Source organism: Hemibagrus wyckioides, linkage group LG16, assembly GCF_019097595.1.
Source record: "Hemibagrus wyckioides isolate EC202008001 linkage group LG16, SWU_Hwy_1.0, whole genome shotgun sequence".
Lineage (NCBI taxonomy): Eukaryota > Metazoa > Chordata > Actinopteri > Siluriformes > Bagridae > Hemibagrus > Hemibagrus wyckioides.
The window spans coordinates 16,478,457-16,550,545 of NC_080725.1; the positions used below are offsets into that span (position 1 = coordinate 16,478,457).

Genomic DNA, 72,089 nt, shown 5'->3' on the forward strand with positions numbered 1-72,089 from the left:
AATCTTGATCGAGTGACAAAGATTTAGGACTAGAAACTAACATAAATGAATAAAACTGGGCAATATATAAAAGAACAAGCTCAATTCATACTCTTGTGTATGCTCCTATTTGTGTATGGATTTTTGTGTATGGATTCCCATTCACGGGCCATTAAGAAAAGAGGCGGGGCTTATTGCAGGGCGCCTAGCTGTTAATGAAGTGCATCAAAATAAAGTCGAAAATATACATTGCTGCCAAAATTAGCTAGCCAACATCAAAATAGCAACAAAAGCTAGTCCAACACTGAGGATTACATCACATGGATTTTCATGTAATTTATTTTTAATTGAATTGAACAAAATCTTCAAGTGAGACTGTGTGCTGACTTTTAAGTAAATCCTTTTCTGTATTATGTAACCCTTACAGAACTTTAAGTGTGTTGATATATTTTTCGATTTTAACGAGTTAAATAGGTGTGATATTGTGTTAATAACATGATCACTTGCATCATAATCAATAATAGAATCATGTCAGCAATCACATGTGTATATATATATATGCTGTGAAAGAAACATATGAAACAACTCATAAGGTACTCATATTGTGACTTCTTTCGAAAGGTGAGGACATAGAAACTAGACATGACCCAATCTGTATCAGCTACGTTTACACATACGCAAGATTTTCCAAGAAAGAACAACAAACGAGTATAAATATCCTGACTAATGAGACTTAACAAGATTAATTATAAAGAATCATTTGTGCAAAGTGAAACAGGAAGTGTTCACCCAAACACATATTATACATATACTTGCATACATAAAAAACTTCATGCCTATTACCTGGATGAAATGTAGAACATAAATCCACACCCAAGGTTCTTTTTTTCTCTCGTTTGTTTATCCTTGAAATTCAGACTTAATGATTGGCAGTGAAAAGGAAAAAAAAAAAGAAGCTTACGCTGTATATCAGCTAGCTCAGAGCTGGCGCTGGAGTAATCTTATTTCCAGTCATCACGTGATGTTTAAAGAAACGTTGGAGTTACATTACAAAATTGAGTAGTGTCAGTTTGTCTTATTGGAATCATTTCTCATGATGAAACAAATCCTTTTCGCAAAAACAGTAATTCAGATCCTTTTTTTGGGGGGGAGAAAAGAACTGACCTTGGTGTGAAATATGATCCCATGGTGTAAAAAAAAGGATTGTTGTTTTCTCTTTAACTTGAAGTATAATAAAATTAATTAATTAATTAATTAATTAATTAATTAATTTATTTATTTATTTATTTATCTATCTTTTGTATTGATATGTGAATCCATTTAGCATCTTGTGCTTTAAGCCTGTGCTTCAAAAAATGTACATATTTGTGTCCCACAACATTCACTCAACCCTGTTACCATAATACATTCATCCCGAAGAAATATTTGGAACATTCCACAAGTCACATGCTCAAAAAATTGCATTCTCTGAATTTCCTGAAGCTCACGGGAAGAAGAAAATGACATTGTTCATTTTCAGTGAAATTGGATTTTTGAGTAACTAATAGAAATTAATTTATTAATTACAAAATAAATAGTATAAATAGCATAGTAAGTATAATAAATAGTATAGTAAGTAAATCATTATGTCCTTGTTATAGTAAATATGTATATTTAACACATTTAGTGTATTTGCACCTTTCATTTCAGTTAAGAATGAAAAGTCATTGTAGTAACCTTGTAAAAATATATGACACATTAAAATTGGAAAATGTTTTCTTATATGTTGAAAACATATGACACATTATAGGTTGAATTTTTAGGGTTAAATGGCAACTGGTCATGAAATCACCTTCTAGATAAGCGCTGTGTTTTGTAATAAACTCACGAACAGAAATATGTTTTCTACTGTCTTGTTCTCTTTTCTCTTTCAGAAATTTGGTTTTCTTTCCTTTTCACATGATCTGACAACTGCAGATGAAGCAGACCCAAAATTAGACACATGGGGGGGTGTTTATTACTGGATCATGGGAAAGTTCATTTATTTCCATGTCATATTTGGATTCCCACATGGAGAAATCTCTTTTGGCATTATCTTTGTTATTGTGTTATGCTTTTCACTTGTTATCTAATCATTTGGATTATTTATTTCTACGTTCACATTCTGTTCTGATGTTCAACCAACCAATAAAACAAACAACAACAATAACAACAACAACAACAAAACCGGATCATTTTGGAAATTATATTGAATTGATAAATAATACAGAATAATACTGAACCAACTGTTATATAGTACATATTAATTTACATTTCTGGCATTTGGCAGATGCCCTTATTGACAGTGATGTACAAAAGTGCTTTGAAGTCTCTATCAATGAATAGATCAGCACTGATTCAATAGCATTCAATAGACTTAGGATACCATCAGCCTAAAACCCGTGTTGGGAGGAAATTGCACTTTAGAAAAAATACATAAAAGGAAAAAGGGAAAATAAGAACTAGTTTAAGTGTTTCAGAAAGAGGTAGCTCTTCATCTGTCCTTTGAAGACAGTCAATGACTGTTTGGACATCTAGGGAAAGGTCATTCCACAACCTCGGTGCCAGAACAGATAGAGTCTCGACGCATACCTACCCCTTACCCTTAGAGATGGTGGGACCAGTGATGGGAGCATGGTGCAGTGCGAGGAGTATTAACAAGTATTAAGGCGAGGAGTATTAATCTATTAATCTATCTATTAATCTACGGTTATATAATTAATCCTTGAAGAGGTTCAACTCTATGGATATTTTGTTCTGTTAAATTCTTTCCAAGCATCAGTAGAACATGTGAAACGTAGCTCTGCTATGAAGGAAAAAAATGTGAAAAAGAATCCTCATTGTCATGGATGACCCGCGTCTCCAGAGTCTCGTTTGCAAAATATTGGCTCAGCCAAACCTGTCTTCACATTGATTTAGAGCCGAGACCAGAGATCCCTCAGCCCATGCCAGCGTGTATCACCATAGTAACCGCTTAGCACCGGGGCCGCAGAGATCCACACCATACACACTCGATACCTAAATCAACACTAACTACACTGAGTATAGACTGATTAATACTGAGTGCTGGCTTTATTGTGGAAGCGAAAGAACCATTTGAAGGCTACATGAATGAGACTACACTATATAATACAAACAGTATTTTTTGATGGCTCACAAAATATGTGGTTACATAAGCAATTTTGGTGAAATAATAAATAATAACTTAATGTTTAATATGTAGTCGGGAAATCTATTCTTTTTATTATTATTACTGCTATATTACTGTTTCATTAGCAGCAAAAGGTCATAATGAATATACACGTTTATGCTATACTGCATGGGTCAGAAGGGTTCAAATGTACTGTTACTTAACACTGCATAGAATACTGTCACAGTAAGCATGTGTTCAGAATGATGTTGACGTATACTGATGAGATGGAGTGTATTTTTCCTGTTAATATCAACTACACTTTCAACAGCCTACTAAAAAAATGACAAAAATGACAGTGCTATGACCAGAAAGACAAAACCAGCTCATGCTGGATATACTTTCAGCATTTTCAATATCCATTCAATAAGGGATGCCTGCTACGAAAGATTAGATTGAATTCTGTGCCAGAAGAGTCTTTATTTTTGTACACATTCAAATGATCTGCCAAATATTTACAATTTTTTTGATTATGCTCAGGAGAATAAATCTGTGGTAAAGATCTTCGAGGCTGAAAAAAAGTTTGAGAACCCTTTGCTCGGTTGATTTCAGACCTGTAGGTTAGAAGCTTTCAGTCATGGCTTCATTTAGTTTGGCTCTCAGGATTGTACCCTGAGGATCCTTTAACTGTAAATGGACTCAAGTAAATGTACTACAGTGTAATGCTTCCTAAAATGTGTAATTGCAGACAAAAAGCACACTCATGTAATGCAATATGGCCTGGCTGTAGCGTAATTTACCATTTAATAAGTCTGTTATGGCTACGTATTATACATCATCATACACATGGATTTCTTTTTTTTTTTACTTACTAAGTAATGGAAGCTCAATACTCCAGAGGATGTTATAGTAGGATAAATGCATGTGTCTAGCAGAGAGATGGCTTGCAGCGCAATTTACAACTTTAGAATCCTTGCTTGTTAATCACAGTGTATTTCATTTAGGATGTGAGGCTTCTTATATACAGCAGGCGACCAAAGTGCTTTCAAATGATGCTTTTTTAATAAAACAAACATAACCAATTCATCTCTTATTGACATGTAGCATGAAATATGGTTAACACTCAAAAACTTAACTTAAACCATAAATTAAGTTAAGACTCTTCCATCATTCCATTACCAATTTGGCCTTGCTGGCCCTGACACTGACAAAGTGATTAATGCTGCTGGTTCACTGAATTTAGTTAGCTTTAAATGGCACAATTTATATTCATTCTTTTCGCTAAAAGCACACAGATCATGTTTCAAGATCATTCAAATATAGAAATCTCAGGAATCAGTGGTATTTTTTTTTTTTTACTCTGCGTTGCTTGTTACCTTGAACTTCACGGGTAAAATGAACGAGATTTGTATTCTGCAAAGTGTCTATTCATGTTTGCAGTAAATAGTTCACTTCTCTGTGCTAAAGTTAATATCTTACACTTCTTTTTACACTTTTGCTTTAATTGTTTATTTTTTGCTGAATATAAGCTGAACCTATATTTTATATCTATACCTTAAGTACTTTTTTTTATTCCATCTAAACAGATGCCTTTGAAAGTCTGACCCTCAAAAGCTCAGAGCAAACATTTCTCTTGACACATTACATACATATGACTTCCTCCAGTTCTGGAACCAATACTTGGTTGTAACCAATAGGGTTGTAGTCCAATCAGACCTCTAAAAGTATAAAACAAATCAATGTACACCAGCCGAAAACTTTCTGGGCTTTATCTCTATGTTACCATTGGCAGCTTGTTAAAGCAGGCTTCATCTCACAAGCTGACATATGAAAAGAACTTATGGTTAGATTTTTATGTTAAACATCTGGCTTATAATGACAGCTTGAATAGGGCTGCATGACATGTAAGGAATACAACACCACAGGGTGCATTATTATAGGAAAATAATCAATGAGACTGGTGTGATGCAACTCAGTGCAAAATGCACTTACTGAAGTAGTATTTTCACATAACAGCATGCTCTGTCATGTGTATTCCTCTTAGAAATTTATATTACAGCCTGCCCTGTATAAAAACATAACAGCAAGCCCTGTCACTGGTAAATTTCTTAGTACACATTATATGATTCATCCATATAATCCACAAGTTAGTTCCTGTTATCACTTACTTTATAGCAGCTATAAACTGTCTCTCAACTAGTCCCCCCTTTTATCTCTGTCTTGAAACTGGAAACCGGCAATGTCCTGTCATCACGACTTTCCTGTCAGAAAACATACTGACCATCACAAAGCAATGACACAGGAGACTGTTCAATAAACATCTCCTTAGAGAGAAAACTTCAATATATCAGTGGTTAAATGTATTTTGCATATTTCTTGAGCATTTTATTATTAGCCTTGGATTCTGATTACTATAGAAGATGATGATTAGTATACAAGTCTCTGTGTTGTTGCTATTCAAGTAACAATGCATCAAGAATGAGTGCATAAGCCTGTGGTTTGCTTTGCAGGAAGCACTTATGTTAGAGCTGATGTTGTGGAAAAATTAATCAACACCTTCTGACCTTTCAGATTTGAGAATTCAGCAGCGCTGTGGCATGTGTACGTATATTCAACGCACACATAATATTTCATGATTGATTAGAGTGCTTGGCTGACATAGTCTATGATAATGATATCGTAAAGGCTATACTATAATATTGCAATAATACACAAATAAAATTATTCTGCAGTATGATATGAGCATTGTGATGTACGGGTTTCTACTATTTAATAAACTATGCAGCATTCAGCATAGCCTTAGGACACAAGAAGTCACCAGCCCTTGGCTAATGATTAAGCACAAAGAAGGGGAAGCCCCCTTTCCAGAGGCGTTCTAAAGCAGCCCTGGGGGCGTGGCCAGCACAAACACAGCAACACGCACTAATCTGCATTCCTCTGCTCTTTGTCCTCGTTCCTGCTGCAGCCATGGGCAATCCGACTCACTTTCTTGATTTGACTCTTTGACGAATCTGATTCGTTTGAATCACTAAAAAATACTTGGAAAATTAAAGGCATGTACATTGATTGAATTGCAATTATTATAAACGAATAATCAGTCAACTATTCAAAGTTATTAGTGGCAGTAGTAGATCAGTGACTGGTCATTGGCCTTCTGCTTGCAAGACTGTAAGACCAGATACCAGGACCACCAAGCTACCATTACTGGGTCTGTGAGCGAGGTTCTTCACCCTCAGCTGCTTAGTTGTATAAAATGAGATAAAGATGTCAACAGCGAAACCAAAGCACACCAGCAAATTTAGCATGTACATGGTGTTGCTGAGGATTTCTTGGTTTGTTTACGTGTTTTACACTTACTGGCCACCATAATATCTCTTTAATTAAACAGAACTAAATCGCTAGCCTGCATGCAGACACCTTGTCTTTTTAATTAAATTAAGCAGACTGATGTCATTAACCCATTAAGCTTCTACATGTCACATATTTTCGTACTAAAAATATCAAGCATGACAATTAGTACATAAGGTTAATGACTTGTCTATTTCACATACCGTAGTAGGTGGTTTTATTGTAAATGCTCCTGCATTTCTGATGTAATGAATCACAAACATTTTTAGGTCTTACTTTCTTTGACCACTCTCTCTCACTTAAATTCGTTTTATGTGTTTTCTTCTGCAGTAACTGACTGTGTATGTGGGTTTGGTTTTTAGGTAGTAAATGATGATCTTCAGTCCTGTGCTGCTTTAAGGTTCATCCTGATTAACCTTTTTTCTTCTGTGTTCAGTCTGATTGCCTAGAATTTGAGTGAGCAGTTTATGTATTGCAGGTTATATGAGACTCTTGAGTCTGTTTGAAAGAAGAAAAAAAATCTAATGGACTGAATGAAAACAATGCTATGTGGTGCAAAGGAACAACAAGAAACACAATAGTCTACAATAGTCTATTATATTCTGCACATTTTGAAACAAAAAATATTAACATTGAATTTTCATAACCAACAATTGATGAGCCGTGGCTCATATCACATGGGACATTTTGCACTATGTTTGTTTAAATGAACGATTTAGCTTTAATAATGCTGATATATATTTAGAAGTCTGATTGGAATCGATTTGTTCACCCATTCGTTTATTTATTAATCTTCAGTACCTGCTTTATCCTGGTCAGGGTTGGTGGTGAATCTGCAGCCGATCCCTTGAACACTTATCTCTTATAGTGGTGGAATTGACCACATAGGGGACCATGCACACACATTTTCACATCAAGGGCCAATTTGGCATTGCCAGTCCAGCTATCTGTTTCTGAGAGGTGGGAGGAAACCAGTGAACCCAGAGAAAACTCATGCGGCAGCTCGTGCCCTGCGCGCACACCTCTCTCTAGTAACGAACTGATTCAGAAAGAGTCGACTCTTTCAGGAATCGAGCATTATAAGTGCAACGTTAGTCTGGTGACAAACATTAATCCGAATTAATCCGCTTTGTATGCTGTAGTCTAGCGCGTGACTTCTCGTTTGCAGTCATTGGTCCCTGAACGACAGCCGAACCAAACCGGAGAGTTCAGCCCAGCCTTTTAATTCACACGTCGCGTGCACAATGCCAACGCACTGATCAGAAGTAAACATAATGGAATAATAATAAAAAAAAAAATTGTAAGCGATTGCCCACTGGTCACTCTTCATGCTTTTTCATTTTGGAAGGCATCAAAGGGCTATACTGGTTGTAGAACACCCCCTCACCCCCTCCCTCTCTCTCCCCATCTCTCTCTCCTCGTGCTTGTGTGTGAATATCAGCTCCTCTAGCGTTCACCACGGCGTCTAATCACAGAGCACAGACTCGGAGGCAACACTGTGGCACCGATAGCACCATGGAGTAGTTCTTCATTTTCTTTGATGGATTCTGCATCCTGGTTGGAGTGTAAGGAGACAGCAATAGCGCGGTAAGTTGAAAGATGAGATAAGGCGCGAGCTCGGAGGGACGAGATGATCCGCTGCTGTGCTTCTTGCAACCTGCCATTGTGCGTCGCGTGCTTTGCCTGTTACGTCTAATTTCCGTGTTAATATATTCAGGAGACTTGTTGTGTATGAGGTCGTATCATTTTTGCAGTTACATACGGGAAGGATCGTAAAGCCGGATCCTAAAAATAATTTGTTTTGAGGGGATAACGGTATATTGCATATTAGAGACGAGCATGTTTTCCCAGGGAGCTTCCCCTGTGTGACTAGGGAAGATCTACACACACACACACACACACACACACACACACACACCTGTCTCCATAGCGTGCTTCGTCCATGGAATATTTTACTCTGAGTTCCATTTATCACCTGAAATATTGTATATTGCCAATTGATTAAATCTGTTTTGTTTTATTTTTACCCATAACATTTCACCAGACATTCGACCATGCATAGAAGGTTAAATGTAGCATCCAAAGGAGTTACTTGGTGTGGTCCAGCGAGGAAACCCTTAAAGGTCTTGTCAAGAACCGAATAATAAAGGTTTTCCTTTCCACAAATGTTGAATCTTTAAAATTTAAGTACCATTGATCAATCCAAAGATCCAGTGTGTGACCCCTCTCCCCCGACAAGTGTGTCATTAAACCAAGCAGCATGATGCTGGGTGAAGATATGATGCTTGTAGATCTTTTTGTTTTGTAAAAAAAAACATTCTTCATTCATTCATATATCATGTAAAGTCACTGCTTTAGTCAGCATCACAGTGGATCCAGAACTGTTCTTGGTAACACTGGGCATGGATCAGGGTGACACTTTGAATGGGGCACCAGTTCAACACAGAGCAGGATGCACACACATATTCACCCCATAGGGCAATTTGGCATATATAGCCAGTCCTCTTATACCGGCATGCCTTTTCGAGGTGGATGTAAACCAAATAACCCAGACGAAAGCTGCATGGAAACAGTGAGAACATGTTAAACTCCACACAGATAGTAACCCAAGCCCATCATGCTACCAAAAATACTTCCTTTTTAAAAGTCCTTCTGTCGATGGTTTATAGTGAATCCCTAGCTCCATGTTTAATCCTTTTTAAGATGGCTTTGTCACTCATGATCCATTCCCGTCACACTTCATGGAGTAATGTCATTGCCCACACTCTGTTTCTTATTGCTCTTGAAGTAGTGGTAGGTACTGTATGATAATTATTACGTTTTTGGGAAACTCAGAATGGCCTGTCTTGTGAGTGTTTTGTTTATTGTTCAGAGGACACTGACTAATGCACCAATACCACTTTTTCCATTTTTAATATAATACCTTTTATCAGTGTTCTAGGGATTGGCTGATATCTGATATTGCCATCCTGATAGCTACAGAAGCTTGCAGAGACTTGGCACAGTTACTTGGCACAAGTTTGGGAAAACATTATTACTGTGATGCTGCTGTGCTTTAAGACCGTTTATGTCCTCTGATCATGTGCTTGATCTGATCAGGTTTTTATGGCACACGACACATCTGTGTATTGGATTGAAAGACGGCAACCTAAGCCGAAACCGGTCCAGTGTTCCAGACCAGTATCTGCCCTAATATTTATACTTGTTATAGGCTCATAACTTCTTTTTAAGCCCAGAGCCATTAATGAACCTTGAAGCACCACTCTCATACTCGTGGTTCTGTTAGATGTCTCAATAAACCCATGATTAAACAGTGCCCAATTCTGCCAGAATGTTGGCTATCCAGGTACTCCCAGAACTACTTGACCATCTGATTTTGCCCTTGGACGAGTCCAGCAAGAGAGCTTGCAAAAACCTCAGCCTTGAAATCCTAGTTGACCATAAAATGATCCTTAAGAGTCTTACAAGTCCTTAAGATTAAGGCCCGTAATATTTCAGTTCTTTCAAGACAAACAGTGTTGGATTTTGTTAATAGACATCACCATATGTACATTTAACATGCAACATGAAACTATTTTAAAGTCTAAAATAAAATAACCTAACCTAAAATAAAAGTTATTATTGATTAAGGTGAAACTGTAAAGTAAGGCAGAACAGTTACATGGAAGCTGAATATGGAAGTAAAAGTAAAAATATTTTTACATTTATATACATATATTATATACATTTATTTTTATATTTATAATATTTTCAGTTACATTTTTGTGTAAATTTCCAACACTAATTATACATTTTTGGATTCTTTGCTGATACTTTACTCCTGAATACTACAAGCTGTTATGCGGGTTAATTTCAGATTGCAGTTTTTCAAGCTAACTCATCTTGACTTCCTTGTAGATTTTGGCTAATCTCAGTTTACATGATCAGGCTAACTCAGAAAATCCTGCTTTCTGGAGCAGACCCCTGGAGATTCACTGTCCTACACTATTTCACTGCTCAGAGCACACCTAATGTAACCCAATCTAGCTCCAGAATTGAGTTCCTGCCTGAATCTAACACACTTCCTACAACAGATAAGGTAGATTGATGATCTGGAACATGAAACACTAGAAAGTTCACAGGAATGCAGATCGTGGCTTTCGTAAGATTTAAGTGACCAACAAAGTGACTGATCTCACCAAGTGAGATCAGTCGTTTTCCAGAATTTTCTTTTTGCACAAGCTCTTTGGGTAGCTACAGTGAGTGTGAATCTGTTCAGTTCAGGTTGTAACTAAACTCTTCATGGTTAGATTGGTGGTCATTGGTTTTCTGATTACAGAAATGACCCTTCAGGGAGACCTAGCTGTGTATAGCAAGAGTTTAGCACAGCTTGTTCATTTTTCCTTGTCAAACACACCTGCTGTGTGCTAATCTGCTAATGATCAAGTTTCTAAACTGTGTTTTCAGGAAGAGCAACTGCCAAGCTTTTGAACCATGTGGAGAGGATCACTTAAAGCTGAAATGTGAACCTGTGGTTTTGGTCAACCATATGTCACACTTCAGTTTGGTATTGATTTGGTTTAAGAAAGAGAGGTTTTTCTGTCGGTTCGAATGTTATTTTTGTCTTAGCTAGTGTTAGCTACCAACATTCGGTGTAGCTAAATGCATCTGACTATACAACAGTCCATTTAACAAATTTCACTGTTTCTATTTCTTATTGTATAAAGTTGGAAATGGTTACTATTCTAGAGTAGAGCAACATTATCAATGGACGTAGCAGAAGATACATTTTTTGAATCCTTGTCAGATAAGGATGAAAAGGAAGAAGGGAAGCCATTTTCACCAGGCAAGCCTTTAACAGGAATATTCAAATCAACATGAGCTAACTATTCAGCTAGAAACCAGGCTATAAAAGGCTATGAATGTAGTTCTTTGGGATCTCTTTTCACCAAAAGAAACACATTTTGACCGTAAACTGTCAGTTGCTCAATATTAATTTATTGTTTATAGAACCATTTTATCAAAGCAATATTGCACTCAGAATCATGCAGAATATTGGCATGGCTGTGACTATCTGTAGTCTCCTGCTCATATTCAGTATATTCTTAATAAGTACACTCTTACTCATGCCGTAATGCTTAATTATACCCCAGGGCTGTCTTATATTCTTATTTGTCAGAAGGTTTGATTAGACTCTGTAGAAGTTCTGGCTATATTAATGCTTGTTTTAATACAATATGGATTCTAGAGTAACAAAGTACCCAGGGATTTGAATGGCACAGACAGTCCACATGAATTATGTATGTATGAATGTGTGAATCTATCTATCTATCTATCTATCTATCTATCTATCTATCTATCTATCTATCTATCTATCTATCTATCTATCTATCTATCTATCTATCTATCTATCTATCTATCTATCTATCTCTGATATGGGAAGAGTAACAGAAACCTCCTTTCGCTTTTACCTATTTTGTTTTTGACATTTGCACCTACTTATTGATTAGAACTGGGAAATATTGTACCCGTCAAATACTTTATTATTTAGTAATTATAAGCAAGAAAAGCTCTTCCAGACAGCCATCTAATACACAATTTCGCGCACTAGAAGATTAAGGGCACTCTGTAGGATCCTAGGTGTTCATCTGAAAGGAAATCTCTCACAGGATAGTACAAATTTGTTGTTGACAATAATGCAGAGATCAGCTGGTCAATAAATGTGCAGAATTCTCCGAGTTGTAAGTATAAAAGTACAGGATCTCAGTGGGTTGCAGTAGTAGACATTTCCTCTTAACTAGGTATATAGTTATAGGTATGTAATTTATAGCCTCTTTCCCACTGGGTGTATTTAAATACAGTACAGTGTGAAACATAAAGGATCTGTATCTGAGGATTAAAACAAGAACAAGGTAATAAAATACACTCTTGAATATGTTTCTGGCTCAACAGCCAGCTCAATTAGTGTTATTGCATAACATGGGATTTGTTTGTATGCTGTACAAGTGGAGGGTTGCTGCCATCTCATGCATTTAAACACTACATTAGCACTAATCTATTGAACCGTGGGAAATAATCTGCTGTTCAGGGATGTGGTTCATGTTGGCCACCGAAATGGTGAATTCATTTTGAATCAGCTTGTTTTAATGGTCAGTGATGTGAAGTTGGAAAGTACTGGTCCACTCCACTTGTTTGAATGAATTACGATAAACAGTGTTCGCTTTTTATTTTCTTTTTGGCTTTTCTGTGCCTTTTGCCTGCAGCCTATGACGGGTGTTTCCATGACTGGTGCTTGTAACTCTTTAAAATTGAATATATGAAAAATGATTTTTTACAACATTGAATCATGTCTGCATTAAAAATTCAGTTGTGTGTTAACCCAATCTTGTTTTATACTAGATTTCCTTGCTACATTTTGCTGTTAAATAAGTTGGTTTGAGAAATAGCAGACATACAAAATGTGCTTAACTAGTGTCAATGAGGATGGACATGAAGGCATTTCGGACATTCTAAAGATTACAATTATTTTTTAAATAATAATTTTACTATCAGTCTATAATTTCAGTAACATGGTTGTACATCTAGAGTGACCTCATCAGTCAATACCACAATATACTGTATATAAAAAAGAAACTTATTAGAGAAGGTTTTTTTCTTCTACTCATGATCTTCATTCAGATGATGCAGCTTCCTGTTAGATCTTGCCTGGTTTATTGCATTTCCAATACTGCTGGGGTTTTTATTACGACTGAGTGACTACATAACCATGTTCCTCCAGAGGTTCCTGTACCGTCACACAACAAAAGCCTATTTCTTCTTCTTCTTCTTCTTCTTCTTCTTCTACTTCTTCTACTTCTTCTTCTTCTTCTGCTTTTCCCTTTGGGGTCACCACAGCGAATCATCTCTCTCCACCTATCCCTATCTTCTGCATCCTCAACACTTGCACCCACCATCTTCATATCCTCATTTATTACATCCATATACCTCCTCTTTGGCCTTCCGACACCTTTCTCCAGTCTGCCTACACTTGCTTCTTTACCTCTTTCCCACACTCTCCATTAGTCTGGACTGTTAACCCCAAGTACTTAAACTCCTGTACCTTCTTCACCTCTTCACCCTGTAATCTCACTGTTCCACTTCCCTCCCTTTCATTCACACACATGTACTCAGTCTTTCCCCCTGTTCAAACATGTGAACATTCCAAATATTTCATGGGGAGAATGTACGTTTCTTTAAATAATCTATAATGGTTGACTCATGGGGTGGTTACGGTGACTTAGTGCCACAGTTTAGCACATTTAACTCGCACCTCCATGGCTGGTGGTTCGATTTCCACCTTCACCCTTTATCCATGGAGTGTGCATGTTGTGGACATTCTCTGGATACCTTGGTTTCCTTCCCCAGTCCGAAGACATGCATTGTAAGCTGATTGATATCTCTAAATTGTCCGTAGCGTGTGAATGTGATTGTGCCCTGTGGTGGGGTGGCATCCTGTCTAGGGTCTCCCCCACATTGTGCCATGAATCTCTTTGAATAGTCTCCGGGCTCCCTGCATAGGAGGCGGTACAGAAAATGGATAGATGGGCTGACATTTGGAAAATAATGTTTTTAAGCATGAGGTGGTAAAAAAAGTGTTGATAATGAAGGGTTTTAAAGTTGATGATTATATTTCTAGGTAAAGTGTTGTTATAGGGGTTGGGATGTGAACTGAAACATTCAATACACACTTTACTTATACCCACAATGTATTTTACCTTTACTTTCTATACAGTGCATTTACTTTGCAAATGTTGTATCAGTGGGGACACAAATGGCACCCTGACATAGAATTGAATAGAATAGAATGTCTTTATTGTCACTGTAACATGTACAATGGAATAAAAAATGCTACCCAATCAGTGCATCACCATTATATTATAAAACTAAAAAAGGAGCATAAAAACATGGCTTTTGTTGTGTTGTAAGTGACGGTACAGGAACCTCTGGAGGAACATGTTTATGTAGTCACTCAGTTGTAATAAAAACCCCAGCAGTATTGGAAATGTAATAAACCAGGCAAGATCTAATGTTCCTTAGGTGTGAAGTCCAGTGCAACATTGACTAGACACCAGAAGATTAATGGCTCTGAGTCTGCACAATAGCAGGTTTTACATATCCACCGAGAAGCCGCTGTTCTATCTCACACAGATTCTCTGAGGCAGTTAATGTAAAACACCTCAGTCAAGTTTTTAATTACCCGGCATTTGAACTGCATACGGGATGCTGCCTTTCTCTGCAGAACGGCTTTACCAGGCATGCTCTGACTTCCCTGTGTGAGTCAGTAATGGATTTTCTCCTATTGTTAGATCAGGGTGAATGTAAATAGATATTGAAGTACAGAGGTCTTGAGGCATTTTATTTGTGTGTGGAGCTTGGCTTTCACGCCAGCCAGAAAAGGTTTATACAGAATTCTGCTCGCTTGCCCGAGTCCCTTATTAGTATGCCTTCATTTTGTAAACAGGTCAAATGGATAAACACAGCATTTCACAATGCTTTTTTTTTCTCTTCAGTTGTTCTGGACTAAAATTGTATTTGGTTTCTAAATAAAACATGAAGATTTTGCATTATTATTTTTTTAAACACATTTCCAGTCCTTTACAGATTAGTACAGTTCCCCTGCTCTTAACATCTCTAAGTGGGCTTTCATTCTGGCAGTTTAGTTCGAGCCAAAGCACAATTTGTATGAAAAAATGCTGGAACTGGAGTTGCAATTCCCATGAAGGTGAACGCAACTCATACTTGGTCTCGTTTGGTCAGGAAGTAATTTAACTTGCACATGTGTTTTAGTTGATGGTGATATTATTAGTTTCCGTCTGCCGTGTGTGTGGCATGGAAACGTTGTGGGACTCAAAAGAGTTGAGGTGCCTTATTTAGTTACGGGAAAAGAAAACTCCAAACATTAAGACCTCTTTTGCATTGGTAAGGGCAAAATGAAAGAAGTCAGGGTTCAAAAGAACCTCAAAAAAGCAACAACTTTGTAAGCAATACTTAAAATTAAGACTTGTGTAAGAACTGGCAAAAAATAAGACACAAGTGTCGTTCACTCTGCTGCGCATAACAGCACTTAAATAATAATATAATAAAAAATGGTGAGTCACATTGTGTTCTCCATGCACCTTGCATTTATATTTACATCAGACTTAAATTTTTATCTCACGTTATGCAACTGAGGGTTAAGGGCCTTGCTCTAGGGCCCAGCAGTGGCAGCTTGGTGGACCTGGGATTCAAACTCCCAACCTTCCAACATCTTAAACACTGAGCTCTGCCCTATATGAACACAAAAGCATCATGGTTTTATAGAAGTGAGCCTGAATTCAGACCAACACTGAAGATGTGCCAGGAATAAACACACTCAGATTTTTACAGCGGTGAACGTACAGTGAAAAGCACCTATGTGTGAGGGGTCACAACAACTTGGCACCGGTTTTACGCCGGATGCCCTTCCTGATGCAACCCTCCTATTTTTATCCGGGCTTGGGACCTTGTGTTAGACTGCTGAACTAGTCTAACACAATCTGCACTTTATATGCAATGTAAAGAAGATGAGTGTCATTATCATGTGCAATGGTGGACAAACGGCTGTCAGGCCATCAGTTGTCACTTCATTCATGGTTATCTGACGGTTTTAGTTCTGCAACCAGAGAACGTAAAAACTCTACTTTAGGATCTGATCTGGCTCCTACCATGAGATTCGAGGTGTAGTTTAATTATCAAAGTTTTGTTGCATGCATTAAATAAAGAGAAATATACACATATATTGTTGTGAAATTGAACGGTCAGAGTGTATGTAAGCGCTGACTGAGACGTCTATGCCGGAAGCTGGTCATATGAATTAGAACAGGTTTGAATGGATACTAGGAAACATTTCCAGAAGCAGGAATGTGATGGGGAAACAACAAAATAACAGTACAGTGCAGCACAAAAACTGTTATATAAGTCTATAATGACACACAATTACCTCACATTTAAACACTTCATTGAGCAAAAATGAAGACACCATCCCGACTCAAATAACGTCTTTATGTGCGAAAAGAGAACACCACAGCTCATAGCCGAAATATTAGCCTTTTTATTGAAGCTGTGAACATGATTCTTCATCACCAAAGACATTATCAAGAGAAGATAATGGATAAAATCTATAGCTACATAAAGTCGCCCCTTCCAGGTATTCTTCTACATCTATTCCTTATGTTTTCTAGCTTTCCACAGCTTATCAATGTGCATACTTGTCATACTTTTGAGTTAGTGACTGATCTTTAGGGCTGGGTAGCACATGGCAGCTTTGACGCAATGCAAGCTCATCAAATTTATGATTTCTCCAACCCTGATTTGGTCATCGTGGTGTCATGCTTGGCAGCGTAGACTGACGCATACACTGTTATTACCCTTATAATGAGCTTATTACCTCAACCATGACCTGAGCAGATCTTAATGCATCAATATTCATTTCGCAAAGTGTCCTGGGTGGTTGTCCATTAACTGATAAAAGTTTCCAGCACATGATTTAGTGATATAATAATGTAATCATGTGTAATTATGTATATTGTTTATATACAAAACATTATTATTATTATTATTACCCCTCACTCCATCTGAAAGAGGAAAAAAAATCGGTCCCCACTCCACATTGGCTGTTTTCCCAGCTCTCTCTATAGGCAGCTCATGATCGTCAGTGTCTGTGATTGTGTGCTTACTGCTATCACATTACCCTGATGGCAGTAGGTAGACTTGCTGATTTGCTGGGTTTAGATGGAGCTGAGTCATGGCCAGTCCCTCAGGAGAAGAGTTGATCACTGTCACAGATATACATGACTACTCTAGAGACAGGTGCAGAGATTTGATGCGTCAATGAGGAACGACAGAGGGTGACTTTACCTACTCATACCACACATCGAGAAATTTCAAGCTGTACCTCTCTGGGTTACTCTCACGCAACCAGAAATAATGCTGTGTTTGGGTAAATAACATCAACTTGACTTGGAATTTCTACTCAGAAAGTTGGGAAGATGTCCTCAACCATGAACCTGAAACTCTGAGCAGAACCATATGGTTATTTGCGAATTTACTACTACTGCAATATTCCTTGGGATCAGTAAGTATCTATCGGTCTGTCTGTCTGTCTCTCTACATTTTTTGTTTCATATATTTTTGATCACTAATGGTAGCTTTTTTAATGATGGCATGTTTTTCATGTGCGTATATTGTTTTTCACCATTTTGTAGCTCAAAAAGCTGAGCCCAAAAATGACATAAATTCGACTTTAGCTAGTTTAGTTGAATGTAGCATTAATGCTACACCAGGTTTAGCCTGGTAACCATAGATAGAAATGAACTGGTCTTTAACCATAGACAAAAATGACCTGAAATTGGGTTAAATGTCCTTATAGTTATCTCAACCTGAATAATAAAAGAACACCTCAAAAATAATTATGTAATTATTACGATTATTAATTATTTACACGACATATTAGTAGATTGTAGATTATGAATGTCTGTATAGAATAATTGAAGCCATAACATAAGGTTAAGCAATAATCCTGGCAGGAAAATTCATAATTTGTAAAGACATATAAGATTCTTTAAAAAATTCCTAAGGGGTTTTCTGTGTAGTTAAGGGTTTATAGCTTTCTAACACTCTCTAAAAAAGAAAAGACTCTCTTATAGGGTCCTATAGTAAAAACCTTAAGAAAGCTCAATAGCGGCTTGAAGATGCTACACATAACCCGTTTGTACTTATCTGCATCTAGTGTTTGTTTTATGTAAGAGTTGGTTATGTATCAAGAAACACTGGTAATATTGTAGTAATGGATACTACAGAATAGTAGATTTACAACATGGACACTTTCTGTCTTTTATTCAGTGGTAGATAGATTTTGTGTTCCCAAGATAGACTGTCGTCAACGTTTATGTGGGTCAAAATTGATTTCAGCAACACAAATCTGGAGAAGGCAAGGGCATAAATACATACAAACAGTCTACAACTGAACATAATTTTCGAAAAAGTACTGTTTCAAATATTGTGATTTTATTGTAAATCGTGAAGTAAGGTTAAGGAATTGCACTGTAAGCATGCACAGAGAGAACAAAAGATCTTCCTCAACATGAGCACCAAGCCTTGCTAAATCTGTCCCGGACAGCTGCAGCTTCTTTTCCCAAAGGACGGAATACAAAATAATCACTTTCTTGATCTAAATCTAAAATGCGAGCATCAAATGAATCATACTGTTTTCTGAGCATGATGGTTTTAGACAGTTCAGAAGATCTCCAGCAAGTCCTGGTGTGGTAGAGCTGAAAGGAAAGTGCTGTGGTGTGTGAGTTAAGGTGATGACAGAAGGGTGTGTAAAGGTGGCGGCAGAAGGTGAGTGCTCTGATACTTTACACATTGGAGCTAAGTTTAGATCTGAACTGACACGTACATTGCCACAATTAGGAGAGAAAAAGCCTCCTGCTGGAGCTGTGCCAAGGACATGAGGAAAGAGATGATGATGACAGTAGGCATTATGTACGGTGAGTCATATCAGCATTAGACACAGCTACGTTTACTCACCAGGTACACGCTTTTATCTGAAGCAACTTCCAAGAGAACTCAAATGCATCATCAATGAACACTTTTGATCAGACATTTCTTTCTAGGTTTTTATTAAACTGTGTAAAGCATATCGCTACCAGATTTGTAGCATAGTGGTTAAGGAGTTGGGCTACTGATTGGAAGGTTTAAGGGTTTAAATCCCAGGTCCGCCAAGCTAACGCTGTTGGGCCCCTGAGCAAGGCCCTTAACCCTCAATTGGTCAGTTGTATAGAATGAGATAAAAATGTAAATAGCTCTGGATAAGGGCGTCTGCCAAATGCTATAAATGTAAAGAATAGCACACAACGGGGCATGCTGTTCTGGGAAAATAATCACACAAGAAAATGTATTTTTCTTACGGTAACTTTATATTACAACAATTGTGTAACATAATATTTTAGGATTCTTTACTAATTACAGTACTAGGCCAATTGTATCAAGTCCCCAAGATAAAATGACCGAATGATCTGGAAAAATAAAAGTTATTTTAATACATTCATATCTTTTTGCCCCCTTTTTTTGAAAGTCTGTTCATTTTAATGATTATTATAATTGCTTTAGGCGGCACGGTGGCTTAGTGGTTAGCACATTCGCCTCAAACCTCCTGGGTTCGAGTCTTGCTCACGCTCACTGTGTGTGTGGAGTTTGCATGTTCTCCCCTGCTTGGTGGGTTTCCTCTGGGTGCTCCAGTTTCCTCCCATAGTCCAAAGACATGCTTCTAGGCTGATTGGAGTCTCTGAATTGCCCGTAGTGTGTGATTGAGTGAGTGTGTGTGCGTGTGTCCTGCGATGGGTTGGCACTCCGTCCAGGGTTTATCCTGCCTTGATGCCCAATGACGCCTGAGATAGGCACAGGCTCCCCGTGACCCGAGGATAGATCGGATAAGCGGTACAGACAATGAAATGAAATGAAAAACAATTGCTTTATCATTTTTAAATGGTACCACTGCCAAGCTGGCATTGTTGAGCCTTTGAGCAAATCCTCTCTACTCCTGTGTTGTTTCATAGCTGAAGCTGTACTTGGACCTCAATTTTCTGAGAAGCTAGGATGGGCTAAAAAAGGAATTTCAGTGTTCTTCTGACACAAGACACCACAAATAACACTTACTCAATTACAATAAAAAAACTACAGGCATGAGTATTGTAACTTTTTTTTCACTAGGTTTGACCAAGAATCACTTGTATTCAAAATCACTCCAGTGTATCTGCCTGCATATTAAAAGTGACAGGTAATCAGTCATTTCCCTGTTTTGGTCAAGTCTCAGTTGTTGTGATTTATGTAATAACATCTGGATCCAGTCCAGAATATCAAGATAGATAGTACATTATACCTGAAGGGCCTCACCTTGTCACATCTCTGTAGTGTTTCTATTTACCAGAGGGATTTGGCTGGCTTGTATTTGCGGTACTTCCTTTTCCCAAACAGAAGGACTTCAATTCAATTTCCAGGCGTCTGGGAATCGAGGCTATGCAATTACCGAACAGAAGAGCTGACAAATGAGTGCTGGAAGAAATCATTTTTAATGAAGTTGTTTTCATTTACTCTTTCACTTAAAACCGCTGCAGCAGCTTTTGCTTTCATTGTTGTGTAATCATGATGATTTAGTGTTTCCTTCTACTTAAAGCGTATATCCTGATTGATTATTGTGGGCAATTCAAAATACCACAACTCTCATATGACTTATTTACTATCAGTCATTTCAATCCTTATCTCTTTATCTATGTTTAATCGATTAGTAATATATTGTGGTTTTCACACTGTAGCTATATTGTGTTTTCTGGTAATAATATACATTTTGAAAATGCAAAAAAAATGCAATTAAACAATTGTTTTTAATTAAGAAATGAGACTATTGAATAATTTGCTCATCCTTGGCTAATATTATGCCTGTTGTTGATTTATTTATTATTGGTGCTATGTTCTGTTATAGAGGAACTGTTGACTAAATGCCTAGCAGCCCAAACATCTTTTTGTTGAGTCTGAAATTGTCTTGCCAAGCTGATTATGTTTTGTTGAGTCATTTGTTGTGTTTGGAAATTGTTATTAAGGAGATTTTTTCCTCATTAAAGTAAACGGAGTATGTGAATCATTTCATTGTCGCTGCACTAAATCACAGCTGCTTTGTAGCATTTTGAATGTGATATTTTTTCTTGCGTTCCTCTAAATAAGAGTTGTTTACCAGGTCATTTTTTTAGGTTTAGGAGATTTATTTTAGGTGCAAGCTATTTGTGAAACTACAAGCCAATCACGATTTGCTGTAGCTAAGCTACAACCAAGCTAATCATTTGATAAAATAGCTAGTTTCCCTACAAGCTCCTAGCTAAAGCTACTTTATCAGTAACATGACTGTGGCGCTCATAGCATTGTCATGTAATTGTACAAAGTAAAAATGTCAGATTTTGCTTTTAGACTTGGAAAATACTCAGTTATGCAGTTACTTTTCTATCATGAAAAGAAAAAGACAAAAAATACAGAGGGTAACGTCAGATATGCCTGCTTCAGGTAGAAATATCCAGCTAGCTAGTAATGTTAAGGCTTAATAGCATGCTCCATCAAAGGAGTTTAGTGCTTAATCACATTCGTTTGACAGAAAATCTCAGCATTCTACAATAATCAGAAACACTAAACATTGTTCCTGATGAATATTAGAATTTGTATGTAGTTTGATGACTGATTATGTGAACAGGGAAAAAGTAGCGGTTAAGCTAGGTTATTAGAATGGTAGCATATACCGTTATGCTTTTTTTCTGTTGAAATAGGCCTTTCTTTTCTGTTGAATTCTTTTCATTCAGTAGAAATGAAATGTGTTTTCTTATGTAGCAGCTAGTTAGGTTTTGTGTGCTTTGTGTTCCCACTGAGGCTGCAGCACTAAATAAATGCTCTCCATGAGGCTAGTTGGTATTTAGTTTTACACATTAAACATATTGGCAGGTGGCAGGCACCCTCTAAGAGTTTCAAATGATTTTCTGTTTCTTTTTTTACATTTATAAACTGTGTTACACTTAAATTAGCTAGCAGAAAGGAAAGGAAAGTTGCAGGGTAGCACGGTAGCGCAGTGGGTAGCACTGCTGCTTCACAGCTTCAGGGTCTCCAGAGTAATCCTGAGCTTGGGTTACTGTCAGTGTGGAGTTTTTGCAAACCACTGTCATGTTCTATATGAATGTGCAACATGACATCAGCAACAAAAACATATTTAAAATTTGCCATTTTTCGCTTGAATTCTTGCAAAGAAAACAACAAAACAAAACAGGTTTTGTTTCCCAGGTTCCCTCCAATGTTTGTTATATCTACACTAAGAAACTATAAATATATTTCAATGGGCAAATGTTCTGTTTCTTTTTTAATCTTGGCTAGACTAATTTTCTTGCCAAAATCATGTTTTATGCAATGGTGTGTCCAATGCAGTCAGTCTGTGTAAAGATGGCTAAAACATTGTTAGCTAAGTGGGTTTTTCTCACACAGTGAATGCCAAGCTTTAATAAAGATGCAGGATAGCTCTGAGCTATAGGGAAAGCCTGATCAATTTTGATAAAAGTACCCATAGATTGTCGCAGCACATAAGGGAAGATATTAACTCACAAGTGGATAAATACCTGGCTAGCTTTCACAAGAATGGTGAGGTTGTATGCTAGGTCAAATCATGGTAGATTGTGTGGTGTCAGAAACCTAGCTCTTCTCCATTAGGTGTTGGTTTATTGTAATGAAATGTATTACATATCATCTAACTAGGTTAAAATGTCTTGTTGCTCTTGAGTCTCTTGTTTGCGCCGGTTGATGGTGTTCGCATTTTAGCCTTAACTTTAGGCCTTTCTGCCATTCAACTCTTGAAAACCAAGTTCTAACACTATAAATGTACCAAATGTGACCCGTACTGAATTATGACAATGATAGAGTGCATTTGCTGTCCATTTTATTCTTTGTAAGGAGTTGTAATAGTTTTATTAACTGACTGTCACCTCCTGTGTTAGCATGATTAGCTAAATGGGAGTTAGTTAGCCTTTTCTTCAAAGCTTCTTTCTCACTGTAAAACTATCAGACTTTGCAGATTGTGTGGTGTTTTCAGCCAAGTTTTCTTTCTTTTTCTGAACAGATTGATATGAGGGTGGAGAGCAGGGGCGATGGGGTGTGTCTATAAAAAGAAGCCGATGTAAACGCAAACATGCAAGCTGTCACCACCCACAAACAGGCTTTTTCATAGCCATGTAATACACTTGTACTGAGGTCATGGCATAGCAATTATCTTATCATCTTGTTCTACATATTTTCTAGGCAATTTGTGTGTGTGTGTGTGTGTATTGTTTCAAGTGACAACTGTCTCGTTGCCATGTTTCCTTTCAATTAGCCAAGTCCAACAGCTCTTTACAGTGTGTAAGCACTCCCTTTTAACTGCTGACTAATTAGCATTTTTAGACTTGCACCAGTATTTGTTTTACAAATGGAAATTAAAAGACTGAGTGATTCCATACTTTTCTCCTCTTTATGCCATATGCCAAGTCTTTTTATATTAACAGCCTTTTATATTAATATGTATATGTATATATTTATATGTATGTTTCACAAAGCTTGGATGGTAAGCTATTGAACAAAACCTTTTTATGGCATGTCTGTGATTTTTCATATCTGTGATTTTATTGTGAACGTACACTACCAGTCAAAAGTTTGGACACACCTTCTAATTCCATGGTCTTTCCTGATGTTTATTTCTTTCTACATTGTAAAACAATGCTGAAGGCGGCCGAAATACACAATAATCTCGTTTGAACAGTTGATATTGAGATATGTCTGCTACTGATGCTCTGTAAAGCCTTCATAACGGCTCTAATCTGAGGTGCTGTTAATTGGTGATTTCTGAGGCTGGTCACTCTCAATGAACTTCTCCTCTGCAGCAGAGGTAAGTTTTGGTCTTGCTTTACTGGGATGGTCTTCATGTGAGCCAGTTTCATCATGGTGCTTGATGGGTTTTGCAAACGCACTTGACAATACTGTTCTTGCAAGAACTATTCCAGAACACCTGACCTTCGTGTCTTAAAATAACAACTGACTGTTTTTTGTTGTCATTACATATGGATTACTTAAGTCCATGTGTGTTATTTCATAGTTTTGAAATCTCCAGTATTGTTCTAGAATGTAGAAAATAAATCCCTAAACAAAAAACATTGAATTAAAAGCTGTGTCCATACTTTTGACTGGTAGTGTATCTAACTGACCCAAGTCAATCCCTTTGATTAACCCTATGATGTCTTTTGTTGCTGTTTTTCATTGAGTGAATTTATCATTGAAAATCAGATGTTAGCCAGTAGTGGGCTTTAAAACATTTGTCTGTGGTCTAGGAAAATCCCATTAAACAGGTATTGCTTTTTCATTCACTGTTAGTAGCCATGGTATATGAATAAATAAACCATATTTAATTAAATGGTGTTTCCTGTTGACAAATTCCTTCAGTCGTTTCCCCTCCATTCATCATTCTCTTCTGTCTCTTGGCATTTTGTGGAATATCAGTCATTATAGTTCTATCTGGTTTGTGCATTAATTTGACACATTTTCTCTTTTGTCTTTCAGACCATCATCGACGTGACCTTGTTGGGAAAATGGCCTCGGACAACATACAGCGGAGTTACTCCATCATACCGTGCTTCATATTCGTGGAGGTGAGTTTTTGTGTGTTGGTATTTGGAAAGTGTTACATGATGCTGATGAGTTTGTTTTTCAGTTGTTTATTTGCATCCTCAGTTGTGATTCAGGGCTTGCTGCCACTTTTTATTCTCTACACAGTGAAAACTTTTTTTGACTGTGCTGGTTGGGTTGTTTAATTAAAATGTGTGGTGAATCCCCTTGATCGCTGAGGACAGTCAACACTTCAAAGCTGCCTTCGCATCAAGAGACTTGCTCTGCATATATCATTTCTAGCGGGTTTTGTATGCTTGAGAAGCTGTACAATGCTGATACAGCGCCATCCTTTGCATGCTTAGACCCATGCAAGGTCATGTTCAGAGCAAGTTGCATGGGTTGCATTTGGCAGTCCTTTGGATGGCTTTACACACCAACACATGAAGACACCATTGTCCCCTTTCTGACATTTCAGTTTATCATTGTTGGTCTCAGATTTTTGCCACCTAAATAACTCCCCAGCTGTCAGACGCTATTGATTTTTGTCTCTCTTATCACCCTGGAGGAAAACTGAGCTGCTTGACATTACTTGTCTTGCCAAACTGTCCTAGTGCCAGGATAACAACTTGAGGTATTGTGTATGTATGTGTGATTCCATGATTGGTGTTTTATTTGTGTCCTAATGATATACATTTAAAAGAAGAAACAGTGTAAAAATATGACTGACCGTTAATCTCATATGTGCTTGTTGAACATCCCATTTCAGATTTAATCCTCCTTTGCTGTTATAACCTCCTATAATAACCTCCACTCTTCTGGAAAGGCTTTCCACTAGATTTTGGAGAGTGGCTGTAGGGATTTATTTAGCTACAAGAGCATTAGTGAGATCAGGCAAGAAGGTCTGTGGTGCGGATGTGGTGTTCCAGTTTATTCCAAAAGTGTTCAGTGGGATTGAGGTCAGGGCTTTGGCAAACCATGTCTTCATGTGTGTAGAGGTGCATCGTCATACTGGAACAGGTATGGGCCTCAGTGAAATGTAATGCTACAGCGTACAAAATTGTATGCGTCCAACTTTGTGCTGACAGTTTAGTTTACATATAGGTGTGATGGTTAGGTGTCTGCAAACCCAGCCATATAGTGTAGGTAGAGTGTCAGAGAGTGTGGTGTGTGTGCATATTTCCGATAAATAACCTAATAAATAAATAGAGCTTAATAAACCTATGTACAGCACTTGAAAAGCAATATTTTTCCAGCCCATTGTCCTTCACTTGGAAACATAATTAATAAAATACTTAACAGTTATTACTTTTGGTATTATTGGTATTACTATTAATGTGTGACTCTATTTCACGAGTCATCCATTATTGTTTATGAAAAATGCACGTTTTAGTGTCCAACAACATTCACTTAATCCTGCTATCTGAACACCTTCACCCCTATGAAATATGTGTAACATTCTGCAAGTCACACGTTGACCAGGAAGTGGCTTTAACTGAATTTCCTGAGGATCACGAGACGAAGAGAAGTACAACCTTGTTACCTAGATTATAGACTGAAAGTTTATTGCAAAGGTTATTACAACATTCTTAATCTCCTCATGTCATTAACCAAATTTTGTGTGTTTGCGATTTCAAACTCACTAAAACTCAACCCTGTTACTGTACTTTTACCACGTTACTCATTTAAGAGCAAACGTAATCTTGTAAAGTAGATATATCATTGCCTGAAGTTAAGGTTAAATCATTTTATATTGTGTTGAGAAGAATAAAAAAATAAATAAATAAAGATCTTAAGTTACAAGGGATAAAAGACACTTGTGCTGCAATGCAAGGTTGTATCACTGGAGACTGTCACAGCAGTAACTAACACACACTGATCATCTTGTTGAAGTTCCTCTACCGCTGTGAAAGCTAGAGCTGTGTTTCAATTTCACAGACTCCGACAAAACTGTTGTGCATTTCTCCATCCACGCATCTTCACCCGTTTGTACTATTCCCCAAGCTGCCTACATGCTAAATCTCTGAAAGCATAACAGGAGGGATACTGTCATAGCTAGCACTGACATGAAAATGTTTGAAATGTTTCTGCCTGTTTAGTGTTTAGTGTAGAATGCAGAAAAACGTGCTTATATGGCTTAAAGATACAGAAAATATATTATGCTAAACTTGTTATTGACCTCACCGCAGTTATCACTGTTATTTTATTAGTGCTGCCTTTTTTTTTTAAATAAGGCTAATTTTTAATTACACCTTGCAGACATAAAACACCCCCACTGTGTATCCAGACAATGGGAATGTCTTCATTCCCACGAAAATACTTCAAATCTTGAGGGGCTTCATGGATGAACAGGTGTATTGGTGTTCCTAATAAAGTGCCTGGTGACTGTATATTGGGATAGTGTTCAATTTCAGATGAAGAAGAATCTGTGAAGAGGTATAAAGTGAAGTTTACATAACAGGTATGATGACTAGAAGAGAAAGCTCTTGCCAGGAATAAGTGCCTGGAGCTTCAGACCTCGGCTGGGCGTGACAGATTCAAGTGTTCTGTGTTGACAGGTTCATTGCCAAAAACTTAAGATGTACAACCATCCGTTTATCAACGAATGATTAACAAAGCAAAGATGTACCTCAGGTTCATAAATTGTGTACCAGTACCACAACTAAAAATCAAGGTAATCAATAAATATTATACTGACATTTTAATTTGTATGTCTCAGAATCATCCTCCTGATGAAATGGCCTCCTCACTGAAGCCTGAGCAATATGGTGACATATGTTCGCTCCATTCCCCTCTTGAGATCCACTGAGCCGGAGTTGGAGGCTGTCCATTTTCACGCGCTGGTCTTTCTACAGTCATTCTGTAGTCAAAGGCTAAAATGAGAGGAACACGGCAGTTTATTTGCATTCGTCAGACTGTTAATCGGACACGGTTTGCGTGTTATTTATTTCGTTGGAACAAGTAGCAGTAGCTCAGTGGATTAGTGCTCTATTGACAGAGTTCAATCCTAGAGCTTAGAGTGGACATTGTGAATGCTGAGCTAGTGCTTGAAGGTTGCTAGTTGAAGTGTCTTGCCTTAGATCACTGCTGTACGTGTGCGTGCAAGGGATTTTATTCCCCCGTTGCCCCTGAGGGTACTGAATGATGACACCGCTACCCACATCCCTGGCTTTTCAGCCCTGACTTTTAAAAGAGCATCATCGACGAAACAGTGGATTTCTATAAATAAATGTTTAAAAAATGTAAAAAATACATGCAGCAAACTGCTGACTGTTCTCGCCAGCATTTACAGCCTCTGTCACCAGCCTACCTGAGCCATCTGTTATTGCCTGCCTTTCAGACAGCTTGGACTGGAGCAGAACTGTAGCATATAACACTGCTAGATTTTTTTAATGGGGAGCACATTTCATTACTTTCCCTTTGCTACTTCCTCTTGAGGCTCACTGTCACCATTTTAAGGCATCTTTATCATCTAAAAGCATTTACACCATTGCAGTGTTTGCTTAATGCTTAATAATTGTGATTGGCCAGATGATGTTTTCCGTTTACAGCATGGCTCAGACATAAGAGGCTTAAAAATGTGTGTTGTTGATATGATAAGGAGACGTTTATTTACAATAGACCGCCGATCAGCCATAATATTTAAAAGCACCTGCCTAATATTGCATAGGTCACCCTTGTGTCACCAAAGCAGGACCTCTGATGTTGTGCTGTTGTGTCTGGCACCAAGACGTTAGCAGCGGATCCTTTAAGTCCCGCGAGTTGTGAGGTTTGGCTTCCATGGATCCTAGTTGTTTGTCCAGAACATTCCCACAGCTGCCTAATTGGATTGAGATCTAGGGATTTTGGAGGCCAAGGCAATGTCATAACCAGCGTAAACCTTTTTCAGCAATTAGTGCTACAGTAGCTTTTCTGTGGGTTCAGAACTTTGTTGAGGACCTGAGCATGAAGCACCATGTGTGGTTCTTGAATGAATAAAATCTTGTAATTACTGGCAAATTACTTCCAGATATAGTGGGAAAATATTAACAGCTATATATGCAGTAAGCTATAACATACCACTCCACTGTTGTTGTTTTGTAAATAATGCTAGCAGATCTTTATCTGTTTTCCCTTTAATTATGGGAAGAGTCATTTGAGGTTGAACATAAATGTGAAGGTCGGAAACGAAACTTGCTCATCGTCCGTTGCGATTTAACATCATTTCCATTTAAGAGTAGCATTGGGAAAAGGACTTTATTAAATGAGCTTAATAAGAGCTTTAATAGATAAAAGTAACTATAACCCTGGGACAGTTTCTTTAATTCACCTAGTCTGCACTGTTTACTAAATGGAGAAACATGTAAATCCAGCTGTTATTTATACGACCCCTTCCTATAACATCGAAATCCAACATCACATACACTTTTTTTTTGTTTCTATTATTTTCTTTATTTCTATTTATCGAATACTTTTTTTTACATTAGTTTTTGATGTATGAGATTTCTTTTTTTGTTACTTGCAATGCTGCCTCAACTTGAATTTCCCCTACGGCTTATTAATAAAGATTCTTCTCATATCCTCTCATTTCATGAATAAAGGTGGTTTATCTAGAGTTTATCCACTGGCTACTTTATGCGCATTATGCCATTTTGGAAGGACACATACACACCGCTATGTACTGTAGTTGACTGATGGCGTAGTGTATAGAGGCCCTGTTCAGCGTCCCCAAATGGCCATGTTTCAGTATACTCTGTGGTGTTGAACTGACAGCTGATGTGCCACTGTGCCTGGTGTTACAAATTATGTATTTTCTAGTGAATCCTATGATTGTGTTGGTGCTGTAAAATTATTCACAGCTTCATTCAGTAGTATTTACAAAAATAACACCAACACAAAGTCTGACAGAAACAGAATATCTTGTATATCTATATACTGTAGACTTAAAAGAATGAAGACTGAATAGAAGCAAAGAATCAACTCAGAAATTTTAGTGTAAAAAAGTGTATTGTTGTCACCTCACAGCTGCCAGGTTCACGGTTCAGGCCTGAGCTTGGGTTTCTGTCTGTGCTGAGATGTTTCTACCTGTTTGGGTTTCCTCAGACCATGCCAGTAGGTCAACTAGGCACTCTAGATTGCCCCCTAGGTGTGAATGTGTACAGGGTGCTCTATAATTCTCTTGCCCAGTGTGTGTTTCTGCCTCATGTCCTGAGGCGCCACAATGGTTAATGAAGGTTAATGTATGAGAGAGAACATAATTAGAACCTTAAGCTTTCAACAGATTTTAGGTAGGCTTGACTGTTGCTCCAAAAGTTACATTCCCACAATGTTCCAAAGCTGTTTTTCTATAATAATATTTTTCTTAACAATGCTATTATAAAACAGTTCCAATGCTCACAGATAGATATTTTGTATGTAACTTTTGGTGCAGTGATGGCTCAAATGGTTAAAGTCTCTGGGTTGTTGATTGGAAGGTTAGGGTTCAGGCCACCACCAAGCTGTCACTACTGGGCCCTTGAGCAAGGCCCCTGACCCTCCTCTTAGCTCCAGGGGCACTGCAGCGTAGCTGCCCCTGTGCTCAGACCCCAACTGAAGAAAAGAATTCCACTGTGCTGTAATGTATGTATGGCAACATGTAGGCTTCTATGTTTCTATGAAGGCTTCTATGTTTTTTTTCTCCTTTTTTGTCCTTAATTTGGTCAGAGCCATTTCCCTTCATGGTTAGACCTGGTTGGTGATGGGATTGCTAAATTGTGCTTCCTCTGAGACACATAAAATCAACTTCTGCATTATTTCCAGCTGCTGCTTCACTCATGCTGCATTACAAAAAAGCAGCCTAACAAACAAGGAGGAAAGTGCAGACTGCCCTCTTCCAGATACATGAGCTTACATACACCCATGATTGGCTATCCCCCTCTCCTAAAAAGTACAACCAATTGTGCTATCTTGAAAACCTGGCCAGGAATGACAATGGCAAGCGTCTTGATAATCGACCAAACGCTTTTGTTGTGTTACTTGGAAAGTCCTGCAGCTTTACTGTTAACATTTTCACAACTAAGAGCTTTAACGTTGTGGGAACGTTCCTTAAAACGCCCAGGAAACATGACGCTGGATCAAAACTGTGCCTGTGAATTCTTTTAATAAAAGAAGAAACCAGCAAATTCTTGTAGTCGGTGTCAAGGCGGCTTATATAAAATAGACTACACCGCTTTAGTGTTTCTGACTTCCTGTCAGTGTTGTTTATCTGCGAGCCTCTAGCAAGAAGCTACTGAAGTTACTGCTGTTGTCAGACAAATATACAGATATGAACACTCTTGAATACACCCAAGGCAAGTTTACATTTCATTTAATATGTATTAGTTTGGAATGTTTACTGCTTTATCTTTAGCAACAGCTGAACCCTAGAGTGTGAACTCTAGAAATTTGCACTGCTTTATTGATATTAACCCGTTTCGATAATGAATAAAAAACATAGATAAGCTTATGGTCTTGATTTTAGTGATTTCAGAATGAAACTTGAGGGTCTTTGTTGGATCCGAGTCTCCCTGTAATCTGTACATAATTCAAATGATTAAACATCAGAGTTTGATAATATATGTCTCTCATTTTATGCAGAGTTACCTCAGTAGGCTTGATCCTGTCTTCACTTCAACAGCAGGCATTTTTTTCCTTCAAGATGTGTTAAGCGTGTGTTTGTGCACACTGCTGCAGCTCTCTTCAGCGCTTGTTACAGTTGAGTTGTCTGCCCCAGAACAGCTGCGCTCCAGTGCGCTGAGTGAATTATTTATCTCTGAACCTACATCCAGCCCCACATAGCCCTGAGCTGTGCTCTTTACTCCCCAAAGTTGTTATACAGATGTGTGGTGTGTGCGACAAACATTGACATGGAGAGAAATGGAGATATTGATTGGTGTGATGACGGATTTAAGGAGATATGTGCATTTGGGGGTTGTTTTTAAAATGCCGATATTGCGGTTAATGCTAAACTAGGCTTTAACTGAGAAAATCCTCTGATGTTTTGTCATAAAATGTTTATTTACATACATATTTTAAAGTCATCTGTTATCTCTGGATATTGTGCTCTATCTTATTTATTCGCGTTCAGCTGTTTTCTAGTCGTGTACTGACCCCTAGTGGAAGAAAATGTGCTACGTGGTTGCTCTGTATGTCTCTCTCTCTCTCTCTCTGTCTCTCTCACACACACACACGAACACCACACAACACATTACATTGGCAAGTGAGGCTCAGGATGCATATAATTCTCTGCCATAAAGCTGCCTGTGTAAAACACCATCCCTGTTTTCATTACACACCATCTGCTGGTCGTAACTCTGTATACAGCAAGATTATGAGATAGCGACTCTGTGAATTGCAGGAGCTGTGATAAACAATTATTGCAAACAAATGTTTTTTGAGATTAATTAATGCACAATAGTGTTCAGCAATCTATATATTTTTATGTGTCGGGTTAAGTAATTAATAAACGCGATGAGATGTGCCGTTATAGGACAGTAATGGAAGATGGGGTGTTGTGACTCAGCAGGATGCAAAGCGCAAAAAATGTTTCTGTTATAACCCTGAGGTTGATTATTTTATATAACAGCACATTCTGAACACAGCAATTAAGCAGCAATTGCATTATATTAACATTTTATTACACCTTTTTTTTTACCATAACGCTGGCGAAATCAATGTATCTGGCATTTTAAATGAGTAGAAACAAATAAATTATTGATTTAATAATAACAAGTCTGATATGAAATTAGTCAGGCTTTTAGCTCTGTGATAAACTTACACAGAATTTTAGTGGTTGAAGATGCTCATGAACAAACACTGTTTTTCTTTTCTTTTCCATGAAACGATACTTCTAGTAGGCTAGTTAAAAACAGAAATACTTAAAAAACCCACTACAGATTCTTAAAGCATTGAGTATCTACTTTCATATAAGCCATTAACCCCCACTGTGGAGTGTGACGTGACAAAGAATTTCAGTGCTGCATATGGATACCACAAAACGGCACAAATTCCAATTTTTGGCCTCTGGGAAAAAGACCAACACTTTTAGCCATTTAAATTGTCAACTAATAAACACCTTCTGATCGATCAGATTGAAAAATTCAACAGTACTGGGCCGTATGCTTTATTTTATGAGCAGTACTCGTTAGCCTAGCGGCACTGGAAATTTAAGCACATATTGTATGGTTTGCTTTCTGGTCACATGACACAGGACAGGATTGAAAAACACCTCCAGGCAACCGGCAAACATCAGCTCTCCATCTGCACTTGTGCTTGAGGCATACATAATACTTCAAGTGCTTAATTTCAGAGGAGTTTTAGTATATGACCTTGCTTACATCTGGTCGTTTCATGCGTCTTGCATCTCAATCGTATTCACAAAAGTTTTTTTTTTTTTACCACATCCAACTTTGCTTGCAGTGAAATGTCTCCCTCTGGTAACTGGTTTATAATCAGACTTACTGTATCGTTAGTAAAAGGCAAATTGACTCATAATCACTTGACCACAGTGTCCTGTGCCGGTCCTTGTTTTCAGCTGTTGTTTGTATAGCAGGTGTTATGTATTATACATATTATGTAAGTTTCTGTCTTCCCTTTGTCTAAAGGGCGACAAATTGAATTTACTGACGCTGTGAGGCTGAAGGTTTGTGATTACCTGACCATTTCTACCTTTTGTAGCTCTTCAACAAACTCTTACAAACAATGAAGAAGCACACAATTGTATATCAAGGCTTTCTATACTGTACTTAGAGTTTCCTTTATGCTTCATCCATCCATCCATCCATCCATCCATCCATTCCTCCGTCCATCCCTCTGTCCGTCTATCTATCTATCTATCTATCTATCTATCTATCTATCTATCTATCTATCTATCTATCTATCTATCTATCTATCTATCTATCTATTTGCCCATCCATACTTTCATTTATTCTATCCTTTCATCCTTTCATCAATCCATTCATCTATCCCTTCATCCATTTATCCCTTCAACTGTCTTTTCATCCATCCATTTATCTATCTTTCTCTTTATGTATTTATCCCTTAAACTATCTATCTATCTATCTATCTATCTATCTATCTATCTATCTATCTATCTATCTATCTATCTATCTATCTATCTATCTATCTGTCCATCTGTCTGTCTATCCATTTGTCCATCCATCCGTCCATACTTTCATTTATTCTATCCATTCATCCTTTCATCAATCCATTCATCTATCCCTTCATCCATGTATCCCTTCAACTATCTTTTCATCCATCCCTTCATCCATCCATTTATCTATCTTTCTATTTATACATTTATCCCTTCATCTATCTATCTATCTATCTATCTACACATTCCTTTCTCCATCCATCCATCCATCCATCCATCCATCCATCCATCCATCCATCTATCTACACATCTATCCATCCCTTCTCTACACTCTTTCCCCCTTTCAGTAATTGTTTTATCCTGGTTAGGTTTGTGGCAGGTCTGGAGTCTATCCCAGTAAAACTGGCCATGAAGCAGGAATACACAACCAGTTGTTCATCCTGTTTACATTTTACATTATTACATTTTACCTGTTTAGATTTGTTTCTCTTATAAAAGTGGCTTGTCAGCTGTAGCTTATAGACTGCTGCATTTATAAATCTTTTTTTTTTCTTTTTTTGAATAAGCATTTTTAATCGTTTTGGGTGTAAATTGGATTGTAATTGGATTAGACTGATTCTCAAGCACATGAAATAATGTCTATTACGCACAACCAGAGTCGGTATATTGTAACCTGGTTCACTGTGTTTCATGTGCGCATCCACTCTGCTGTATTTTCTGAGTTGCTGCGCAACCCTCAGGCTTTAAGGAAGCTGCCTGCATGAGTCTGTGACTAATGGACCTCTGCTTCTTCATGGATGAATAGTTTTAACATTTTAGAATGGTTGCAACAATAATGGCAAGATGGCACAAGACTCCAGTGATAAACTTGTCCCAAAGGGATCCAATTCTGTAGAATTATTGTGTTTAAAGTAAACATGTTGGTCCAAATTTAAATATATATATATATATATACACTATATTGCCAAAAGTATTCGCTCACCTGCCTTGACTCGCATATGAACTTAAGTGACATCCCATTCCTAATCCATAGGGTTCAATATGACGTCGGTCCACCCTTTGCAGCTATAACAGCTTCAACTCTTCTGGGAAGGCTGTCCACAAGGTTTAGGAGTGTGTTTATGGGAATTTTTGACCATTCTTCCAGAAGCGCATTTGTGAGGTCACACACTGATGTTGGACGAGAAGGCCTGGCTCTCAGTCTCCGCTCTAATTCATCCCAAAGGTGTTCTATCGGGTTGAGGTCAGGACTCAAGTCAAGTTCCTCCACACCAGACTCTGTCATCCATGTCTTTATGGACCTTGCTTTGTGCACTGGTGCACAGTCATGTTGGAAGAGGAAGGGGCCAGCTCCAAACTGTTCCCACAAAGTTGGGAGCATGGAATTGTCCAAAATGTCTTGGTATGCTGAAGCATTCAGAGTTCCTTTCACTGGAACTAAGGGGCCAAGCCCAGCTCCTGAAAAACAACCCCACACCATAATCCCCCCTCCACCAAACTTTACACTTGGCACAATGCAGTCAGACAAGTACCGTTCTCCTGGCAACCACCAAACCCAGACTCGTCCATCAGATTGCCAGATGGAGAAGCGCGATTCGTCACTCCAGAGAACGCGTCTCCACTGCTCTAGAGTCCAGTGGCGGCGTGCTTTACACCACTGCATCCGATGCTTTGCATTGCACTTGGTGATGTATGGCTTGGATGCAGCTGCTCGGCCATGGAAACCCATTCCATGAAGCTCTCTGCGCACTGTTCTTGAGCTAATCTGAAGGCCACATGAAGTTTGGAGGTCTGTAGCGATTGACTCTGAAGAAAGTTGGCGACCTCTTCGCACTATGCGCCTCAGCATCCGCTGACCCCACTCCGTCAGTTTACGTGGCCTACCACTTCGTGGCTGAGTTGCTGTCGTTCCCAAACACTTCCACGTTCTTATAATACAGCTGACAGTTGACTGTGGAATATTTAGGAGCGAGGAAATTTCACGACTGGATTTGTTACACAGGTGGCATCCTATCACAGTTCCACGCTGGAATTCACTGAGCTCCTGAGAGCGACCCATTCTTTCACAAATGTTTGTAAAAACAGTCTGCATGCCTAGGTGCTTAATTTTATACACCTGTGGCCATGGAAGTGATTGGAACACCTGATTCTGATTATTTGGATGGGTGAGCGAATACTTTTGGCAATATAGTGTGTATATATATATATATATATATATATATATATATATATATATATATATATATATATATATATATTTTTTTTTTTTTTTTCTTGAGCCTTGGTTTTGAATGTTCAGAGCTTACTTTATATACCTGATTCATCGTTATAAGCTTTTTATTTGCATTTTGTGGTTAGCTAGCCATTTTCAGAACTAGGGCTTCAGATACATGACCATGGGTTTGAAGGGAGTTGATACAACGTTTTTTATAGTTCATCAAGTAATAATATTAATAACGATACATTTAATGTATGGTCGCCTTTCAAAGCACTCAAGAACACCTTACAAGGTAAGCGTCAAAGTATCATAAAATCAGACAAAACATTAAAATATATAAATACATAAAGTAATCACTAGAGTTCTGTTTCTAGCCATTGCACCTTTAATATGACCCTCTTTGTTATGCATCATCCTTCTTACAGCTTTCAATCAATAAGAGTACATTTTTTAAGAGGATGATTTTGGTTGGGAAATATTTATATTCCATTTATGGAAGAACACCAAAATGCTCTGCACAGCACTTTTTCCCCTCATCCACCAGTTTGCCTTGTTGACAACGTAGGGAAATCATGTTCTGGCCATCACCTACACAAATGAGAGAACGCTTCCTGCCAAGCGATTTCATCAGCCACGCTTCGGCACACACATTGCAGCTGATGGGAATGCTAAAAGTGATCAGCACTTTTTGGATTCTGCTGTAGGAATTCAACACTGTTTGAAATAAACCCATTGTGTCTACTCCAAACCCTGCATAGTTAAAAAAAATGTAAGAAAATGTGAACTCATTTTTTTGCTGGTGTTTTCAAAATGAGTCTGAATGCTTTTGGCTTAGAAGGCTTGCACCAAATAAAATCCATTATTTATACTTGATCATTTTCTGCAGTTGGAGTATCATTGTTAAATCCAGATTAGGATTATCCAAGTAATTGCACCAAAGATCTGAAAATCTGATCACTCATGAGGTCACTTTGGGAGGTCTGACACTTATTTTAACCATACGATATTGGCTTGAACAGATTTCCATCGATTTTCTGTTACTAATTATTCTATGCAGGGTCATGAGGAACCATTTGTCCATTTTACAGAACTCAGGGCACAAGGTAGGGTACACCCTGGACTGGGTGCCATACCATCACAGGGCACAATCACACACACTTCCACACCCATTCACACACTGCTTAACATTTAGAGATACCAATGCATTTCATTGGACTGGGGAAAGAAAGCCCAGAGGAAACCCGCAGGGCTTGGGAAGAACATTCAAGCTCTGTGCACAGAGTGGAGACGAGAATTGAATCCTCAGTCCTGGAGGTGCAATCCAAACATGCTAACCACTGCGCTGTTTTTTATGCCTTCTGCTTCTTCCGGCATTTCCTTCAGGGGTCGCCACAGCGAATCATCTCTCTACACCTATCCCTATCTTCTGCATCCTCAACACTTACACCCACTAGCTTCATATCCTCATTTATTACATTTATATACCTCCTCTTTGGCCTTCCTCTTTGCCTCCTGCCTGGCAGCTCCATGTCCATCATTCTCCTACCGATATACTCACTCTCCCTCCTCTGAACATGTCCAAACCATCTTAATCTGGCCTCTCTAACTTTGTCCCCCAAACGTCCAACATGACCCGTCCCTCTGATGTACTCGTTCCTAATCCTGTCCAACCATGTCTCTCCCAAAGAGAACCTCAACATCTTCAGCTCTGCTACCTCCAGCTCTGACTCCTGACTCTTCCTCAGTGACACTGTCTCTAAACCTTACAGCATGGCCGCTCTCACCACTGTCTTGTACACCTTCTCCTTGATTCTCGCTGATATTTTTCTATCACACAGAACTCCAGACAACTTTCTCCACCCATTCCAACCTGCCTGCACTCACTTCTTTACCTCTTTCCCACACCCTCCATTCCTTTGGACTATTGACCCCAAGTCCTTGAACTCCTGTACCTTCTTCACCTCTTCACCCTGTAATCTTACTGTTCCACTTCCCTCCCTTTCATTCACACACATGTACTCAGTCTTACTACGACTGACTTTCATTCCTCTTCTTTCCATGCGCAAACCTCCACCTCTCCAGGTTTTCCTCCACCTGCAATCAATCACCTGCACCAATGTCATCTGCAAACATCATATATATATATATATAAATTTAAATGAAATAAGTATGGTCTATATGTGAAATAAGGTACAAATATGCTGTGTAGAAAGTGTAGGTCTTGTGCAGACAATTCCAAGGTCCTAGGTGTTGTCCTGATCTGGGCCTGAATGACCTGCCGAAAGAAATTCTTCCTCATTCTCTCTGTATCAGCCTTCAGGGAGCATAAGTTCTCCCTCGACTGCAATAGAGATAAGAGTCCATTGTCCTGATTGCTTAAGGTACTTCACTATTTTCCTGGCCTTGGTCCAGCAGCAATTGATGTACATCTAGCTACACGTCTGAACTGATCCAAATACGTTGAAGCAGGGTGATCATACCAGTGTCAGATGTCTGTAATAGTTTTTCTTTAATAGCTTCAGAGTCTATTTGAGGCACAGGAAGTTGTAAGAAAGACTAGACGACTTGGTGGTCAAGGCATGATCGTTGAAATGGTAGTAAGATAAATCTGATGGTAGAGATACAGCAGTACAGTCAGGATTATATAAAGAAAATAGATGATGAGGTGCTCTCCCCCCCCACACACTGAAAGATAAAGCTGTGCCAGGGGACAGATGGACAGCTGGATTCAGTCTTTTAACTGGGCTCCTTGATTTATCTCTTGAATGTTGGTTGCGCTCTTTGCACTTGCGCTCCACTGCTCAGCAGCCGTTGATGTGATGTGATATATTACTTTTCCATTTAGAAACAAGTAGTGAGCAAAACACTGCAAGAAAATTTAGAAAAAGCTTTTCCTTCAGTATTGAGCATAAGTATAAAGGCAACTTATGAATTTGTGTTGCTTGAAGTTCTGTACAAACTAAATGCACCTCTTTTATATTATGTGAAAGTCAATCTGATTGTTGAACCTCCTCAGTGCATATAAAAACTACTAATAAAGCACGGAATCTGTGACGTAATAAATGAGTTTATTAATTGCAGCCTGGAATATACTGAAATGTAGCTAATATTTTCTTTCGAAAGCTTACAATAAACCAAATATACAATTAATCAACCTAGTACTAGCTATTCATCTATGTTCTTTCTAACAAGCAGCAGTCTGAAGTTTAACAGTTTTATTCATTTTTATTCGGATGTTTAATTTCCTCAAGGCTTGAAATAAGGAACAATGATTAGAAATAGTTTGAATAATCTTCTATTTGGTTTATCGTAATCGTATAAAAAGAATACATTTTAATTATTTAAAGTACTTGCACAGATGGCATTTTTTTTTTTTTTTGGTAGCTTTGCTTTCTAAGGATGTCATTGAAACACTGATTGGATAAACTTGATATAGAAATAACTATGCAATGATCCAGATGCGCTTCAAGAAAGCATCAGACACCAGCTGCCTTTAGGAAAGCATCACAACTGGGGTGTTTATTTCTCCAGTCACACAGCTGATGATCTGGACACAGAGGAAGCCAGTCGCTGCACCAGAACCGACTTTGCAATCAGAACAGAAATGGAAAGAAAATTCACCTGAGAGTGAAAATGGAAAAGTTTGTCTGAAATTTACTTCTCCGAATGATAAAACGTAGTTTAATTCTTTACTGAACTTCTTTACTACTTGTACATTTGTATTTTTAGCCAAATAAATGCATGTGCCTGTCTGTATGCAGCACCCCTGGATGAATATGACCTTGTTTTATTTTTTATTTTTTTAATTCTTTTTGTGCCTTTTTTTTTTTATACAGTGACCTCATTTAGCAGCCTGCAGACGAAGGTTTTACGTAACGCTTTAGATGATGTTTAGAAAGCCGAGAAAGAGGAAAGGAAGCGGAACGAAACGAGGAAAAAAAGAGTGCTGCAGCAAACGTGACAAAGAAAAAAGACAAAGCAGATGCTTTAATTAAATCTGAGGGATTACTGCAGATGTGACTAAGTTAAATCCAGATGATTTAATATGACGATATGAAGATAATGGACATGTCTGCGGTTGTCTTTTCTCTGCAGCTGGTCATCATGGCAGGCACGGTGCTGCTGGCCTACTACTTCGAATGCACCGATATATTCGGCATCCACATCCAGGGCTTCTTCTGCAATGACGCCGAGCTCATGAAGCCCTACCCTGGAGTGGAGGAGAACAGCTTCATCCCTCCGCTCATCCTCTACTGTGTGGTGGCTGCAGCTCCCACTGCCGTCGTGAGTAAAATCCTTCTGTTTTGAGCATGACTTGAATTTCTCATTAGTTTAGTGTGCAAATTTTAAGTGAAAAAAAAAAAAAAAACAAGCATGGGAGGTGAGTCTGAAACATTTGTAAGGTTTCCTGGGAATCCTGTGCTGCAGAATTTCATCACAAGAGGGAGCTCAGTGATCAGTATTTGCAGATGTGAGCACGAGACACAGCATGCAACCTCGTAGTGAAGATCAGAATCCAGCTTTGTCTGGTTACTGCAAGGATGACTTAAACGTCTTTGTAGGTCAGGTTGAACCTCATTAACAGGAAATTAAATCTCTTGTCTAGTCATTAGACAGTGTGTTCTTCCTTGCATATTGTTTTTGGTGGATCGAAATAACCTAGATTAAAAATAAATTCATTTTTGTTTATTTTTATATTGGATTATTTTATACTCTAGCGATCAGTTCGTACATTTTTAACTTCATCTGTGACTAATACTACATGCACACATCACCACACAGTGATGCTGTAGTATGAAGATGCCAGTGGGCATTGCCATAGTAGTAGCATTTAAAAGTTGATGGCACAACTAGGCATTTCCACTTGACAACAAATATGTTTTCTGGCCAGTAAAATACTGTAAAACATTCTGGATGGAGATTTGGTGTATGTATTTAAATGTAACAGTGTGTTTATGCATCAAATCATACGATGTGAAGAAGAAGCCTTGTCACATATACCATACATTTTCTTTGCATATCCCAGCTTGTTAGGAAATCAGGGGTCAGAGCAGAGGGTGGGTCATGATACACCCTGGAGTAGAAAGGGTTAAGGGCTTTGCTCAAGGGCACAACAGTGGCAGCTTGGCAGTGCTGGGGCTTGAATCATCCCTGACCTTCTGATCAGTAACCCAGAGCCTTAACCAATGAAGGAGAAGCAGAAGAAGCAGTGGCCCTTTGCCACAAATCACGTCTGCATGTTTGCATAAAGTTAAACTTTTCTCAACATCGTTTGTGTCTCTGGGCTGTCTGCTCACCAACAGTCGCTGTCATGTATAAGGAAGTCATCGTCTCTCACTGAAATTTAATAATCTCCAAACGTTTTTGATGCTGTGAGTCACTGTATATGTGAACGCCTGATGTATCTGTTTGTACCACATAGCTGTGGATTTCTCAAAATTCACAACTGTGTAATATACAGAATGTATACTAGTTGGCGCTATTTTGTGTATCTGTTCTGTAGTGTTTTTTGTCTGTTTGCGCTGTTTTTTGTCTTGTACTGTTTGCACTAGGTTGCACACAATGCACTTTATGTAGCTGGGACTGTGCTGTCCTATGTAGCTCTATGTTGTTTTATGTAGCACCAGGGTCCTAGAGAAACGTTGTACTGCGCCGATAAGATAAGATAAAACTTTATTAATTCTGTTTTTTTTTTTTGCTAGAGACTGCTTCAGATTACAAGAAAAATAAATATAAATGAAAAATAAATGAGGAGTTTGCATGTTCTCCCTGTGCTTGGTGGGTTTCCTCCAGGTGCTCTGGTTTCCTCCCATAGTCCAAAGACTGTTGCTGGTGCTACATAAAACAACATAGGACTGCTTCTAGGTTGATTGGAGTCTCTAAATTGCCCGTAGGGTGTGATTGCATGGTTGAATGAGTGTGTGTGTGTGTGCCCTGCGATGGGTTGGCACTCCGTCCATGGTGTATCCTGCCTTGTCTGATATATATGATATGTCTGAGATGGACACAGGCTCCCTGTGACCCGAGGATAGATCAGATAAGCGGTACAGACAATGAAAAAAAATTAAATAATCTATATATACAAATGTATTCAAAAGTACAAAATGTATTTTAATATACCTCCTGTGGCGTTCTGTGGTTGTCTTCGGTGGTCTCAGTCTATGGCTGAATGTGCTGTGGTAGGACTCCAGTGTTGCATACAGGGGGTGTGATCTGTTGTCAAGGATACTGGGAAGTTTCCTCAGCATTCTCCTCTCAGACACCTCAGTTAGAGACTCCAGCTCCACTCCCATAACAAAGCCTGCTTTCCCAATAAGCTTTTTGAGTCTGCTGGCATCGGCCGTCATATATGCTAGAAATGACAGTAAGAGCTTCTTGACTTCATTCACAAAGACACAGACTTCAGCCTTAGGTATCTAAGCTTTAAAATGTAAATATAGAGTAAAGAAAATGTGTCATGGTAAAGCTTTTATTATGAGATTTATAGAAGGAGTCTCCAGTGTCAGTGCTTTGTATCCGTTACCCCATCACTTTAAGGTCTTTAGAGGATTTTCTAGTTTCTCTGTAACATGACACTCTGTGCTTGTTGGAGTAAAAAGAAAAGAGATTTATAAAGGAGCCAAGGTTTATAGCTGTTACAACAAAAAAAAATAAAATGTCAGGTTTTAATAAATGAAATAAATCAAATTACTGGCAAAGTGCTGTGGTATGATAGATCTTCTGTGGTATGGGAGAAAGAGAACTACGTCACACCACCTTGTTTCTATAACAACACACTGTGTAGTATTTTTTTAAATAACTAATACCCATGTCTTGTCTTGTAACCCTCTGAAGAAATAAGAATGTCACCACTTCATTTTATACATTATCATTCACCAAACAGCATAGAAATCCTAGCTAAAGGGCCGTAATGTATGCCCCATCGTCTAGGCTGTGAGATATTGAAGGCTTTTTATTTTCCTATGCGAAGCCTAGAGCTGATGAAACGAGCTTTCATTAGCAGCGCACTGTGCTGCCCTCAGGAGGAAAAAATACATTAAAGCCAAAATGTCCCGCAAGTTTTTTCTCCGCTAGCTTGAAATTTTCTTGCCGTTTCATTCTTCTTGGGTGTAGAAATGCACTTAAGAAGTTTCCTTCTTCCTTTCTACACAACATTTTGGCTGTAAAATCTTTGCCTTTTTCTCAGCTAAACATTCAGATGAACTGCTGTTGACTGCCAGAGAGAGGCTTCACTCTGTTGGTGAAAGATTCTAATAATCAATGAAAGAGAATAGTGTCAGACAAAATACTTGGTTTGGTTTGATGAGCCAACATATGAGGAAATGCCAGGGCTTGTGTTTTTATAAGTGAAAGTAGTGCCAACTGTGTAAAACGAGGACGAAGCAATCAACAGATTCTGCCTCTGCCCCCTATATGCAGTTGGCATGTTCTGTGTGCAGTTTGCATGTTCTCCCCATGCCTCAGGTGTTATTCTCCAGGTTCTCCGGGTTCACCGGCTTCCTCCTTCAGTCTGAATAGCATCTCTAGACTGTCTTTAGTGTGTGAATGCTTGTGCAAATGTGTGTGGGATTGTTCCCTGTGATTTGTTGGCACCCCTTTCAGGGTGCCCCCCCCCCACCTTGTGCCCCAAGTCCCTCATGTAAGATAAGTGGCTTAGAACATGAATGGACATGTTGTTCAATGTATTTGTTTTAATTGATGTAGTGCAAAAGTCCTGGAGTGAAAAAGGTTAATGTTTTCATGCAAACTCTTTGAACATTTACAATTTTGGTGTCCATTATTCAAGGTTAAAAAAAGTGAATATAAGAAAAAAAGTGAATATAGGAAAAAAGGTGGATATTAGAGTACATGGCATCCATGTTAACTACACAGAACTACAGAAAAAGTAAAAAAAAAAAAAGTAATCCGATCAGATTATCCACCAAATCTGATGCACGCTACATCATGGATCTTCTGAATAAATATTAATACGGTGTGAGTCACACAGAATGAGATTAGGAGATTATTTATTTATTTATTTATTTATTTACTTATTTATTTATCTGCTTATTTTCTGTTCACTTATTTATTTAAAAAAAATTCCCTCCAATATCTTTTTTTTTTTTTTTTTTTTTACCAAAAAAATATAGAATAAATGTCTTTTTCAGGAAATCTGCTTACTTGAAACTCACTTGTGATGAAAGTCTAAGGTGTTTGTCTTTTGAATAAATATCTAAATATTTATAATTTTGCCTTTATTTGTCACATATACATTACAGCACAGTGAAATTCTTTTCTTTGCATATCCCATCCTTGGAGGTTGGGGTCAGAGCGCAGGGTCAGCTATGATACAGCGCCCCTGGAGCAGAGAGAGTTAAGGGCCTTGCTCAAGGGCCCAACAGTGGCAACTTGGTGGTGCTGGGGCTTGAACCCACGATCTTCCAGTCAATGACCTAGAGCCTTAACCACTTGAGAAATGTCCAATTTAGGATTAGACAGACCTGAGAGACCTCGCGGTAAAAAGTAATTCTGTTTACTTATGCTTTTTTGTGGCTTTTGTCGTATCCATGTGCAGCCAAACCCAAAAATCTTACCTCTGAAAACGTACTCTAATCCACGAAAGGACAAATTATGCAGGTTTAGAGCTTATATGGCAGAAGAAAATTCAATCAGGTATTGTATGAAAAAAAAAGTGATTGACTGTGCTGATGAATTTTCTAGAACAGCAGCTCTGATGGTTCTAATTAATGCTCTCATTATAATACTGGCATCCCTTCCAGGCTCCAGGTTTCCTGTGACCCTGTGTAGGAAAAGCAATACAGAAAAAACATTTTTAATATTCATTCATTTTTTTGTTGTTTTTGCTGGTGTGCAGATCTTCATCGGCGAGATCTCCATGTACATGATGAAATCCACAAGAGAGGCTCTCATTGCCCAGGAGAAGATGATCGTCACTGGAGAATGCTGTTACCTGAATCCACTCATTCGCAGGATCATCAGGTTTATCGGTGAGCCTCTTCTTTTGTGCGGTTGTTTGATGAGCTCCTTTTGAAAAAATTGCCCTGAGGCATAGAATCACTGGTCAGCCTGAGGGCAGGAAATACAGAAAGACATGACCTTCTGCGTCGCTCTGGATTTTAATCCGGTGTGGTTCTGACAGTTTATAGAATGGCTGGACGTTACGTGAGGGAAAGTGAACGCTGGCACCAGTAAGGAAACATCTCTATGATCCTGAGCATCCAATTTCCAAATTATGAATATTAATAAGAACAAAATGACCTTCACTGTAATCCTGGTAAGGTTTAATGGCGCGTCTGTTTTTCTCTTACTTGAAGAATATTGGTAGGGAGATTTTGATGTGGTTTCACCTCTAAAAATCCATCCCGGGTCTGGCAGAGAGCGCTTAGTCCGACAGCATTACTTGACCCTGATGCATAATTCAAAAGAGACTCTGATAATGATGTCCACTGAGGCCTGGTATTGCAATGATGTGGACCATTGTATTCAATTCTTTTCACTCTATTCGCATAGACACAGGGAATGAATGAGTGTTTCATTCTCCCCCTGTACGTTTCTTTCTCTTTCTCCAGAGGTTGTCGTCATCACTCGTCTGTCTTCTAGCTCGCTGGCAGCCTGCAGACAGCGAGAAACTTCACCAATTATATCACATCGATCTACAGTTTCATCCTTGAGTGAAGGCAGATAATGTCTTGCCTCACATGGTCAAAAAAATAAATAAAAATAAAAAACGGAGAGAAGCAGCTCTTTTTTTTTTAATGACTCTTTTTAGTGCATGATTCCTGACGGTCCTGCTTACGTTGGTCACTGCTATAAATTTGCTCAGTCGGGTGTGTTAACAATACCAAACTGAAAATCCATGGAGGAAAAAAAAAAGTCCTGCCAACAGTAGATCTGCACGTGCTTCCAAGAATCTCTAATCTGTTTGGCCGTGTTGCTCGAGTCCTGATTGGGAGCAGCAAGACTAAATGAATGTGCTGGCGTTTTCCCCTTGCAGGTGTGTTTGCGTTTGGCTTGTTTGCGACGGACATCTTTGTAAACGCCGGGCAGGTGGTGACTGGCAGCCTGGCGCCATACTTCCTCACCGTTTGCCAGCCTAATTACACAGGCACAGAGTGCCGCCTCAACCACCAGTTCATCTCCAACGGCAACATCTGCACAGGGAACCGGGCGGTGGTGGAGCGAGCCAGGAGATCCTTCCCGTCCAAAGATGCTTCGCTCAGCGTCTACTCAGCTGTCTATGTCACTGTAAGTGAGTCTCACATTTCCTGCTTCAAGTCTGTGGCTCATTAGTCGAGTCTTTATCTATAGCACAGTGCTACTGAATTCTTAAATCCGATTCATTAGAAAGTGTTGATTTGTTTTCTGTTGATTAAGAGCAGCTCTGATAGTCAACTGCAAGGCTTTATGTGAATACACTGGTACTAAAATCGTTATCGTTTCTATAGTAACAACTTATCACGATGATTAAATTCATAGATACCTCCGGAGATTGGGGTTCGATTCCCGGCACTGTGTGTGTGTATGTGTGTATGTGTGTGTGTGGCATGTTATCTCCCTGTGCATTGAGGGTTTCCTCCGGGTACACCAGTTTCCTCCCCTTGTCCAAAGACATGCCTTTTTCTTCGTCTTTTAAATCTTTCATATGTAAACATACCTTATGATATTGTTATTTCTGGTGATGAAGGAAAATCTGTAGGTCCTCTTTTGTTTTCTGCGTGCAACACTGCTGAAACAAAATCAATTGCAGTGCAATAATCTTAATTTATAATTCAGAGAAGAAATGACTCTGCAAGAACAGGATTAAAATGCTGTGCTGGGCATTCCCTTCTGGAAATACTCTCTTATTTTTGTATTTGCTTCCACATAATTGAACATAATCCCTTCAAGCTGTACCCATTTACATAGCAGAGACGATCCTCCACGGTGTATGTGAACGTGTGTTTCAGATGTACATCACGAGCACGATCCGGACGAAGAGCAGTCGTCTGGCAAAGCCTGTGCTGTGTTTGGGCACGCTGTGCGCCGCATTTCTCACCGGACTGAAGCGGGTGTCCGAATACCGTAATCACTGCTCGGATGTCGTCGCCGGCTTCATCCTGGGAGCCGCCATCGCTCTGTTTTTGGTCAGTCGTTGATACAACAGCGGTGTTTAACAGTTATGTCTTTCATGTGTCTGCTTAATGCTCTTTTGCCATTGATATTAAAATTTACATCTCTTCCAACGTCTGTCTGGAAAGTATCCAGCCATGTAATATGAAAAACTGAGACATTTATTGAAATAGATAGAAAGACAAATTGTACATACACACATTGACAAAATTGTTGGTACCCTTCCATTAAAGAAAGAATGGTCAATGAAATAACATGAAACTGACAAAAGACTATCAAGGCATTCTGGAGTGAAATATGCTGCCCAGTGTCAGAAAGCTTGGTCTCAGGTCCTCCAACAGGAAAATGACACAAAACACACAACTAACAACACCCAAGCATAAAATATCACATTGGACTTAATGTGGACTCATCAAGTAGCCTTCTGTGAGCCCTGATCTAAATCCTATTGAACATCTGTGGAAAGAGCTGAAACATGGAGTCTGAAGAAAGCAGCCTTCAAACCTGAGACAGCTGAAGCAGTTTGCTAACAAGGAGTGGGCCAAAATACCTGTCACCTGGTGCAGAAGTCTCACTGAGCGGTACAGAAATCGCTTTATTGCAGTGATTGCCTCAAAAGGTCGTGCAACAAGATATTAAGTTAAGGGTACCTTCATTTTTTTGTCCAGGCCAGTTTTATTATTATTATTATTATTTTTTTTTTTAAAAATGCTTCTGATGAACCACAATTTAAAAGCAATGTCAATTAATTTTAATAATCTATTATTACTTTTGTCAGTTTCAAGTTATAACAGTCACCATTGTGGCTTTTCTTTCTTTAATGGACGGGGTACCAACAATTTGGTCTACTCTTAACTGTTTTTGAAATCCTCATATCATTTCTCGTCAGTCGCTAGTCACTTTTCTTTATAAGCCTTCTGAATCAACCCAGTCGAGCTTAATGCAAAATTTGATGCAGATTAATTCCTCTACTCGCTCATTTTGAATGCGATGGCCACACAGTACACAGGCTTACTCAACGGTGTCTAGTGCCCCACTGACTAGTACACTGGGAGGTGTCATTGTTTACACATGCACGTTCCAGTCAACTCTCCTTGGCTGCCAGGTTACATCGATGTCGCACAAACCGTTCTTGTTATAATAACAATGGTTGGACATTTTCTCTGGACAGACCTCGAACATTTCTGTTTGCAATATATACAGGAGCTGGAGAACGAAACTGAAAAGATGAGGTTTTCACGCCAGTATATGTGCAGCCTGGTGGCCAGTATTCACTGATTCCACATAAGAGCAGAGTGTGAAGGTTGAATTAGCAGAGCAGTTGCACAGCTGTAAATAAAATCTTGCAATCCACACAACATAATCGGTTCAAAAAAGAGGAGTGTGAGAGATATGGCTCTACATCCCTCTGGCCACTGTGTAGGACTTGTATCTGTTATTCCCAAGATGAACTGATGCTGTATTGGCTGCAAAAGGAGACCCTAAATTATTGTGGTCTAAATCCAGATGTTTCATTTTCATTCTCCAACCCCTGTATATTCCAATACACATTTTAATAATCAAGGCAATAGCTTCATGTGCAAACTTGTCATCACACTGAATTTCATCGTATTGTATCTAATGCCAATAAATCTGATCTCTTGTTATAAAGAATTGTTATTTAATATAGTTGTTAATTACTAAAATAGCTACAAGGGAAGAGTTTAAGGTGTTGGACTATTTATCGGAAGGTTGTGATTGAAATGCCAGGATCTGCCAATGCTGGGCCCTTGAGCAAGGCCCCTAACATTCAACTGCTAAGTCGCTCTGGATAAGTGCTGTAAATGTAATCGAAATAAGAATAAAGCATCAACACGAAACCTGATCAGTATTTTGCTTTGCAGGGTCTGTGTGTGGTGAATAACTTCAGAGGTGCTCATTCGACTCCTACCAAACGGAAGACGGAGGAATACCGTGGCCTCCCACTCATGACGTTCCCACGCGTGGAGAGCCCGCTGGAGACCCTCAGCGCACAGGTACAGTGTAATTCCACCTCCATCACAACCACTTTCATACAAATAGAAGCGTAATTGATGTTTGTGAGAGTGCAAACATTTGTCTTATCTATTCGTGCATGGGTGAGCCTTGTTTTCATTCCTCCACAGTCATCTCCTATGCATGATTCATGACTGCCACGGCGGCTCGGTTTGAAGCAGCGAGCGTGGCGGAGGCGTATAGGACGTGCTCATCATGAGATTATGTTTCGTATGTCACGTTATGAAGGGATTTCTATGCAAGATTCACGTCAGAGTGAAATGAAATCAATACTTGGATCTGTGTGGGAATTATGTAAAAATGTGTTTTATTTCACAGAACGCTTATTCTCCCTGTGAAACAGCACACCACGCTGCTATTTGTTATAGTCTTTGTGTTTTTGTTTTTTTTTTCAGGAAGGGCTAAGGTTGAGTGTTATATTGTTTCCTGAGCTGACAGAGCTGCTATTAATATCTGTCAGACGTGGATAATAGATTGCTTTGTACACACTTAAGAAGTCATACAGCAACATTTTAATTGGAAAGACTTTTATTTTATTCAACTGTCTGTTCACTGATACAGGATTTTAACAGATTTTTGTGGATAGCACATTTACCTTAAAAAAAAAAACAAGGTGGCTATACTTTATGAATAGATTAATTAAAAGTATGATGTGCTGCATATGTCAGCTTCTGCTACTGTGTAAAACTATACTGTAGCCGGGACTAGTGATACCAATATATAGTATGGACTTTGTGATAAATGTGCAAGAAATAAGACACTCTGGTAGGCAAATAATCAGCGACATGGTGAGTGGTGTGATGTGTGCCGGTAACAGTGCCTCCCTTCTAAAGTGTTTTATTTTTCTCTTACCACAGCGGTTGCTGTTACATACTTGATTCTGATTGGTCAGTTAATTTTCTATTACAGCACCTATGGCTGTAATTTTATAACACTTTGTAGTAGTGTTTTTGTGTAGTGTGGATTTAGAGGGGTTTGTATGGCTCACAATAATCAATTCAAAATTGTGTATGATTATTGATGTGGTTCCGTTTTCTGCACTTACCTTCTCAACAACATGACAGCCATTTTTTTTTTTTTGTCTGATTAACTTTTCAGTCCCTTCAGGATTGCATCCACGATTTTGTGACGAGAGAAATGAGCACAAAATCAAGCAAACTCTCCCTTATACAGAGGGGCTTGCAATTTTTCTAAAGTACCGCCGATTTTCTACGCATTTGGGCTAAGACGCATCGTGTGACGTCATCATAGCGCCCACTCAAACAAAGCCCTCTTTGAGTCACGTGTGGGGATCATAAGTGCAGCTATCTTTATAACACAATTTTATATGTGTCTTCACTGGTAGGAGTTTGAAAGAAGAATCCTGTGCCTTGTAATTTCACCAATTCAAGTAGCAAAACTTTCTGCACAAAAACATCAAGCAATTTTGGCCGCAACACTCAAAAAACTATTAAATGGGATATTTCACGGATGTTACTCAACATTCGCTGTAATTACAAATTGATAAAGCATTTGATGGATCGTTCATTATTTAATATAAGATTGTAAATATGTAAAATATGACTAATTTCATTACTAATTTAGTTAGTTACTTTTAAACCTGTGGAATGGAAACAGCTTAGTTCCTGTTATCATGGTATTTATAGCAGCTGTCCTTCAGTGTGACTCTCTTCTATTTCTTGAAGTCCAAAAACACACACACACACACAGCTGCTTGTTTAAAGAAAATGAGCCAGAAATGTAAAACTTCAGCTGTTATGACACACTTAGACTGGAGAGTCTTTCTATAAATATTCCATATGTACATTTAAAGATGTTTTTCATCCTTTTAATCTATGTGGTGTGTCTGAGTCCCCAAGTGGTAGCTCAAGTGGTTAAGGCTCTGGGTCATTGACTGAAAGATCAGGATTCAAGCCCCAGCACCGCCATGCTGCAACTGTTGGGCCCTTGAGCAAGGCCCTTAACCCTCTCTGCCCCAGGGGTGCTGTATCATGGCTGACCCTGAGCTCTGACCCCAACCTCCAAGGATGAGATATGTGAAGAAAGAATTTCACTGTGTATATGTGACAAATAAAGGCAACCTATCTATCTATCTATCTATCTATCTATCTATCTATCTATCTATCTAACTAGATTGAAAATATAATGCAAACATATTAGAATGAGGAGATTGGAGATGGAGCTACTGTCCCAGAAAATCAAATCTTTCTGACCAATCAGAGGTTAAAATCACATTGTACGATATCAGTCACGTTGCCGTAAAGCACAGCTGGCCCTGAGTATATCTGCGAAATTTGCTTCAGCAGTTTAAAACACTGATGCTGCCATTTTTATGATCTACAGCCAGGAAATATAATCCTCCTTCTCTGAATTGTTGTTGCCACCGAATGCAGGAGAGAAAAGCCAAACAGACAGCTGAGAGCTATAGCAGCACTGCTCTGCCACAAAGCGAGATTTCTTTCCACTTTTGACAAACGCTGAAGGACACAAGCTCATCATCCATGCGCAGCTTTGGGACCATGGTTACGGGAAATACCCAGTGAAATGGAATTGGACGTGTGCGTTAAGCACCGCAAGGGATATCCACCATGCTGTCAGTGCTTCTTATCAGGACAAGCAAGATGGATGAAACGGATGATTCAAGAAGAAACGAGGTCGACGACGACGACACGTCACTTTCTCTTCTCTTCTTTCTCTTCTGACTGATGTGTTGTCAGAGATGGAGGGAGCGTATAAGAGAAATGTAGTGAAATGTTCCACACCAAATGAGACTTTGTCCTTGACTCTGAATGTCTGAATCTTTATTTTCTTTTCTTTCAGAACCATTCAGCATCCATGACTGAAGTGACTTGACTAAGGGGCCGGCACAGAGTCACCTTCACTTCACCTCAACACTTCTAGGCACAAGATGTTTTTGTACTGTCGCATACTGTAAAAATAAAAAGAAAGAAAAAAAAAGGGAACGGAAAAAGAAATCAAAGAAAATAGTATTATGTTGGACCAAGTTAGAAGCAGATGTTTTGTACATTTTGTAAAACACAGTGCTGTAGCTTATCCTTCTGTTCTTTCTGATTCCACATCAGGAGTTCCGCCTTCCTTGTCATGTTCTACATAACAAAGTCAAATCAAGTCTATATATGATGTTACTCAACTATCGATGTTATGTGGTATTTGTACAAAGAATTATTTTATTCTAATTCTTTTTTTTTTTTTTTCCGGTCAATTTTTTTGACAAAGATCATCGTTTTTTTTGTATTATTTTTATCTGTATAAAGCATTTATTCAACATTGCCTGCTCTTTCTCCAGGAATGTTTTTTGGTATTCTTATTTTTTTTTTTGATGTAATATAAAGATACACAATGAATTGTGAAAAAGTTTTTTTTTTTTTTTTTTTCCTAATGACCACTGCATGAAACTACACAGACATTTGGCGACATATTTCATTTTCGTGTGTTGTTTTCCTTTTAAAGTTTCTTTTGAAATGCCAAATATATTTTTTTGATTTGTCGGTCAAATAAATAGTCTGTAGTTGAAAGCTTGGGACTGTTTGGGTTTTTGCTGGATCTCTTAAATATAATATTTATTGGCTGCTCTTAGGTAAATGTTTGCCACTCACATAATTTGGCAGAAAGCGTTATAATAACGACGTTGGTCTGATGGCTCTGATATTAAAAAAATGAAAGAAAGCAACGAACAAAGTTACTACACCAGTCACTTATATACGGCTTCAGAATGGATCTGAGTCATATTTGCTTGAGACGAGAACACTGTTCTCTTTTACAAGAAGCCATGAGTAATTCTACAGAAGGACACTGGAGTAAGTTACAGTAATGATTAGAAGTGCAACAAATGATGGCTTGGATTTAAAAGGCAACACCATTATCCATTATAATTAATTTAGAAATTAATCATTATCCAAAACACAACACAGACAACTGTGGTGGAAAAATGAATTTATATTTTAGAAATATTCCAGCAAGGTGATTAAAATGCCCGTGACTTAAAATACTTCTCATCATCATTTCAGCAGACTTGCCTGATTCTGAACAAAGCTCCTCAAATATTGATTGAAGGCTTTTCTTCTTCTTATAGATCAGATCATATTAGATCATAGCAGATTTAGTGATATTGTGAATTCACTAAATCGTTTCCTATGAAATGGTAACCTGTAATCAGCGTAGACTAATAATCAGCAAGGTCTGTATGTGTGAAGTTGTGCAAACAAGCCAGCAGTTGTTGCTTCACCAAGCATTTGTCCAGTGTGTAAAGTGCTTATTAACTAAACGTAGGTTTGTTTGTAGAAACAGCTGCTGCAACTGTGTGTCTAACTGCTTACTCCTAACTGTGGAAGCGTGAATAACAACGTTATACAACACTTACTGTACAACCATTAGGTTGATTGTCTGTACCGCTTATCCGATCTATCCTCGGGTCACGGGGAGCCCATCTATCCTCAGGCGTCATCGGGCATCAAGGCAGGATACACCCTGGACAGAGTGCCAACCCATCGCAGGGCACACACACACACTCATTTACTTGCGCAATCACACTCTACGGGCAATTTAGAAACTCCAATCAGCCTAGAAGCATGTCTTTGGACTGTGGGAGGAAACCGGAGCACCCGGAGGAAACCCACCAAGCACGGGGAGAACATGCAAACTCCACACACACAGTGAGCGGGAGTGAGACTCGAACCCAGGACTTAGGTTGATTGGTAATTCTAAATTGCCCATAGGGGTGAGTGTGAGTATGTGTGGTTGTCCATCTATATGTGTTGCCCTGTGATGGACCGGCGACCTGTCCAGGGTGTACCCCTGCCTTTCGCCCAATGTGTGCTGGAATAGGCTCCAGCAGATCCCTGTGACCCTAACTAGGAATAAAGCAGGTATAGACAATAGATATACCCAGTCCAATTACATCACTTTGCATATTTGAAGTTATTTGGTTCAGTGCTGATCCCAGAATGCCAGGTAGCTCATCTCCTACTTCAAGAACAAACTGGTAAGTGCCAAACTATCATCAGTAGCAAAGGCTAATGATTTGGGATGTTGAATCCACCTAGTAAACAATTAACTAACATGCAATTTATTATATATTGATCTGTCTTCTTGTAGCACATTTAAATACCATTATTTGCTTAGCAAATTCAATTCATTTCTTATTCAGGGGTAGTATTATAGCAGCTGTCGCCGCTGTATGCTAATTAAACTTGGAAGCTAGACTGGATAAAGATAGAAGGAAAGATAGAAGGTCTAGATGCTAACTACAGTAAGGGCACAGTGTTCCAGTGCTGTTATAGGTGTATAAAAAAACATTGTGTTTGAATGACCAGCAGTGCTAGTTTTTTGTTTTGCTATGACGGTTAAACAGGTATAGATACTATAGTGCTACTGTCCATAACAAGGCTACTAGGTTACTCAGTGTTTATCCTGTTTATCAGCTAATAAAGTGTTGGAGTGTATTCTATACATTATATATTCTGAATATATCTTGCCACACTCTGTCCTGGGCTGATTGTGGCCCTGGGCTGACTGTGTGTTAGCATTTGTTTATGACCTCAAATTTTTCTGTTCATTTTTCGGTTCTTTTTGCCAACATGCACCGAACATGACAGCCCATGACAGTTTATTCTTCCGCAATTTAAGTAACCCTTTTCGTAATAAACTAGCAAAACCGCCAGTAAACACCATGTCTGTTTCTGCTGAAGTGTTTTGTTTACCAGTAGATAACACCGAATATTACACCTTTCTCCTGTATAAATACTTCCTGTTCATCTTAGTAAATTTCAAGGAGTTCAATCGCTATTCAATCACTGTCTCTGAGTGGTTCTTTGGCAATATTTTCCATTATCAGCAGAGGTAGAGGCAGCAGCACGGCGTAGGATTCTTTTCCAAGTGATTCATGGAAATAATGTAGTTTGAAAAAAAAAAAAAAAAGTGTCTAACGTAGCGCCTCCACGTGGGAAAAATTCACGACCTTGAATATAACCAGTGGTAGCTGAGCAAAGCATTGTAGGTCATATGCAGGTATCAACAGCTCAGTAGAATCTATAGCACCGGGACTTTACTGCAAACGCTACAGGCTTACAAATGGCCCAGGTATATGGAATTAAGCCAAACATTTTCATGCAGCTCCACTGTGAGAATATTTAAACCTCCACTCTATTTACTCTGAGTCTTACAACTCAAAGCTCAGTGCAGACCAAAGGCTTTACTGTGGATTTCAGATCTTATTGTGTTGTTTACTGCACACTTGTGTTGTATACCGTTGTTTACTTCACACTTTGGCAACGTGACACTCTTGACATATGAGATATGAGCAAGTCTGCAACTTGTTCTCTTTATAAAAAAGTAATGAAAAAATCAGTCTTACCTTTTGTTGAACCTTTGGTTGAAACTCCTTTCAAAATCTGGCATTTACAGCGATGGATACCGGCATACTACTCTCCATACAATCTATACTACTACACTCCACACAGGAGGTGCTGCTGTGCCTTTAAACTTGAAAAAGGGAAGTGTGTATTACAGTTACAGTATGGTATGGAAAATATATGCAGTGTCTATTGCATATGTCTTAACTATATAGTATGTAGACACCTGACCACCACACACATATATTCCCATTCCCAAAATGAAGGACACTGAGACTGATTTAGTTCCACATTGCTGTTATAACAGCCTTCACACATCTAGTAACGCTTTTCACTAGATTTTGGAGTGTGGCTATGGGGATTTATGCTCCTTCACCCACACAAAAATTAATAAGGAGGCCTCAGTATTTATCCCGAAGTGTTCACTGAGGTTGAGGCCAGGGCTTGGAACACTCAAGATCTTCCATATCAACTTTAGCAAACCATGTCTTTATGGGCCTTGATTTGTGTACAGTTGCATTGTCATGCTGGAACAGGTTAAGGCGTGTTAGTTTTCTAAGTGAAATCTTAAATCTATAGCATACAAAGACATTCTAGACCAGGGGTGTCAAACCTTATCTGCAAAGAGCCGGAGTATGTGCAGGTTTTCATTCCAGTCAAGCAGGAGACACATCTGATTCCACGTGTTTAATTATCTGATCTTGGCTTTCAATAGATTCAGGTGTGACTTCTGCTCGATTGGAAAAAACTACACCCTCGCCGGTCCTTCGCAGATAAGGTTTGACACCCCTGTTCTAGACAACTGGTCCAAATTTATGGCAGTATTTTGAGCAAGACCCACATTGATGAGGTCTGTGTTTATACTAAATTCTTTTCTGAATAAGATATTTACTACAATCATTCATTTAATTTGATCTACTTGTCTGGACTAAGTTTTTGGATTGCAAATGATATGCAAATCGGCCCATAACACAACTTTCTGTGTTATTCCATGTTTCCAGTTATTTGACGCAAATGATGGTGTCTGCATCAAAAGCTGTGATTTTGCATGGTGTATTTAATTCCCTTAATATAACCAATTTGTGTTGGACCATGTCTTATTCCATAATGCACCGGCTCCCAACTGTTCTTCTTGTCCTGCATCTAACACACCTGATTCAACTAATCAGCTAATTAACATCCTTATCTAAGTGTGTGTGTGTGTGTGTGTGTGTGTGTTAGAGCAGGAAAACACTAAAATGTTGCAGGATAGTGTGTACTCCAGTGTAAGGGTTGGGAACCGGTAATGTAGTGTAATGACAGCAGTTTGGTTGTTATATGTGGCTGGGAGAGGTGGGTCTATTTATTCTAGTGATGCACTGAAATTTTGGCCATTTTCAGTCCAAAATGGCATTTCTAAAAGAGAAAAACATGCAGACATTTTTGACTGGGAAAAAGACCCCATGACCCAGGGCAAGTAGTAGTGGAAGGTTGTGAGTTTAAATCCTAGGACCACCAAAGTGCCATTGCTAAACCCTCAAGATATGTTGCTCTGGAAAAGGGTGTCTGCTATATATGTAAATACTCCAACAAATCAAATTGAACCCTTTACAAGTTTTAAAGGGTATCAGGTGGTAATTACCATCTTATCGTGGTCAGGGTCACAGTGGGTGGTGGTTCAAGGGTTAGGGTTAGAGTTAGTGGGACCACTATGAGCACACAAACACAAATCTCATTGCTGCCTTTATCAAAGCCAATCCACCTACAAGCATGCTTGGGGGAAATGGGAAACTACTTTGGGGAACTCCACACGCACAGTACCTGAAGATTTGAGGCATCAGTGCTACATGCTGCATAACTATGCCCCCATTAATAATGGTTAAAAAACATTCTGACACATTCATTTATAGCAGCAGCAACAGAAGCAGATCAACAGTCATGTGGAAAAATTTCATGTTTTCTACAAGGAGCATTAGACAAGCAATATTTACAAGATCACTGTCGCTCATCTAATGCCCCTCAATCCCATCCCAAATCCCCTCCATATAAAGACAACAGTAAAATAACCAGCAAAAAGATACTAGCATGCTGATGCCATCTGTAGCCAGGTTTTTTTTAACTGATGATAAACCACAGTGAGCAAAGTAAAGCTTGAAAAAGAAAACTGTTCTCTGCTGTCAAAGATGGCTGATATTTTGGCTAAAGGAGCTGCGTCTCATTCCACTCAATCTCATTCTGTCTCTGGGGTTTTAGATACTTGTCTAGTATGACCAGAATTTCCGTTTCATCTAGGGGTCTTTATGAGATTGAAGTTAAGCTGATGATAAAATGTTTCCTGAAATCCACATAAATAAACCAACACCACATGTAGTGCAAATGAATGGCAGGCTTGAGCCTCTGAGATCTTAATGTATTTCAAAGCTTGTTTTTAATTAAGAGATTCAGAATCCTTTCGCAGTTCATGGTAAAGACTGTTCTCATTGTAACCCATCAGACAGTGTTCATGCTTCCTTATATAAAACAGTTTAGTGCTTTATATCGATATGCGGGAGATGCTATCATACATCACAATCTGACATCTTAAATAAATAACTAGCGCTCTGATGCACAGAGTGCTTTTTCCCTTGCACTGTCACGATGCCCGTTGCAGTTCCCCTTACACACACAGGTACACACACACACACACACACAGTTAAAGTAGAGCTCAGAAAAAAGGGTTTGTATCCAAATTTCTGTTTGCCTTGCCCATCCTTTCACATCCTTTAGACCAACTGGTCCAGAGAAATGCCAAGAAGAGCGTTCAAAAAGAGAAAAAATAAAATGCTCTTTTAAAAATATGTGCAGAGAAACATGAAAAGCTTCGACTGAGGAAGCAAAATAATCCAACGTCAACTTCACGGAGTAACAGATGTCTCAGAAAACAGCCCCGGTCTATTACTGCTCTAGGACTCGGGTGCCATGTTGGTTCTCTGGTACTGTTCCAGTTCCTTTTTCTTCTTCATGGCCAGCTGCAGCTGCTGTTTGATGATCTGAATGTGGGTCTCCAGGTCAGTCAGTTCCTGCACTATGGGACTGTGTGCCAGGCCCAGCAGGTCCGTTTTGCCATTCGACTGCAGAGGAAGATGTCTCTTCAGCTGAGGAGGAGGAGGAGGAGGAGGAGGAGGAACAGAAGGTGGAGGAGAAGGGAGCTCTTTACACTGTAAACACTCCAAGTTGTTCTGCTGCTCCTCTTGGTCTGAGAGGCGATGGCGAGAGCAGACTGAGTTTTCACAGACGTTCCAGAGATTTTGCTGGTTGTTTCCGATGTTGCACCTTTATGCAGAGCAAACAAAGCAAGATTTAGTCCAAATACATGCCTTTATGAGTAAATAGTTGGTTTAAACAAAAGGTGTCATGTTCTAAGCTGTTTAACTCGAACCAGAAAACGAAAGCTGAAATTCTGATCTATCGTCTCATATTCATCTTTTGAAAGTATTGGCCTCACTGTTCCGATACATTTGGAGCGAACTGTTCTCGTTCTGAAATGACTGAAATGTTTCTCTTGTGCATGTATTTTAGTCAAATTCAAAGTTCTAGGTCTGCAGGAGTATCATGGGCATTTTTGACAAGGCAGCATTTGATTCCAAACTGAACTGATTAGGCTTTTGCTCTGGCATTTTTATCCCACTTGAATTGTGTGAGGGAAACACATTTACCTAGCAAGGATTCACACATTTCAAGACAGTTTAAGTGGTTTTACTAATGCATTACCCAAAGTGATTTTTTTGCAAAAAAAAAAAAAAAACAGGATAAAAAGTCACGAAAACACTTCCACATAGTTGGGATTTTCTTCTTAAAGTTCAGGCATCAAAGCATGCTATATATATTTTGGCCAAACTCCAATTTAAGACTAAAGTTTCTCTTACTGCCAAATAAACTTTCCACTTAAAAATGTGCATATTTGTATGTATCACAGAACTGAAGTGCTTCGTCTAAATGTCAACATCTCCCAAGTAAACTTGAAAAATGCATTCTCCATTACCAACAAGTATAGTGCTTCTTCTTACAAACTTCTACTTACTAGTTTGTTTTGTACAGACATTTGAATCTGCTGTGACCTCAGTTCATCCACTAGTTATAATGATTATTCCTTAACAAACATTTCATCGGATTAACAAGCATCTTGGTGTGGTGGATAGATAAACCCAAAACATAATATCTCCACCATCTAATGGTGGAAGCATAAAAATATTTGATTTCTTTTAAACCTAAATCTGCATTTATTGCTTACAAATAACTTGCGTGAATGTTCAATTCTTTTTCAAAATATCCAAGGTTAGCAACGATTTCTACAGAGGGTTTTTTTTTTTGTTACTTTTGGTGCGTTATATATAATCCATCCATTAATTACATGGTTATTACTTAATAAATTAATATATGAATAATATGTATTGTTTTTTTTACACAGCAGTGGGTTTTAATTATTCATGGAAGTACGTTGTTAGGAATCTAGAACCCAGCAACTGGAGATGAGGGTGAAAGGAGTACCAAGCTTCAAGCTTACCCAGCTTATACACAGCTATAGTCGCTGTAAAAGGATGAGTCCATTAATTCTTTGAAGCAGATAGACAGGTACTTCAGAGAGACTAAAATCAATCTTGGCATGAATTCAAGGTGTACTATTTCAGACTTTCACTGTGAATATACAAAAGCCTGAATAAATAGCCTAATAAATAAATAAATAAGTAAATTGAAATCACTTTCATCCTATTCTTTGATTAAAAAGACACCAGTGTTTATACGAAGGTTATTAATCTAACAACTCAATGGTATATCTCTTACTACAATTTCATTAGAACTAAAAGCCTCTGTGTTTGTATAATGACGAGATTGTATAATGATTGACAGCTGCATATCCCAGCCCATCGTAAACAAATCAGAAAGAGTGTTGGTGCTAGAAAGGTGTGGAATCACAGAGGTTTGTTTCCTAGTTTGGGGATGTGATAGCTTATTGGTGAAGATGTTGGTCTACTGATCAGAAGGTTTTGAGTTTGAATCCCAAGCTGCCACAGCTGGGCACTTGACCAAGGCCCTTATCCCTCAATTGCTCAGTTGTATAAAAGAGGTAAATTGCTCTAGATAAAGGTCTACCAAATGCCAGAAATGTAAATTTCCACAACAGTTGATGTGGGCTTTAAGACAGGCGAAGCATTTAAAAAACTGAACTGATGTAGTGAACATCATGACTGGCCTCATAAGCTCCTGGTCTCTTTGGCACTTTTGAAACTAAACGGTGAAAATAAAAATGGATATTTGTTCAGTTGCGTTACCTCCGGCTACTGAGATTTCTTTTCAACTTTCATTAGTATATTGGCTTCATTATCAGTTAATGGGCATATCTAATTAACTCTGGACATGCTGTGTAATAATGGCTCCTTACCTTTTTTCCGGTTTTGCAACAGTTGATAATTTGTCTTCGCTGAAGGTCGGGTTAAGTGCTCGATGCAATCTCTGACAGAGCAATCGTATTAAGCGTTATTAAAGACAACACTGAGAGCAGCTGGGAATATGGTAATATAATTACCTCTAATTGACTCAGGTTTTCATTAATGCTCTAATACATCACTGAAATGAAATTAGATCATACTTGAAGTCATCAGTCAGAAAGACAACGAAAAGGCTCACTTGACTTGTATGAAGCCAGTATTGTGGCTTGTTCTGCATCTTGGGGATCACCCAACGATGGACGACGTGTTCAGCAATAGTGGTGAGGAGCGACAAAGCAACCCCTATACACAGCATTACAAATAACCCTGAGAAATGTTTAATCCCCATCTGTAGAGTCTAGATATAAGAACAAAGTGCACATTAGATTATATCTGAGAGATGAAATGAAAAATCAAGTAAATTCAGCATTCTGTGAAATGAGAGACAAATATCGCTTCTGGGTTTTGTTATATCATCAATATTTCATTACCTCTGTCACTGCAAAACTCCTCTTCCCACAGGGCACCACTTTGTACCACTTATCATGCAGCATGTCCATAAATCCATCTGACTTGTACTGGCTTACCAGCTCCGAGATATTTGAAGTCAGGGGCGAATTCTGTTTGAGACCGATGCCATAGCCTGTGAATACAATTATTGGCAATGTTTATTAATGAATATAAGTACAAGACATAGATGCAACTACAGTATGTAGATGTTCTAATATAGCACCACTACATGCATGGTGGGCAGGGAAAGCCTGTTTGATGGTGCCGTGGCTAAATTCTGGCAAAAAAAATAACACCTCTTCCTGATTTTTATTTATTTATTTATTTTTGACGAGGGGTGTTGAGAACTATATGTAGTAGAATAAGGGTTTTCCAGGTTGCCATACAAATAATAAATCATTTATTTGCAATATACAAGAATTCTATGTGTAAACGTTGTTATATTTGCGACGCAAAGCACTATGACGTTTATGTTTATGTAAGTCCTGAATACTTAGCAATAAATAAAACACATTTTAATAACATTTGATTATAACAAGACAATTAAAAATCTACATTATGTCTAGAATGTGGAATTGTATCACTGTATTAAGAGTAGATTTGATATGCTGTAATTCTCATTTTAGTTTTTTAAAAAACTATTATAATTATTTTAAAATAATGATTAAGAAATAATTAATGGATCATTTTTTAAAACAATCAACAGAAAAAGTTTTCTTTTGCGTCAGTATCAGATACACACTTTTTCTGTCTTCTTCATTAATGCGTAACCTTTAATATCGTCCAAAGGTGAAATACATTCATGTGTAAAGGAATATATTCTTATCAACCCCGACTACAGTATGTACCACTTTTTATAGAACATTTACGGATAAAACTAAATTTCTCTTTTTTCCCTCTCTCTTGACATTTTCACTGCAGACATCAATTCGTTGTCATATGGTCGCTTGATACATAATGACATTCATTCAGTATCTTAATAAGCATATAAATGAAGAACGAATCACGGATGAACTTGCCTTCAATTGCAAATGGTTTTCCCACTGTGAGAGTTTTACAATCAGCATCAATGGACACTTCATAGTCCAAGAGGGCTTTGTCCATAATGAAAGCATCTAGTTTTTGAGGATCATCCCTGAAAAGATGCATTACAGCAACATTTTTACTAAAATGTCAAGCTGATCAATTATGAATGATTAGTTTGCTTAAAAAGTATGTTAACAAAGCATATCTTGGTCTCTAGACCTGCACAGAACAGGACATGGCACTGTTTTTAACATTACACAGAATAAATAATCTTTTAACATCTCCGAAGTTGTAGAAATGATGTTTGTAGGCAGTTATGTCACAAACTTTGTTTCTTTCAACAGCATGCTATCTTGGAAACGGGGCTTGCAGCTGGACTTTAGAAAAATGGCCTGCACTACATTTTATGTGATTTGTTTACAAAATCCCAAAGCACATTATGTCAGTGGCTGTTTGAAGGATTTTCAAAATCCATACTCGCAGATTTTTGGAAACACTTGATTCAAGGACAGCCTAAAAGAGGATCGGAGAGATCAAAAAGAGAACAGGACTATGCAGGTTGATGCAGTCAGGAAAACTGAATTTGCTCCGTATATTCCTGTGTTTATGATAGAGTTTATCAGAATCTCTTACAGGGCCAAATATTCCAGCACCCTGCTTTTAAAAAACCAAGTTACATCCATACAAAGTTCCCTAATTGCACTCCATGGCAGTCCCAACTGCTGTGCACAACCCGCTTAAGTTCACTGCACGGATGTTTGGTTGGATTCAGGTTTTGGGCTCTGGATAGATTATATAAAACACTGCTCTACTTTTGCACAAAAATTGACTGGTATTTTTAACTTTTCACAATACCCTCCACCTTGATAAAAGCCATAGTTCGGGCTGGAGAAAAGTAGCTCTAATGCATGATGCTGCCTCCACCATGCTGTGCTTTTCTGCACTTCTTTTGGTGATGTGCTTTTGCACCAAACATTATTATATGTTTCAAAATTGGTCTAGTCAATGCATTACTCATTTTACCACATGGTTTAGTGTGGTCCAGTTGAGCTTGGATGGTTTTTGTGAGAAAGGGCTTCTGTCTAGCCACCTTATAACAGAGCCCAGAAATGTGAAGAATATGAGAGATTGTTGTCACATGCAGAGAGTAATCAGTACTTGTCAGATATTCCTGCACCCCCTTTAATGATACTGTAGGTCTCTTGGCAGCCTACAGCCCTTTTTCATTTATTTTTATACGTTGTAATTTCACGTAGCGGGTGGAAACATTTCTGACATGATTGATCTTGGTTTTCGTTTTTCTGCATCACAAAAACCTGCCATTTTAACAGGGGTTTGTAGACTTTTTCTATCCACTGCCGTTGCCCTCAGACCAGGACATCTCCATATTTAGGTTTTGATTTATAGTACTTGTCTGTAATGAATATGACTTACTTAAGGTGGTCTATTCCATCAGGGGTTGTAGGAACATTATATCGCCTCATGTATTCATGCATCTCTGGAAAGCTTTTTTTCACATAATCCTCAGCACTGCTCTCCCGTACAGTCCCGAATCGGAAACCCTGGGAAGGATGATGGAGCTTAAAGGAAAGAATAATTCTTATTAGTAGAAGGAGTAGCAATGACTTTAATGACCACAAATCAGGAAGAAGTTGGGTTTAATCCTGAGCTATTTATAAAAGAAACTTCGAGTGGCCTTACCTTGGGGTCATGTATACCTGAAAGCTGCTCATAGGTCTTTTCCCCAACCATCACGGCAGCCAGATTGGCTGTGTATGTTGAGAGACAAAATAGACAGAATATGGCCCAGAGGTTCATTAGAAAGCGGCCTGTCCAGCACTTGGGTGGCTTGATAGCAGCTGTCCTGCCGAATAAGATGGCATAGCAAACATTGAGTGCTGAAGAGAAGGAGAAGACTCTGTCCCTGTTTCGGCCTTTGGGTGTCATTCCAAATGGACTCTTCCACTCATATAGAGTAAGGAATACAGCAGTAACATGGAGAGATGCAAAGATGCCAAGCCACATGCTCCAGTGTAAGGGCCACATGAAGGCTCCAATGGGTGCTGCTGTGTCTCTGGTCCTCACCAGGATGCCCAGGCTGGTGGAAAAGAAGGGGCTGGTGAAGTCGATAACCTGACTGCGAGCTGAATTGATGCTAAATGAAGTGACAGCCAGCTGCGCCGCTCCACTCAACAGGTCACCCACCAGACCTGTCCAGCGGCCGTTCTTGTAGGCACCATATTTTCCATCTCCTACAATATAGAGGTCGAAGTCAAAACCCACATCCTCAGCCAGCTTTTCCAGCAGGTCTATACAATAGCCATAGCAGCACTTCTTGAGCTCTGTGGGCACTGTGCTATTGCCAGACTGAAGGTCATGGAAGAGGGCATCAAGAAGTGCTGTGTTATTGGTAAGTGGGTCAAGGCACAGCTGCCCTGCTGGGCAATGACCATCATCATCCACCTCTCGTGTGAATACAAAGGGGTGCTCTACGAGTGTCACAACCCGCAGGTGCAACCTAGATGAATGCCTCCAGTCACCTCCTGGATGTGAACGTTTCTTGCTAGGCCAAACTCCATAGTCCAGTACCACTTTACCCTGCTTCCAACTACCAAGTCGTGTCCATGCAGGATTCCCCAATGGATCATGCTGTAGATTCCAAATAAAGTGATGGCTTTCGGAAAGAATAGTAGATCCACCCTGAACATGAATATAGCCACTTATCCCATCAAATGATGTGTTGGCCATGAACCTGGGGAACAAGAGAACAATGGTTTTGGTGCATTTTTCATTTCATGAAAACATTCTTCTATTTTGTACACTAGTTCAGTTTTATAGTTTTTTTTTCGTTGTCAGAGCAACATTGGGGTCTAATCTGCAAAGAGAATGGAGCTCAGTATCTAGGAACATCCCCTGGCATTTAGACAGAAATACTTGGATCAGAAAGAATGATTTTGCTTTGCTAGCCCTGTGAGCATGTCAGCTACCTTTTAGAGTGTCATACCCTAAAGCCTCTGACAGTTTTCTGTCTAATCTCTATGATAACGCTTTCATCTACAAGATGGTTATTTTCTCCTCTTGGCTTATTCCAGAAACAGCCAAATTTAAAATCTGTCACGTTTTTTCCCTTTAAATATAGATGATAGTCATTTGTGGATAGACATACAATCATCAGCAAAATGTCAATCAGGTGTTTCATCACATCTCTCATGTCACACACTTCTGGGGCATTGGAGATATAGCTGCCCTTTTCTATTAGAACAAAAGAGAGGCTTATCCAATGGCATCATTTTAGGGAGAGGTTATGTGATGGCAGGAGACTCAATCAATAAGAAAAAAACACTATGAAGTATGTGTTGGAAAATCTACTTCTGAAGCAATTCTGAAGCAATGATAGAGTAAAATCCTCCTTGCTTAAAATAGTACTAAAAACTGCCCATGATGGTAATTCTTATCTGATTTAAAAAAAAAAAATACAGGATCAGACATTAAATAATGTATGTAATAAAGCATGAAATGTAGAAGAATGCACGCATAAGATGCTACCTGGACAGATATTTTCCTGAGGTGAGATTTTTATCCTCAACCATCATGCAGTTTGTAATGCCAGGGATAAGAGCCAGCTCTGGAGACACAGCAGCAGCTGATCCAACAGCCCTGGCAATAAACTCCAAAGAGTCCTGGACGTAGTGGTCCAGAGCAGGCTGCCTCATTCGCCCATGTGCCATAAGGCCCATCGGCAGCCCCTCGGTCCTTAACAACTCCACGTTCTGTGAGTCCCCTATAATCCAGTGGTAGTCTGGCAGCACTAAACCAAGCTTCGTTATGGTTACAAAGATCCTCTTGATGTCACGTATATCACATCCGAAAGTCACAATGGTGGACATTATGTCCTTGATGGAGGTCATGTGACCCTGCAGAGATGTTTGAAAGTCACTTTTGTTGCTGTTGTTGGTAGAAATGTTGACTATGGAGCCCAGGTGAAATTTTGAGTTGTTGCGAAGCAGGAAGACAAACTGGGAAATATTCAGCTCCTGGCACATCAGTAGGCTCACATCATACCAATTATTAATGGAAAGAAGGGAGTAGATTAAATCCGCCTGAGGAGTCTGAGGATTCTGCATGGCCATCTGGAAATGGAGCGAGTTCTGTCAGGGGGGAACGAAAGGAAAAACAGTTACTGAAAATGGATCTTGAAAAAAGACAGACATTCAGCTCGTGTCTTTCACTGGAGTGAAACACAAGAACAGGACAGTAAGCTTGCTCTGAATTAATGGCCATTCCTCCAGTGAAATGTTTAAAAATCAGTTTTTCCACAGGACACACTTTTCGAATGATATTATCCAATCAGCACCGGCATCTGCTATACCAAATAGTTCAGTAATGACCATAAACCACTTAATGCTACATTGCTGAATACTCATCAGCCGCCTGAAAGCACTCAGAAAACAGTTTTATATTCATCATTTTTACACAGTGTCTTCATTACCATGCATAATTACGAGAAGGCATAATTACCTTTATTGTATATACGTTGATTTTTTCAGCGTTCAAAGAGAATATAAACAATTACATTAAACCGAAGTGCAAATTGCTGTATTGCACTGCAGAAAGTAATAACACACTTTAACAGACCAATCCATGTTCGTTTGTGTTGGTATTGGAATGGTGCAGTATGAATGCTGGTAAAGACTAAAGACCCGAGGGCAGATCTGAACTCAGTGGTTAAGGCTTTAAGGTCGTGATCAGAAGGTTGCGAATTGAAGTTCCACTGCCAGAAAACAAGTACTGCCTCTAAACTTGAGGTGTATTGGGGGGATACTGGCTGCCAAATGAATATGCTTTGGCTGAATATGCTAATATTTGACTAATCTTCTGAAACACCTCCGAAATACCTCTATGGAGCCTTTAATCATTTTCAAACATGATTGCCAGGCTTCTAAAATTTCCAGCCCAACTACAGTACATCTTAAAAACTGCACAAAAGAACATGAATTGAGCCCCAAAGACAAGATTTCTATTTTATTTCTCAAATAATTACCTGGCACAGCTGTTATTCACTCCATAACCTCCCTTTTCCTCTGCCGAACTTTATCTTACAACATAATGACTCTGTATATTGCAGATACACTGTCTGGACTTACACTTTTCCCCTTTGTTTGTCCACAGACGGTATTTGTGGACATTTTATCATTTACTGCGTGACCCGCGATATTATTAACAAACTCCACAACATCAGACACATCATAGGGCAAATAAATTACAGGAATATTTGGAATTTCCATGATATCCACAAATGTCAGTCTTTATTAAACTCCTACTGGAGGCTTAATAGCTCTAATACTGTACAATACACCTCACTAAATTTCTCAGAGATGTCTGGAGGAAATGCTTAGCAAACCAGCTTATGTGGCAGCAGAAATGACATTAATCAAAACTAGCTAGAAATGAAATTTTCACAGATTTCAATCCATGAAAAGTTCTTTCCTTCTTCACATTACTAAGCTATTTTTTCTTCTTTACAAGTTATTATAAAGTGTAGCCAATGATCCAGCTTTCTGGTGAGCTGTAATTACCACCAGCATTTTACTCAGAACTTTCGAATGCTCACAGCTAGATTTTACCTGTGGGAATCCCCTTCTTTTAAATGATTCATTGCATGAAGTTTTTGCTGTGAATATTTAATATTCAGTGTACACCAAGGACGCACAAGGAAACCGTGCGCTGTACTCCAGCTTTGATCGTGATTTTAGAGAGGTGTTTGTGTTTGATATGTACAAATTCTTCAAAGTAGCATAGACCAACAAAGACTAAATGACTCCTCTCTCTCTCAGGCTCACTATGAATAAGTACATAAGGAATAAAACAGGAGAGGTTGCTCTGTTGTAGAACAATAATCCACGATGGTGTAGCGTGATTTTCACTTAGGGCTGTTACCACCCCACTAATAGATTATAGTAGTTAGATTTAAGTATAAAAAATGTCTGTGAGGGAAGTTCCTAATGATATATAAAATGAATCAAGCTTTATCTTCTGACCAATCACAGTCAAGAATTTAACAACACCTTGGTATTAATCACTGAGGTTTCCTTTGATGAGCTGCTAAGTTCTAAAAAATTTCTTCTGCTTCCCTTCGAAATCACTTAAGATGTCTAACAAAGAAGTAAATAAAAATGCAAATCAGAGCACCTTAAAATTAATGAAAAAAAATTAAACTTATGAAGTACAGATTTTGATTTTATTGTAGTGGAAATATTTATATTTTTTAAGATATACTATATGTATGTAGCTTACATCCACCTCAAGCATTATTTCTTCACTTAAGTCAGTGGATTAAAATCTGGCGAATCTTGTCTGTCCAATCCTATTTGCTCACGTTGCTTTTGCAAAATGCCTTGTGATTACCCGTTTTGTCTCTTTAGCACATACCAGTCCTCATTAAAATTGACATTTTGTAGATAAACCTTTTAAATTTAGATACAGTAAATATCCATGTCAGCCCAATTCGTGTGTTTCTGCTCTATACTGTTTCAGATCAAAAGATAAATATGCATAAGCAATAACCTGTACAGGGCAGAGTGAAAGAAATCACAGACCACAGTTTGAAGAAGACTTTGAGAACAGGTCGGAATTTTACAAAGAAATAGCCACAAAAAGTTCTGGAACCAAGAACAGCCTGTAACAGACTGATGGAAATGATCTGGTCATGAGCCAAAACATGCAAGCTCATCAGACAAGCACAGTGGAAGCAGTGCCATGGCTTGAGTATGACATGGCTACTTCTTGAATGGGCTTTTTGATCCTTAATGATGATGTTATTCATGATGGCCTAGAATAATAATCTCTCCAAAATAGCCTAGAATAATAATTTCCTCATCATGGTGCACCAGCACATCTATTAGTATAACAAGCCTCAGTAGAAAACCTTGTTTTGTTTTGTTTTTTATCATTTCCATTTGCTACATATTTGTACATCATAGGCAGTACTTAAGCATGAAAAGACATCTGGAGTAGGAAGCTCTTAATGTAACAAGACACATCTTGACTCAGCCTTTATCATAGACACCCAGAGCTTGTCTTTATCAGCCTTCTGTCTATGTTGGAAAAAAGGGCCATCACTATTTCTACCAAACAAGCCAAAGGTCAATAACAAGATTCGCTCAACCCTGACAGAGATTAATTGGCGTTTGATGTTGATGGATGCACACGGGTGCACTCTGGATGCACAATGGATGCTGCACTGAATTCAGGGCTTGTATTCACCTGAGCGCATGTAAACACAGAGCTGTCTGACCAGAAGATGGTGCTAACTTCAAGAGGACCGACAGCCCCAAAGGATGCCTGCAGACAATTTCCACCATCACAGGGAAGGTTTTGGACAGCTTATCCAATCACGTGCCAGGATGTATTTATGAAAATCATATGAGATTCATTCATGAGTCATCCATTTAGAGCATTCTTCTCCATTTTCATTTTTAATTGTTTTCAACTGGTAGCTTTACTAGAACAGATACAAGTAAGAATTATTTTAGTAGAACATTTATGGTGAACAACCTTTATGGTAAATTAACAACTGACATTTACATCTAATTAATATCTCAGTCATGGTCTTTGCAACACGGCTGTCAAAAAGGCCTACAATATGAAATAATCTTATTTCCTCTTTTTCCAAGTAGGTGTTTTGATATAGTGTGCACTGGCATGAACCCAAACCAGAAATGAATAATAGGTCAATTATATAGATAAAAGCCAGTCTTTAACTATAAAACACAGCAACTTATATTTTAATCAGAGGTGTGGCCAAAATGGTGGCACTGCCTGGCAGATGATTTATGTAATTGATGCAATTTACGTATAGATTTAATGAACTGTATCTAACTCATGTTGATTTAAACTGGTTTTAGACTTCGGCAATTTTTAAAGAATTTACTTGTCACACTATCTGAGATGACCCCAATCACTTCTAGTCTGAATTCTTTAACAGACTGCAATAACACGTTCTCTGTGTCAAATTTTGAACTATTAAAGCACATTACTACATCCTGCTTACATTCAGTCAGTACAGAAGACTAATCACAAAGACTTTTTTGTGATTAGTGAGATACACATAATGGATTTTTTCCAGTCAGTTAGCATGTTTTGTTTGAGTTTTACCGTCATCACTAGTCTATTTGTACTGTAGCTGGACTGTGAATTTTGCGCCATCTTATGCTGTCTTCCTATTGGTGGCTTTTACAGCGATCACACACACAGAAACTCCGGACACTAGGGTCAGTGTTCAACGTTAGAATGTTTTATGTTATTTAATATTCAGTGACTTTTTGTAGTTCTGTATTTGCTTTAAGTTTTGGTGTTAAGATCTCTCTCTCTCTCTCTCTCTCTCTCTCTGTCTATCAGGAACCAAACACATCTTTTGCCTTTGTTGACTAAATTAGCTGCCAGTAAATACCTGACTTTAGATGTTCTATGACTGCTGATCACACAACAATTTTTTCCTATGACAACAAAATCAAGCCAAAAAATCTCCCAGTCTAAAAGCCGGTTTCAGAAAGTCATTGTAGTTCTGTACGAGTTTTGAAGAAATGTATTCGATATTTAAAATTATAAGCAACTAAGGCAATTTATTGTGCACCAACGAGTAAACACCTTTGGCATATACCCACCCCCTTTCACCACTCTGTGCCTAGTCTGGCTATGTCACCGTGTGAATATTTTGGAACACATTTTATGACCCAAGATATTATATTTATGACCCAAGATATTAAAAATATTATAGTATAGTACTGTCTTATTCTGTCAGTGTCTTCCAGCTTCTCAGACCTGCTCCTGGAGTACCCTCTGCACATTTTAGTACTTTCCATTCAATTCAGATGGACCTGATTAGATGAATGTAGAGGACGTGGAGTACTCCGGGACTATTGTCACCAGTAAAACCGTGATAATTTAATACTCAGCTTGAAGGATGTGTACCTTCTGCCTTGAGCTACCCAGAAGAGATAAGAGGACAATAGGTGAGAAAAGAAAAGAGACTCGTACCCGACTCTGACGCTTGAACTCGTTTTGAACGACGCTGATGACCGGAATGTGTAGTGACGAGGACACGAACTCCAACTTGATGAACTCGTCTCTGTTCTCAGGAAACGCCATGATGGCTGAAACGCCCTGAACCACGACCGTGTGACATACACTCTGCAAGAACGACATAGGGTCGGAGCTCACAGGTGGAGGTGAAGAGTAGAAGGAGAAAGCCGGCAGCTCACCGAGTCCTATTTCCACAGCCATGACAATCTCCAGTGATAGGTTGTAGGGTAACAGGTTCGGCAATCGATTTAGAGTCTCCGCAGCCAGGAATATGGAGTCCCTGGGTTGAAACGCGCTCTCTACTTGTTTGTGCACGTTTTTACTTTTCGCGCCTTTTTGTTGGTTCGTAGTAGAGCCCTTAGTCCTTCCAGTCCTCGCGCCCTGATCACTTACACTTTTCCTGACTAACTCCAGTTCTTCCCAAGCCGTGTCTCTGTCCGCGTCCCAATCCCACTCGATTCCTTTCCTCCTGAGGGAGCTGTGTGTCACGGCGCGGGGCTGAAGATGCACGGCTCCCACTCGCACCGTGTGCCCGATCTGTTTC

The 72,089-nt window shown here is 38.7% G+C and overlaps 2 protein-coding genes across 2 annotated transcripts in view; one reads left to right on the plus strand and one right to left on the minus strand.

Moving 5' to 3' along the window:
* Positions 1 to 7,741: 7,741 nt before the first annotated feature.
* plppr1 (phospholipid phosphatase related 1) lies at positions 7,742 to 52,562 on the plus strand. Its single transcript, XM_058411190.1, has 8 exons — positions 7,742 to 8,062; positions 24,620 to 24,708; positions 40,066 to 40,254; positions 44,825 to 44,957; positions 45,965 to 46,215; positions 46,917 to 47,093; positions 48,963 to 49,094; positions 51,934 to 52,562. Exons 2-8 carry the CDS (start codon positions 24,649 to 24,651, stop codon positions 51,964 to 51,966), a joined length of 975 nt encoding a protein of 324 aa, XP_058267173.1. The 5' UTR covers positions 7,742 to 8,062; positions 24,620 to 24,648; the 3' UTR covers positions 51,967 to 52,562.
* A 5,356-nt stretch (positions 52,563 to 57,918) lies between these two features.
* Positions 57,919 to 72,089, minus strand: part of grin3a (glutamate receptor, ionotropic, N-methyl-D-aspartate 3A) — a 14,872-nt gene continuing 701 nt past the window's right edge. Inside the window, exons 1-9 of the mRNA XM_058411388.1 lie at positions 71,501 to 72,089; positions 66,011 to 66,612; positions 64,166 to 65,216; positions 63,899 to 64,044; positions 62,458 to 62,573; positions 61,420 to 61,571; positions 61,128 to 61,286; positions 60,883 to 60,953; positions 57,919 to 58,775 (exon numbers count right to left, since the gene is read on the minus strand). The exon at positions 71,501 to 72,089 is cut by the window's right edge and continues 701 nt beyond it. Coding sequence (XP_058267371.1) covers positions 58,406 to 58,775; positions 60,883 to 60,953; positions 61,128 to 61,286; positions 61,420 to 61,571; positions 62,458 to 62,573; positions 63,899 to 64,044; positions 64,166 to 65,216; positions 66,011 to 66,612; positions 71,501 to 72,089 — 3,256 coding nt within the window. The 3' untranslated portion in view covers positions 57,919 to 58,405. The remainder of the gene's footprint in view (positions 58,776 to 60,882; positions 60,954 to 61,127; positions 61,287 to 61,419; positions 61,572 to 62,457; positions 62,574 to 63,898; positions 64,045 to 64,165; positions 65,217 to 66,010; positions 66,613 to 71,500) is intronic.

Excerpts from the sequence above, each read along its gene's own strand:
- plppr1 (XM_058411190.1), top strand. The coding sequence starts at position 24,649 with ATGGCCTCGGACAACATACAGCGGAGTTACTCCATCATACCGTGCTTC. Across the intron at positions 24,709-40,065 it reads CGTGCTTCATATTCGTGGAG|CTGGTCATCATGGCAGGCAC; the intron begins GTGAGTTTTTGT and ends TTTTCTCTGCAG. Across the intron at positions 46,216-46,916 it reads ACTCAGCTGTCTATGTCACT|ATGTACATCACGAGCACGAT; the intron begins GTAAGTGAGTCT and ends CGTGTGTTTCAG.